The sequence below is a fragment of the Nycticebus coucang genome, chromosome 6 (assembly GCF_027406575.1).
Source record: "Nycticebus coucang isolate mNycCou1 chromosome 6, mNycCou1.pri, whole genome shotgun sequence".
Classification (NCBI taxonomy): Eukaryota; Metazoa; Chordata; class Mammalia; order Primates; family Lorisidae; genus Nycticebus; species Nycticebus coucang.
This window is the reverse complement of record NC_069785.1, coordinates 96,143,176-96,215,264: the sequence shown is the minus strand read 5'-3', so window position 1 is coordinate 96,215,264 and position 72,089 is coordinate 96,143,176. Positions and strand designations below refer to the sequence as shown.

Below are 72,089 nucleotides of genomic sequence, written 5' to 3'. Positions count from 1 at the left end.
ATGGTGCCCCATGATCATACTAATGTACACAGCTATGGTTTAATAAAAAAAAAAAAAACTGGACAGTCTATGGCCAGGCACTGTGAGGCACCTCCCTTTGCAGGCACATCATTGATATTCACACCACTCCTTTTGCACATTTAAGCTCACACCAGTCACCAAGGTCCTGCCTCTCAATGAGGAACAGGCAGATGGCCTCTGAAGATATCCACCTTCACAGTCAAGACCATGGTTCCTGGACCTGCTTTACCTGCTGAGCATACCTGCCTTGGCACATCCCAGACTGGTCTGACCATCAGCATGGATATGATTTGGGGGCTTCCCTCTTCTATCCAGCTCAGTTGCTTAAGTCATTCAGGACTGGTTGCCTTGCTGATGAGATTTGCCTCCTTTCTCTGTCCCCCATAGTCATGTACAGAGAGGTGATTATCCTTGTGTCAACTGGCAAGTGAATTTTATTGGTCTGCTCCAGCAAAGGGCAGGCCTCACCAAATGTGCCCTCCCTATGGGTGACACCCACACCAAATGGCTCTGTACACTTTGCTGTTCATGTTTCACAGCCCAAAGCATCAAGGTGTCACTGCCTCAATCCTGGCCCCTTTTGGGAACCCCCATGTTATTTAGGTCAGCCAAGGCACCTATTTTATACATCTAAAGTCACCCAACTGTGGACACTGGGTAGTGGCATCACCTGGGAATGTCACCTTCCATGCAGTAAGTGGCAGGCAGCTAATGGCTGCTGAGGAAATCCCTCCTTTCCAACACGGTGGGCATCACAACCTTGGCATGAGTGCCTCCTCCTGCTGCTGGCCCATGTTAATAACAGCAGCCCATTCCAGTGTTCCTCCCCTCCATGCCAGGATTTGGGAGAAAACTGGGACAGCTTTGACTCCTGGGAACATCTGCATCTTTGCATCTCTCTTCTTCATGTTTCAGGCCACCCTGCTGACATCTGACATGGGACAGCTGGACTTTGACATTGCCATAGCTGCTATCCTGGCCCAGCACAGCAACACTCGAATCATGGTTTCCTATTGTCCACACTCTCATGGATGCTACCCACAACCTTGGGCCACCCCTTGGGCCTTGGTGTCTCCTCAGGGTCTCCTCGCCTGTCCCTCTTCCACTACTGTGACAGGAGTGAACAACACCCTACATTTGATCCCTTCCCCAGACACGGCAGCCACCACGTTGTTGGAAATTGATGTCAGAATCAACCCTCACTGAGAGTGAAGCAGGGACTAACAGACTACGAAACGCACTCTGGCTGAGGTCCTGGGTGGGGGGCATCACCCCACCTTGGTTTCCAGTGATAAGTTCCCTTGGTTGAGTAAATTTCCTGAGCAACATGTGGACATGCCCCACTCTTATCACTGCCTGTCTGCCTGCTGCTGCTTCTCGTATAGGGCCTTGTCTTCTACAGAATGTGCCAGCCCCTGATGCTAGCTCCCATCCAAGCTCCCTGCCGGGCCTCCCTGTGGGAGCCTTTGCTGCACAGCCTTGTTACTGCTAACTCCACTCACCTGCCACAAACACCCACCTTAAAGGTGCTCCTGGGTTGCCAACAAGCCCTCCTGGGGCTGCTCCTGTGGCAGCTAATCAATGAGGAGAGGAGTCTTCTCATCCTGCTACAATAGAGACACGATCACCATCTCTACTCCTTCAGTCTCCTGCAGGAAGGTCCCTGAGCTAAAATACAAATAAGATCACCATCTCCAGCCCCACAGGAAGGTCCCTGACCTACAATTGAACACCATCTCCAGTCCCACAGGAAGTTCCCTGACCTACAACACAGACATTATCAGCATCACCAGCCCCGGAGGAAGGTCCCTGACCAACAATACAGACATGATCACCATCCCCAGCCCCACAGGAAGTACCCTGACCTACAATACAGATAGGATCACCATCTCCAGTCCCACAGGAAGGTCTCTGAACTACAATACAAACATGATCACCATCTCCAGTCCCACAGAAAGGTCCCTGACCTACAGTACAGACATGAGCACCATCTCCAGCCCCACAGGCATGTCCCTGACCTACAATACAGACATGATCACCATGTCCAGCCCAGCAGGAATGTCTGTGACCTACAATAAAGACATGAGCACTATCTCCAGCCCCGCAGGAAGGTCCCTGACCTACACTACAGACATGATAACAATCTCCAGTCCCGCTGGAAGGTCCCTGACCTACAATACAAACAAGATCACCATCTCCAGTCCTGCATGAAGGTCCCTGACCTACAATACAGACATGATCACCATCTCCAGTCCCGCAGGAAGGTCCCTGACCTACAACACAGACATGAGCACCATCTCCAGCCCCGCAGGAAGGTCCCTGACTTACAACACAGACATGAGCACCATCTCCAGCCCCACAGGAATGTCCCTGACCTACAATACAGACATGAGCAACATCTCCAGACCTGCAGGAAGGTCCCTGACCTACAATACAGACATGAACACCATCTCCAGTCCCGCAGGAAGGTCCCTGACCTACAATACAGACATGATCACCATCTCCAGCGCAGCAGAAAGGTCCCTGACCTACAATACAGACATGAGTACCATCTCCAGCCCCGCAGGAAGGTCCCTGACCTACAATACAGACATGATCACCATCTCTAGTCCTGCAGGAAGCTCCCTGACCTATAATACAGATATGAGCAACCATCTCCAGCCCCGCATTAATGTCCCTGACCTACAATACAGACATGAGCAACATCTCCAGACCTGCAGAAAGATCCCTGACCTACAATACAGACATGATCACCACCTCCAGCCCCGGAGGAAGGACCCTGACCTACAATACAGACATGAGCAACATCTCCAGCTTTGCAAGAAGTTACCTGACCTACAATACAGACATGATCACCATCTCCAGCCCCGCAGGAAGGTCCCTGAACTACAATACAGACATGTGCACCATCTCCAGTCCTGCAGGAAGTTCCCTGACCTACATTACAGACATGATCACCATCTCCAGCGCAGCAGAAAGGTCCCTGACCTACAATACAGACATCTCCAGCCCCGCTGGAAGGTCCCTGACCCACAATACAGACATGATCACCATCTGCCACCCCGCAGGATGGTACCTGACCTACAATACAAACAGAATTACCATCTCCAGCCTCACAGGAATGTCCCTGTCCTACAATACAGAGATGATCACCATCTCCAGCCCCGCAGGAAGGTCTCTGAGCTACAATACAGACATGATCACAACCTCTAGTCTCATAGGAAGGTCGCTGACCTATAATACAGACATGAGCACCATCTCCATTTGGGCTAGAAAGTCCCTGACCTATAATACAGACATGATCACCATCTCCAGCCCTTCAGGAATGTCTCTGACCTACAATATAGATATGATCACCATCTCCAGTCCCACAGGAAGGTCCCTGACCTACAATACAGACATGATCATCATCTCCAGTCCCGCAGGAAGGTCCCTGACCTGCAATACAGACATGAGTACCATCTCCAGCCCCGCAGGAAGGTCTCTGAAATACAATACAGACATCAGCACCATTTCCAGTCCAGCAGGAAAGTCCCTGACCTAAAATACAGACATGAGCACCATCTCCAGACCCACAGGAAGGTCGCTGACCTACTATGCAGACATGATCACCATCTCCAGTCCCACAGGAAGGTCAGTGACATTTGCTCTGCTGCTATTGTCAGGAGCTTGTGCTGCACTTCCACTGGTGTTGTTTTGGAGAGACTCCTGACTCACCACCCTCACACAGGGGAACATCCCCTGGACCCTCATACCCAAGTCAGTGCCATTTCCAGACAGAACTCAGGGCCATTGTCTGCCATCCCTTAACTGTTCCTTACTGTGCTACTCCCAATAGCTGCTCTCAGAGGCACTGGTCTTTTTCACTGTGATTCTTACCCTGCATTGCTGCCACTGCCTAACTGGCAGAACCCCAATTATCAGCAGCACAGGATCCTGCTACAACGTGATCTTATGGCCCTTTGGCAATCACAGCTTTTCCATGACAAACGTATATGGGGATTTCACTACTAGATTCCTACCTCTCAGACTTTGCTCTTTTGCCATGTAACAATGCTGCTATGTGATAGGCAGTGACAAGCCATCACCTCCTTATTTACAAGAGACCGCTTCTTTCCAGTACCCAGCACAGGTTCCTGACTCTGTCTCTAAAAAAAAAAAAAAGTTTAGACATATTTAGACATATTAAATTTAATAGAGTTTAACTGAGAAAATAATAATTCACACATTAGGCAACCTTCAGGACTAGGAGAGGTCAGAGATCAATGCCACCCTGTGCCCAGGGAGAAATTATAGACAGAAAACAGAAATGAGGTACAAGAGGGCGGCGCCTGTGGCTCAAGGATTAGGGAGCCAGTCCATATGCCACAGGTGGTGGGTTCAAACCTAGCCCGGGCCAAAAACCAAAAAAAAAAGAAATGAGGTACAAGAAATGGCATGCTAGTGGTGCCTGTGGCTCAGTGAGTAGGGTGCCGGCCCCATATGCCGAGGGTGGTGGGTTCAAACCCAGCCCCGGCCAAATTGCAACAACAACAAAAATAAAAATAGCCGGGCGTTGTGGCAGGCGCCTGTAGTCCCAGCTGCTCGGGAGGCTGAGGCAAGAGAATCGCGTAAGCCCAAGAGTTAGAGGTTGCTGTGAGCCATGTGACGCCACGGCACTCTACCTGAGGGCGGTATGTGAGACTCTGTCTCTACAAAAAAAAAAAAAAAGAAAAGAAATGGCATGCTAGTTATACTCTGGCACTTTCTTTTTGGGAATCTGTCTGATGGGTGAGTAGCCTGTGATCTACTGAACCTTGGCTGTCGTGAACCAGCGCAGGGAAGGGAAGCGAACCAGAGTGGAATTGGTGGGGACTGACAAAAATACAGCACAAGAGAAGACACAGAAATGAAAGATGGGATCAGGAGGACTGACTGAGCTGATGGCTCAGCCAGCCCCAGAGCACAAAATCAGCTTTGTTTTATAGTATCTGAACAGGGTTCTCTACAGAGAAGTAACATAAACAAAAGACATATTTCTGTTATTACAATATGATTGGAAACTGTAAATGACTCCGATAGAGACAAATCACCTTGTTAATGGTTTCTACTCAACTTCATTAATATATGACAAGAAGGGAGAGTTCATGAGGATCTCTGCGTAGTTAACAAAACAAAGGAAAAGCTATGTGACTTCTTGGCTTCTACTCAACTTTGTTATCATATGACAAGGAGAAAGGAGAGATCTCAAGGATCTCTAGTTAATTAGACAAAGAATGGACCACGTGACTTCTGGCAGAGGGAGCATGAAGAAAGGAATATGGCTGTTTGGGGATAGGAGGAGAAGCAGCTGGGAGCTCATTCCCTGAGTGTTCCCCAGGCTGTGAGGGCCCTGCCGTCTTACAGCCCACTCTCCACATCTCCTCCTTTCCTTAAACTTATGAACAGATTGCCTTTCATTGGAGGAATCCTTTGGCTCCAACTCTACAGAACACTGGGAGAATGTAAAATAAAAATATTATTTAAGTTCCTACACCTAGGGTGCATCTTACATGGGTACATGTGAAATTTACTAGATGTAGAATACAAATTTGTTAACACAATTACTAAGAAAATGTCCTGAAGGCTGTGTTAACCAGTGTAATAAAAATATTTCAAATTGTATATAAAACCAGCACATTGTATCCCACAATTGCATTGATGTACACAGCTATGACTTAATAAAAAAAAAAAAAGAGAGAAAAAATAGTATTAAAGTTCCTAATTAAATAATGTTATTTTAAAATGCTCCAATTTTTCTAAAGGATTAAAAGACTGTGTAATTTATCAAAAATATCTTTAGTAAGTTGAGTAGGACCATAAACATTTACATGAGCTTTATGCATACTTTGAATTTCTTTTTTTTTTTTTCTTTTGTAGACACAGAGTCTCACTTTATCATCCTCAGTAAAGTGTGGCAGCGTCACATAGCTCACAGTAACCTCCAACTCCTGGGCTTAGGTGATTCTCTTGTTTCAGCCTTCTGAGTAGCTGGGACTACAGGCACCAGCCACAATGCCCGGCTATTTTTTTTTTTTTTTTTTTTGTAGAGACAGAGTCTTACTTTATGGCCCTCGGTAGAGTGCCATGGCCTCACACAGCTCACAGCAACCTCCAACTCCTGGGCTTAAGCGATTCTCTTGCCTCAGCCTCCCAAGTAGCTGGGACTACAGGCGCCTGCCACAACGCCCGGCTATTTTTTTTTTTTTGGTTGCAGTTTGGCTGGGGCCGGGTTTGAACCCGCCACCCTCGGTATATGGGGCCGGCGCCTTACCGACTGAGCCACAGGCGCCGCCCTGCCCGGCTATTTTTTTTGTTGCAGTTTGGCCGGGGCTGGGTTTGAACCCACCACCCTCGGTATATGGGGCCAGCACCCTACCCACGGAGCCACAGGCGCCGCCCAATACTTTGAATTTCTTAATGAAGTTTTGCTATATTCAGGTTATTATTATTATTAGTTTTTTTTGTTTTCTTTTTGTAGAGAGAGTCTCACTTTATGGCCCTCGGTAGAGTGCCATGGCATCACACAGCTCACAGCAACCTCCAACTCCTGGGCTTGAGCGATTCTCTTGCCTCAGCCTCCTGAGTAGCTGGGACTACAGGCGCCCGCCACAATGCTCGGCTATTTTTTGGTTGCAGTTCAGCGGGGGCCGGGTTTGAACCCACCATCCTCGGTATATGGGGCGGGCGCCTTACCGACTGAGCCACAGGCGCGCCCTATTCAGGTTATTATTATTGTGGGTAACATCATGGTGTAAATACTTATTAAATTCAATTAAAGTTTGCATGCCTGATTTGTGGCTGAGTCACATAACAAAAGATGGCTGGTCAATTACAGTAATAGCATTAAATGGATTAATATGGTTAACACAATTAGATAAATTACAATTTAAAGAGAATCCATGTTCAATTTTGGTTATAGAAATATCTCCAGGATGTAGAGCTGGCGGTTCCTGAGGGCACGTCTGAGGCAGAGTTGGGTGGGGTAGGGAGTAGGAGGGGGGAGTCGGGGGTAGTGGGAGAAGGAGGCGGCAGCCAATCACTTATAAACGGCGCCCAAGCAGGAACTGAAGCCTGAATTCCAGGAGGGTGAGCGAGTACTGTGCTTTCATGGGCCTCTTCTTCATGAAACAAAGTGTGTAAAGGTTGCCATAAAGGACAAACAAGTGAAATACTTTATACATTACAGGGGTTGGAATAAAAATTGGGATGAATGGGTTCCAGAGAGCAGAGTACTCAAATATGTGGACACCAATCTGCAGAAACAGCAAGAACTTCAAAAAGCCAATCAGGAGCAGTTTGCAGAGGGGAAGATGAGAGGGGCCACCCCAGGAAAGAAGACATCTGGTCTGCAACAGAAAAATGTTGAAGTGAAAACAAAGAAGAATAAGCAGAAAACACCTGGAGATGGAGACGGTGGCAGTACCCGTGAGAGACCTCAGCCTCCTCGGAAGAAAAGGGCCCGGGTAGACCCTACTGTTGAAAATGAAGAAACATTCATGAACAGAGTTGAAGTTAAAGGAAAGATTGCTGAAGAGCTAAAACTTTGGCTTGTTGATGAATGGGACTTAATTACCAGGCAAAAACAGCTCTTATCTTCCCTGCTAAGAAGAATGTGGATTCCATTCTGGAGGATTATGCAAATTACCAGAAATCCCGTGGAAACACAGATAATAAGGAGTATGCTGTTAATGAAGTTGTGGTGGGGATAAAAGAACACTTTAATGTAATGCTGGGCACTCAGCTCCTGTACCAATTTGAGAGAGGGCAGTATGCCGAAATTCTTGCAGATCACCCTGATGCACCCAGGTCCCAAGTATATGGAGCACCACATCTACTGAGATTATTTGTACCAATTGGAGTGATGTTGGCCTGTACACCTTTGGATGAGAAAAGCCTTGTTTTTCTTTTCTTTTTTTTGTAGAGACAGAGTCTCACTTTACGGCCCTCGGTAGAGTGCCGTGGCCTCACACAGCTCACAGCAACCTCCAACTCCTGGGCTTAAGGCGATTCTCTTGCCTCAGCCTCCCGAGTAGCTGGGGCTACAGGCCTCACACAGCTCACAGCAACCTCCAACTCCTGGGCTTAAGGCGATTCTCTTGCCTCAGCCTCCCGAGTAGCTGGGGCTACAGGCACCCGCCACAACGCCCAGCTATTTTTTGGTTGCAGTTTGGCTGGGGCCGGGTTTGAACCGGCCACCCTCGGTATATGGGGCCGGCGCCTTACCGACTGAGCCATAGGCGCCGCCTGAGAAAAGCCTTGCTTTATTACTGAACTATCTTCATGATTTCCTGAAGTATCTGGCAAAGAATTCTGCAACCTTCTTTAGTGCCAGCGATTATGAAGTGGCACCTCCTGATTACCATCGGAAAGCTGTGTGAGAGATGGTCTCATCCATATATGTTTGGAACTCTGTAAACACATTTTTGTTTAGTCTTTCCCTTGTACAAATGATGTACTTTGAAGATGTTAGTGTATAACAGAATTGGTTTTAAACAGAGAAAATAAAAGGGGTTATAGCTCAAAAAAAGAAGTGTTACCAATTAGTAAAAGTCTGGGAGGTGGAACACAAGTCATAACATAAAGTTTGAGAGTTATTTTTGTATCAATTCTCTGGTGGGCTCCAGGACTTCCACTGGCGGAAGGGTTGCTGCAGGGTGCCAGAGGTCTTTCTGCATAACTCCTGATTGTGTTTTTAAAGTATTTAGAATCTATTCTCTAGCAGTGATGCAATCATTAATGTTACAAGAGGCAAGTAGTCTTCTAGATTAGTCCCGTAGTTTCTGATCATCTCCTTTCATAGGGATGCAAACTGGAGAGTTATAAGGTGATGTTGAAAGACTTGGGGCAGGGCGGCGCCTGTGGCTCAGTCGGTAAGGTGCTGGCCCCATATACCGAGGGTGACGGGTTCAAACCCGGCCCCTGCCAAACTGCAACCAAAAAATAGCCGGGCGTTGTGGCGGGCACCTGTAGTCCCAGCTGCTCGGGAGGCTGAGGCAAGAGAATCGCTTAAGCCCAGGAGTTGGAGGTTGCTGTGAGCTGTGTGAGGCCACAGCACACTCTACCGAGGGCCATAAAGTGAGACTCTGTCTCTACAAAAAAAAAAAAAAAAAAGAAAGACTTGGGGCAGGACCCCCCACTCTGCCTTGAGCGATGACGACCCCAATCAACCGCAAGAGATGGCGCTTGATGCAAACAGCAAGAGGATTTTATTCCAGCATGCTGGGGCTTGACTCGCAACTCTTTTAGGAGCCGAGGAATCAAGCCCTGAACAGCAGGTTTTACAAGCTTATAAAGGCAAAAACCACAAAGTAGAGAGTAGCAGACATAGCAGGGACTATAGGGAGGGGTAGCAGACATAGCAGGGGCTTTAGGGAGGGGTAGCAGACATAGCAGGGGCTTTAGGGAGGGGTAGCAGACATAGGGGCTTTTCCAGATAAGAAGAACTCTGGTTCATTACTCATCTGTCTTAAGACAAGATCAGCAGCTAAACATTTGCTTAGCTTTTTTCTTTCAGAACCAGTTACCGGTTATCTGCTTCAGCTCGGGGCTATTTCCTAGGACAGTTACAAAAGGTCACATTCTTATGGTAGGGGGCGAGGGGTGCTGCTACATATCTGGTCCCCCCCCTTTTTGGATTTGGTAGTACTTTCCTTCAATGTCACTTCATAATTTATAAATTCCCATTCAGAAACCAAAGAAGGACTGTTAACTGTTTTAGGAAAGACACAACATGTCCTCCTCTCCATATTAACACAGGATCAGGTCCTTGCCAGGTACCAGTTAAGGGGAACTTCACAGGACCTCAGAGTATGTAGAGTATGGAGGATTCCAAAAGCATTCTGCTGCTTTTGGAATCCTCCTAAAGTATCTGTGACCTAAAGTATCAACTTTTAAAAATTTTCAAGTGAAAAGTAAAAAATTCCAAGTAAAAAGATTGTGAGAAAGGTTATGTGGCGTTCCAGGATGTACCTCCCTCTTTTGTAACTTCAGTAATTAAAGTTTAAGGGTGTGATGAGCACGTTTAACAATGTCGTGGCTTAGAGGGTTGTAAGGTGCACCTGTTTTAAGGGTAATAGAAAAAGTTCACGGCGGCGCCTGTGGCTGAAGGAGTAAGGGCGCCATCCCCATATGCTGGAGGTGGCTGGTTCAAACCCAGCCCTGGACACAAAAAAAAAAGAAAAAAAAAGAAAGAAAAAGTTGGGCTAGCGCCTGTGGCTCAGTGGGTAGGGCGCCGGCCCCATATACCAAGGGCGGTGGGTTCAAACCCAACCCCAGGCAAACTGCAACAACAACAACAAAAATAGTTGGGCGTTGTGGCAGACACCTGTAGTCCCAGCTACTCGGGAAGCTGAGGCAAGAGAATCGCCTAAGCCCAGGAATTGAAGGTTGCTGTGAGCTGTGTGACGCCACAGCACTCTACTGAGGGTGAGCAAGTGAGACTCTTTCTCTACAAAAAAAAAAAAAAAAAAGGAAAGAAAAAGTTGAAGAAAACGAAGAGAAAATTTTGTTAGTGTAAGCAGGATCACTGTTTTGGTAAATTGTGGGATTCTTAAAATAGTAAAAGCTGTTAAACAATGAACAATAACATTTAAGAAAGCTTTAATGGGTGGGCGCCTATGGCTCAAGCAGCTAAGGCGCCAGCCACATACACCTGAGCTGGTGGGTTCAAATCCAGCCCTGGGCCTGCCAAACAACAATGATGGCTGCAATCAACAAAAAAAGAAAGCTTTGGGCAGTGCCTGTGGCTCAAGGAGTAGGGCGCTGGTCCCATATGCCGGAGGTGGCGGGTTCAATCCCAGCCCCGGCCAAAAACCACAAAAAAAAAAAAAAAAAAAGAAAGCTTTAATGAAGGGCAAAGCCAATCACTATCTCCTGGTAACTGCTGAAAATTATTTAAGGTAGTGAGTTTGTTATTGCAGATTTGAAGTTTTTGCTGTTGAATTTGTCTGTCCTTAATAAGTTGACCTAAATAAGAGAAAGGAGGAACACTTTGTATGTTTTCTGGAGTTATACATAACCTATAAACTGTTGATGAGTCCTATAAATGACAGAGGATGATTGTCTCTAAAAAAAAAAAAAACAGCTAGGCACTCCAGCCACATACACCTGAGCTGGTGAGTTCAAATCCAGCCCAGGCCAAACAATGACAGCTGCAACCAAAAAATAGTCAGGCATTGTGGCAGGCGCCTGTAGTCCCAGCTACTTGAGAGGCAGAGGCAGGAGAATCACTTGAGCCCAGGAGTTGGATGTTGCTGTGAGCTGTGATGCCACAGCACTCTACCCTGGGCAACAGCTTGAGGCTCTGTCTCAAAAACAAACAAACAGGGGTAGTGCCTGTGGCTCAGTAGGTAAGGCGCTGGCCCCATATACCGAGGGTGGCGGGTTCAAACCGGGCCCCGGCCAAACTGCAACCAAAAAATAGCCGGCCGTTGTGGCGGGCGCTTGTAGTCCCAGCTACTCGGGAGGCTGAGGCAAGAGAATCGCTTAAGCCCAGGAGTTGGAGGTTGCTGTGAGCTGTGTGAGGCCTTGGCACTCTACCGAGGGCCATAAAGGGAGACTCTGTCTCTACAAAAAAAAAAAAAAAGTCACTGCCAAAAAAAAAACACACACAAAAAAAAAACAAACAGAAAATAGGGTCTCACTTTATCACCCTCAGTAGAGTGCAGTGACATTCAAGCTCACAGCAACCTTCAACTCCTGGGCTTAAGTGCTCTTGCTCAGCCTCTGGAGTAGCTGGGACTACAGCTGCCCACCACAATGCCCAACTATTTTTGTTGTTGTTGTTGCAGTTTGCCTGGGGTTGGGTTTGAACCCACCACCCTTGGTATATGGGGCTGGCACCCTACCCACTAAGCCACAGGCACTGTCCAAGGATGATTGTTAATATAGAAGAATCAGGGTGAGAAAGGAGTATATCATTCACATAATGGATAATGTAAGCAGTAGGAAATTGTATACGAACTGGAAATATTGCAGCAGCAACACATTTTTGACATAAGGCGGAGCTATTAGCTATCCCTTAAGGAAGGATCGTCCACTGATACTATGCAGAAGTTCTCAAATTAATAGAAGGTAAAATGAAAGCAAAATATTAAAAATCATTAGGATGAAGTGGGATAGTTAAAAAAGCAATCTTTTAAATCTATAATTACTAAGGAATAGTGCTATGGAACAGCTGTTAGAGATGGAATTTCTGGTTGAAAAGGCCCCATAATTTCCAGAGTTTTATTAATAGCTCTAAGGTTTTTGAAAACAAAAATGGTAGAGAGAAGTAAAAATTGGGCAATTTTCATATCAGAAGAAACAGTGCTGATATTTTGAGTATTATAAGTCATAACTCTTATCTCTTTTACATAATCAGAGTTAATTACTCCTGGCAAAATAAAAAGACCTTTCATAGTTAGACTTAAACCTTGTCTTAAAAGAAGTCCGAAAGTATTTTTAGGTGAAGAGCCATAAAAATGGGATAGTCTGAGAGCCCAGTCCTGGTGGGATTGAGGTCTAATCCTGTGCTGCTTTGGTGGCTCAGAACAGTTGAGAAACAATACAGGGGCCAACCGAGCTGGAAATGGTAGAAGAAATTTATTTGGAGTAAATAGATATTGCCTTTTCTGTGTTGACCCTGTTTCCCTAAATAGGATTTTCAAGTAATTGATTTTCGTTCTGTTTGAAGTTAGGTTAGTAATACTCATGGACATGTTAACTTTCCAATTAAAGTCCTAAAAGTTTGTTTTAATTTTCAAAGTTATTTCTTTTGTAGGATAAGCTTTGCATTCAGTTAGTTACAAAGATGCTTTTTGAGATGTACTGAAATTATTACTGATAATATATACCAAGACAGGCCAATATTGGGAAATACAAATATAATTTATAGAAAATAAATTATAACTTCACATTTGACATTTTTTTTTTTGTAGAGACAGAGTCTCACTTTATGGCCCCCGGTAGAGTGCCATGGCCTCACACAGCTCACAGCAACCTCCAACTCCTGGGCTTAAGCGATTCTCTTGCCTCAGCCTCCCGAGTAGCTGGGACTACAGGCGCCCGCCACAACGCCTGGCTATTTTTTGGTTGCAGTTTGGCCGGGTCTGGGTTTGAACTCGCCACCCTCGGTATATGGGGCTGGCACCTTACCGACTGAACCACAGGCGCCACCCATATATTCTTAACATATTAAATGAACTTAATATGTCTTTCTGAGATTTTCAGTGGTCTAAATATTTCAAAAGGACTAAATTTAGAGTTTTTATTTTGGAAGGTTTGTTAAACAGTAAAGGCTTAAAACATTTGTTCAAACAAGTTTGTAAGTTAAAAGATTTTAAGGACAATATATAATCAACTGGATTACATACAAATTCTTTCATAAATTTCTTATTGTGAACCCATTCAATCCTATACAGATAATTTATAAACATTCTAAACTTTTTGGATTGCCCTGCCTATCTCTTTTTAAAATAACTATTTTGTTTTAGGACAAAATTTGTTACACAAGATTTTTTTCTTACAGAATGCCATTTTCTTTTCTATCTAATTTTTCTTACTTTTAAAAAATCATTTTTCATAAAATAGGATTACAATTTACTATGAAGTTAATTATTTAATTGACTAAACTGATAATTAGAAGGTTTAAAAGGCAAGCATTTTATTTTTTGATAATGACTCATTTTTCCAAACAATCTGAACAATCAAATTATTACCAATTACAAGTAAAAGACATTGTATGGAATATAACATTGATACAGGATTTTCTCACTTAGAGCTAGACAGGGACCCCCCATATTTCAGGTTTAGGTTGCTTACAAATCAGACTTCCACCTCTAGGTACAAACAGATGATAGCCTGCAGGCCACACCTTCTGTACTCCAGCAAGGGTATGAATAAAGCAGCCTTAAACGTTTTGTATGGCTCCACCCTGAGTAGGGAGTACAGACCCTAATCCTTTCCCCACATCCAAAATTGTAAAGAACTAATAAGCTTACCCTAAGGGTGAGGCTGCATTGATTTATTTGTTAAAATACCTGTTTAGTTTGTAAAGGTATTTTTCTATTTACCAAGTTCTGGATAAAATTTCTTTTAAAGCTAATATTCACCCCTAGGGAAAGGACTCATGCAGGAAATCTCCGAGTCGGGCCTTTTTTCCCCTGCCAAAAGCTCTGGCACTTTCCACTCCCTCTGCCTATTCCTCTGCCCAGGAAAATGTCATTTTATTACTGATCTGTGGCCGGTGGACTCAATTCTCAAATCTCTGAGACCAAGGACTCGCTGAAGAAAGAAATGTCAATAACAAAATCACAATACAATCATCTTTTCTGATGTTTTTTCATTGTCTCACTAAGTCCCACATGGCCACGTGGCTGCCAAGGACAGGACCTGTGTCCTGAGACAGAAAGCAGAAAACTTGGAACACTTAGTTTCTTTAACAACAGCCAGAGGGTAAAGCGGGAGCTGAGAGAAAGGGGCCATGTGGGCTAGAATGTGCGCTCTACAGCTCTTAGCCCAAGTGTGGGAACACATCCTTAGGCCTTACCATAGTCATCTTTCTAAATGTCGGAATTCAGAAACTCAGTATCAAGAACATAAGTTCATGGTTCGGCGTCTGTAGCTCAGTGGTAAAGGCGCTAGCTACATACACCAAAGCTGGCAGGTTCGAGCCCACCACAGGACTGCTAAACAATGACAACTACAACCAAAAAATAGCTGGGCGTTGTGGTGGGTGCCTGTAGTTCCAGCTACTCAGGAGGCTGAGGCAAAAAAATAGCTTAAGCCCAAGAGTTTGAGGTTGCTGTGAGCTGTGATACCACAGCACCCTACCAAGGACAACATAGTGAAACTCTGTCTCAAAAAAGAAAGAACGTAAGTTCACCGTTAAATTCAGCAAAATCTAGAAATACTAAAGAAGTGGCAGTTCTATAATCTTTAAACATTTGGACTTTAATAACAGGTTTAAGATTAATTTTATCTATCAGAGAATAGTAAAGTCACCTGAACAAGAAGGGATTTGAGTTTTTTGTTTTTTGATAAGATACTTAATGTAAGTGCTGACATCCATTTCTTTATTAGTCAGAGCTCTTTTGTATATTTTGATACTGAAATACTATAGGTACCTAACATGTACAGACACACAAATATAGAAACAGACATACAGACTTTGTTTGCTGGCTTTTATTTTTTTTACTTATTTATTTATTTATTTATTTATTTTGAGTCTCAATCTGTCACCCTTGGTAGAGTGCTATGGCATCCCAGCTCACAGCAACCTCCAGCTCCTGGGCTTAGGTGATTCTCTTGCCTCAGCCTCCCGAGTAGCTGGGGCTACAGGCATCCACCACAACACCCAGCTATTTTTTGTTGCAGTTTGGCCAGGGCCAGGTTCGTACTCACCATCCTCAGTATATGGGACCAGTGCCCTACTCACAGAGGCAGAGGCGCCGCCCTATTTTTTTATTTTTATTTTTATTTTTTTAGCTACAAAGTCTCACTTTATCGCCCTCGATAGAGCACTATGGTGTCACAGCTCACAGCAACCTCCAACTCCTGGGCTTAGGTGATTTTCTTGCCTCAGCCTCCCAAGTAGCTGGGACTACAAGCGCTGGCCAGAACACCCGGCTATTTTTTTGTTGCAGTTTGGCCCAGGTCGGGTTGGAATCCGCCACCCTCAGTATATGGGGCCGGCACCCTACTCACTGAGCCACAGGGGCAGCCCTGTTTGTAATTTTTCAAACGTGTTTATGGGCATGAAGAACAGTTTAGGCCTCCTTGCCAGGTACTGAAGATGCCACAGAGGCAAATTCTTTGAACTCTGGCAAAGGAGGGCATGAAGAGAAGCAAGACAAAACAGGTTTAGGTAGATTAGAAATCTAGTTACCAGCTGGAAGGATCTGTGTCTGCTTCTGAGATGGAAGAGGAACGTTCCTTTTCATCAACTCATTCCTCATCTTGTAACTCTAGTTGAAATTCAGGGGAAGGGGTTCTTCTGCCGGAGCAGAAGGGGATAGACCCAATACAGATTGGAGAGGGGGCTCTAATTGATCAATATGAATATGACAGCCACCAGTTTTTAATGTAGATTTAAGCATTTGAATAAAAAATTCTCACTCCAGAACGGCGCTTGTGGCTTTTAGGGCACCGGCCCCATATACCGAGGGTGGTGGGTTCAAACCCAGCCCCGGCCGAACTGCAACAACAACAACAAAAAACAGCCGGGTGATGTGGGGGGCGCCTGTAGTCCAAGCAACTCAGGAGGCTGAGGCAAGAGAATCGCCTAAGCCTAAGAGCGGGAGGTTGCTGTGAGTAGCATGCACCACAGCACCCTGACAAGGGTGATAAAGTGAGACTCTGTCTCTACAAAAAAGAAAAGAATTCTCACTCCAATGAGCCAGACTGTCCCATAATTTATTACTCCCGACTATGATTACCCCCGAACACACAAAAATTTCTTACCAACTGAGCGGTTTCACTTCTTGGTTCTCAGGGGGGACTCCCTCACCTGCGTATACATCTACTATTCTGTACTCTGTCCCTGTCCAGACGCCACCTGTCATTAACCAGCACCGGTAAGGGGAGTGAAATTGGTGGGGACTGAGAAAAATACAATACAAGAGAAGACACAAAAATGAAAGATGGGATCAGGAGGACTGACTGAGCTGATGGCTGCAGCCAGCCCCAAAGCACAAAATCGGCTTTATTTTATAGTATCTGTACAGGGTTCTCTACAGGGAAGTAGCATAAACAAAAGACGTATTTATGGTCTTGCAATATGATTGGAAACTGTAAATGACTCGAATAGAGACAAATTATCTTGTTAATGGTTTCTACTCAACTTCATTAACATATGACAAAAAGAGCAGCCCCTGTGGTTCAGTGAGTAGGGCACCCGCCCCATATAGCAAGGGTAGCACGTTCGAACCCAGCCCTGGCCAAACTGCCACAAAAATAGCCAGGCATTGTGGTGGGTGCCTGTAGTCCCAGTTACTTGGGAGGCTGAGGGAAGAGAATTGCTTAAGTACAAGAGTTTGAGGTTTCTTGTGGTGGGCACCTGTAGTCCCAGCTACTCGGAAGGCTGAGGCAAGAGAATTGCTTAAGCCCAGGAGTTGGAGGTTGCTGTGAGCTGTAGAGGCCATGGCACTCTACCGAGGGCCATAAAGTGAGACTCTGTCTCTACAAAAAAAAAAAAAAAAAGAGTTTGAGGTTTCTGTGAGCTGTGACGCCACAGCACTCTATCCAGGGCAACAGAGTCTCTAAAAAAAAATAATAATAATAATAATATATATATATACACATACATACATACATACACACACACACACACATAAACACATACATATATGATAAGAAGTAAGAAGGGAGAGGTCACGAGGACGTAGTTAACAAAACAAAGGAAGAACTATGTGACTTAGTGGTTTCTACTCAACTTTGTTAGCCTAGGACAAGGAGAAAGAAGGGAGAGATCGCAAGGATCTCTGCATAGTTAACTAGACAAAGAACGGACTACGTGACTTCTGGCAGAGGGAGCATGAAGAAAGGAATATGGCTGTTTTGGGATAGGAGGAGAAGCAGCTGGGAGCTCATTCCCTGAATGTTCCCCAGGCTGTGAGGGTCTTGCTGTCTTACAGCCCACTCTCCACACTCGGCTACTGTGGCTGCATGAGTCTCAGTTACCACCCCTAAGTTCAGCTTTCAATTTGTCTGCAAACCAAGTTAGGCTACATAGAGATTCCTGGTGCAGAGCCAGACTCAGACTACACAAAGCTGGCCTGTTGCTCAGGCCTCCTCCTTCTCTCTTTCCACAGCCCTTGGGAACTCAGCTGCACTTGGTAGCCATTTTGGGTGGGCAGGACTCAACATGTAGTCTGGACTGGGCCCCTGTGCATGGTCCTGTGCCTATGACGTCACTGTCAGCACACATGGTCTCTAGACCTGATGTCTAGCTCTAAGTCCTGCTCCTGTCCCATCACAGCCTGCAATCTCTCACAACCCAGCAAGTTCATTTAGAACTAGAGCCAGGATCGGGGTGGTGGTGTATGGATTGCTTGAGCTCAGGAGCTCAAGACCAGCCTGAGCAAAAGCCAAATCCCATCTCTCTTAAAAATCGAAAAACTAGCTGGGCATTGTAGCAGATTCCTGGATTCCCAGCAACTCTGGCGGCTGAGGCAAGACTCACTCAAACCCCCGGTGAGTTTGGCTTTGACTGTGAACTATGACACCATGGCAGTCTATCCAGGGCAACAGAGTGAGAGTCTGTCTCAAAAAAAAAGGCTGGGCTCAGTAACTCATGCCTGTAATCCTAGCTCTCTGGGAGGCTGAGGCTGGTCTATTGCCCTGAGCTCACATGTTTGATACCAGCCTGAGCAAGAGCAAGACACTGTCTCTAAAAAAATAGCTGGGTGTTGTGGCAGATGCCTGTAGTCCCAGCTACGTGGGAGGCTGAGGCAGGAGAAAGACCACTTGAGCCTGAGAGTTTGAGGTTGCAGTGAGCTGTGACCCTAAGACACTCTACCAAGGGTGACAAAGTGAGACTCTGTCTCAAAAAAAATAAAAAATAAAAAACTTGGAATCAGACAAGGATGCCCACTATCACGGCTGCTATTCAACATAGTTCCGGAAGTTCTAGCCAGTGCAATCAGGTAAAAGAAGGATATCAAAGACATTCAAATAAGAACAGAGGAGGTCAAACTCTCACTCCTTGCTGATGATATGATCTTATACTTAGAAAATCCCAGAGACTCAAACACAAGTCTCCTGGATATTATCAAGGAACACAGTAATGTCTTCAAATACAAAATTAATGTCCACAAATCAGTAGCCTTCACATACTCCATAACAGTGAAGCTGAGAATAAATTCAAAGATTCTATACCCTTCACAATAGCTTCAAAGAAAATTAAATACCTAGGAAAAGACATGAAGAATTGCTACAGAGAGAACTATGTAACTCTGAGAAAAGAAATAGCAGAAGATGTTAACGAATGGAACCATGCTCATGGCTGTGAAGGATCAACATTGTTGAAATGTCGCTAGTACCCAAAGCAATCTACAGTATTAAGCCAATCCCCATAAAAGCACCAATGTCATACTTTGAAGAACTTGAAAAAATAGTTCTTTATTTCATATGAAACCCGAAAAAAAAACCTAATAGCCAAAGCAATTCTAAGAAATAAAAACAAATCTTGAGGCATCACATTTTCAGACTTCAGGTTTTACTATAAGTCTACAGTGATCAAAATGGCCTGGTACTAGAAAAAAAATAGAGATGTAGATATATAGAATAGAACAGAGAACCTAGAGATGAGCCCAGCCACATACTGCCATCTGATATTTAATACACCAAACAAGAGCACACACTGGGGAAAGGAATCCCTATTTAATATTGCTGCTGATAGAACTGGTTAGCCACATGTAGAAAACTGAAACTGGATCCACACCTCTCACCAGTTACAAAATTTGACTCTTGCTGGATAAAAGATTTAAATTTAAGACACAAAATAATAAAAATTCTAGAAGAAAGTATGGGAAAAACTCTTAACAATATTGGCCTAGAAAAAGATTTAATGAAGAAGACACCCCGGCAATTGCAGCAACACCAAAACTAAATGATTGGGACATAATCAAGCTAAAAAGCCTCTGCATAGCTAATGGCAACAACAAGCAAAACAGAATTCCTTAACCTTCAGAATGGGAGAAGATATTCACATATGAATCTGACAAAGGACTGATAACTAGAATCTCCAGATAACTCAAACTAATCAATAATAAAAGAACAACAATCTAGTTACTTTTTTTTTTAAGAGATAGAGTCTCACTTTATCACCCTCACTAGAGTGCTGTGGTGTCACAGCTCACAGCAACCTCCAAATTCTGGGCTTAGGCGATCCTCTTGCCTCAGCCTCCTGAGTAATTGGGACTACAGGTGCCCACCACAACGCAATGCCTGGCTCTTTTTGGTGCAGTTTGACCGGGGCCAGGTTCACACCACCCACCCTCAGTATGTGGGGCCAGTGCCCTACTCACTAAGCTACAGGCACTGCCCTAGTTTATTTTTTATTTCAAATTATTATGAGGGTACAGATGTTTAGGTTACATTGTTTTCAATCCTAAGGTAAAGTTCAAGTAGTTGAGTCTTTTACCTAGGGGGTGTGCTGAACACCCTCACATCGTGCACATTAGGTGAGATCCCACCAGTCACCCTCCCTCTTTCCCTCTCCCTACTCTCCCCTCCTCCTTCTAGACTCTATTTGTGTTTTATTTGTCTGATGGGCATGTAGATATTTATATGTTGGTGTCATATTTGTATTGACTACATTGGATACTTTTTTCCCCATTCTTGAGATACCTTACTGAGAAGAATGTGTTTCAACTCCATCCAGATAAACAGAAAAGACGTAAAGTCTCCATCTTTTCTTGTGGCTGAATAGTACCCCATGGTCTACATATGCCACATTTTCTTTAATCCATTCATGGGTCGATGGGCACTTGGGTTGCTTCCATTACTTAGCAATTGTGAATTGAGTTCAAATAAACATTCTGGTGCAAATGTCTTTGTGGTAAAATGATTTTTGTTCTTCTGAATAGATACCAATAATGAATAATCCTATTTATAATCCTTGCTTATGTGAGCAAGAGACATGAACAGAACCTTCTCCGAAAAAGACAGAAGAATTGCCAAGAAAGACATGAAAAAATACTCATCCATCCTAATCATAAGAGAAATGTAAATCAAGACCACCCTACGATATCACCTAACCCAGTCCCAAAGCTGAAGATGCTGTCATGATGTGGAGAGAGACAGGAACAGTTTTACACTGCTGGTGGCACTGCAAACTAATACAGCCTCTATGGAAAAAAGTATGGAGAATCCTCAAAGAGCCAAAGTTGACCATTTGATCCCACCATCCCTTTATGGATGCTAGATATCTACCCAGAAAAAAAGAAAAAATATTTTCACTGGATTGTTCATTAAAGATCAATTCACAATTGCCAAGATGTAGAAACAAATGTCAGGACACCAACAAATGCCAGGCTGTGAAAAAGTTCTCCCAGGACTAAACACAAAATAACAATAATGTAGTTTTCCTCATACATGTAAGTAATTGCCATTATTCTGAGATTGGCCTAATTTTTCTTTTCTTTGATGTTAAAATATCCCTTTCTTCTTTTATTTTTTGCCCTTGGTAGAGTACCATGGCATCACAGCTCACAGCAACCTCCAGCTCTTGGGCTTAGGCGATTCTCTTACCTCAGCCTCCCGAGTAGCTGGGATTATAGGTGCCCACCACAATACCCGGCTATTTTTTGTTGTTGTTGCAGTTTGTCCGGGGCCGGGTTTGTACCCGCCACCCTCGGTATATGGGGCCGGTGCCCTACTCACTGAGCCACAGGCGCCACCCTCCCTTTCTTCTATTTAAAAACGCCAAGGATGACGATGATGATCAAGATAATAGGCTTTGTTTTTGTTAATGTCCGTTTTTCAAAATAAAAAATGGTGATATTATGTTTACCTCACAATTTTTTTTTTTTTTATTGTTGGGGATTCATTGAGGGTACAATAAGCCAGTTACACTGATTACAATTGTTAGTTACCTCACAATTTTAAAAACTTCCTTTAAGTCTGTAAAAGCTCCAGTTCTCTATGCCTCAGTCAGCCTCCTCTGATGTCAAGGAGTTGACGACAGGGCCACACTCTCCAGTGATTCAGCCAACTTCCTGCTGAATGTCTCAGTGGCTCCTCATTGCTATGGGGAGAATATTTATTTCTTTTTCTTTTTATTTTTTTGTAGTTGCAGTTTGCCCAGGGCCGCGATTGAACCTGCCATCCTCAGCATATGGGGCCAGCACCCCACCCACTGAGCCACAGGTGCCACTCTAGGGAGAATATTTAAAGTACTCTCTGAGCAGCTTCTGGTCTGGTTTCTGCCTCTGTTGCCTGTGTCCCTCTGGCCTGGACCACCTGGACCATAACCTCGGCCCACCGAGCTCTACCACATGGCTGTCCCTCACTCCCTTTGAGAGAGGATACTCAAGAAGTGTAAGGTTGGGCGGCGCCTGTGGCTCAGCGGGTAGGGCGCCGGTTCCATATGCCGGAGGTTGTGGGTTCAAGCCCAGCCCCGGCCAAATTAAAAAAAAAAAAAGAAGGGTAAGGTCTAGGAGAACAGGTCTTCTCAAGGAGAACACAAAGATACACCTGCAGGGTCCTCTCCATGGTGACTCAGCTCTTGGGAATTTGTGAACTTAATTTCCTGGAACTTGGAAATTTCCACTTCTGTGAAATCCTGTAGTCCTGAGGGGGCTGGAATAGTATCTCCCGCTTGATTCAAACTGGCCAGTGAGAAGGGTACCTGTGCGTTGGTACTTTTTGACTGTGGATAAAAAGGGAAAGACCAATCCAGTTGCGGAGCTTAGCCATTTTGAATTCTTCTACGCTATAAGCTCCTGGCTGGTAAATAAAGCCCTTCCTCTCATAAACATGGTGGTTGGATGCTCTTTCTCTCCGTTGGGCCTCATCTTCCTGCCAGCACCTTCACTGCTTGGGTCTCCTTTCTCTCAGAGCCTTCACAACAGACGTAGCTCTGCCTGGCGCACCTCTCCTTCTCCACCTGCTGTCCGTGCCCCTTCTCCTGCCTAATGTGGACTCCTCCTTCAGGCCCAGCTTAAATGTCACACTCTCTGTTTTCTTTTCTTTTCTTTCTTTTTTTTTTTTTTTTTAAAAAGACAGAGTCTCACTTTATCACTCTTGGTAGAATGCCATGGCTTGACAGCTCACAGCAACCTCTAACTCCTGGGCTTAAGCAATTATCTTGACTCAGCCTCCAGAGTAGCTGGGACTACAGGAGCCTGCCAAAAAGCCCAGCTATTTTTGTTGTTGTTGTTGTTGTTGTTGCCATTTGGCCGGGGCCAGTTTCAAATCCGCCACCCTTGGTATATGGGGCTGGCACCCTATCCAGCCCACTTAGAGTAAGTTTTTACTATATAAGTTAGAGGTGTTCCTGGAGAGGGCTTAGAGGAGGCAATTCCCATGATTTCCAAACTTCACTCAGAAATAGACTTATGTTAGAACAGACAATGACCAAATACTTACACCTCAGAGTTTGACACGTTAGGCACACACAGTGTACTGCTTAGAATCTTAAGTGTCTCGGACTTCCAGTCTGGAAGACCACCTGATGAGTTCCCAACAAAACACGCCCTTTGGATGGTGGAGACTGAGGAGAGAATTCCCATTCAGTTACAAAGTCAAGCTCAGAGACATAGGACAGGACAAGAGGGAAACCTCATATAGGTTTTGTTTCAGGGACCCACAACACAGTTTGTCTTAAGAGACACCAGACCAGCAGAACTGTACAGCTGCTGGTATGCAGGGCAGTTTGAATGTCAGGCTGGTGTCAGGCTAAGCCCAAGTTCCTCCCTATGTAACCCTCTTTAGACAAACAACACAGAAAGACAAGTGACAAGACAAAACAATGACAAAAGCTATTTCTGAGAGGAGATGTAATCAAACAATATGAATATTCATACACCACAAAGTACCTAAAATATACCAATACCAGAGTCACTTATAAGACTAGTCACCAGGAGGCGCCTGTGGCTCAGTGAGTAGGGCGCTGGCCCCATATGCCGAGGGTGGCGGGTTCAAACCCAGCCCCGGCCAAACTGCAACAAAAAAATAGCCAGGCATTGTGGAGGGCGCCTGTAGTCCCAGCTGCTCGGAAGGCTGAGGCAAGAGAATCACATAAGCCCAAGAGTTGGGGGTTACTGTGAGCCGTGTGACGCCATGGCACTCTACCCAACGGCGGTACAGTGAGACTCTGTCTCTACAAAAACAAAAAAAAAAAGACTAGTCACCAACAAAAACATTTCTCTTATCAATCTTAAATATGGATAGAACAAAAGATGTTTTACTCTCTGCTCAACCAGAGCCCAGGGAGGAAGCCTGGGAGCCCTACTGGTAAGTAAAATATCTCACCACGTGCTGGCTGGTGTCGGGGTTCCAATCCTCCCACTCCAACCTTCCAGGAGAGTAGTCTGATTTTGAGGATCCTGTTTGTGCCATCGAACTGGAGGCCCTGGGCATACTCGCCTTTTCCCATAAGTTGGTTCGTTAAAAAGATGAACTCACAGTTATGGTAGATTAATAAGAAAAAGGTTCATTTCCAAATACCATGCACAAGGGAGAGCCACAGAACGATTTCCCAAAGTCTCACTGATAGTCAGTGGCCTTTAAAGATGCCTTTTAGAAGGGAGGCAGGAGAGAAACTGGAAAGTATACGTGTAGCAAGTGGTTGCTGGGGGGGTGGGTAGATGGAAGAAACAGATTGATTAGTAAACTAACCTGGGAGACACTGGGAGTTACTGTGCTTCAAATGACCTTAGGGCCAGGTCTATTAGTATGTGCTAAGGAGTCTAGCAGCTCTTTAAGATTTTAGGTAGATAGAGGAAAGTCTTCATTTAGAGTTTCCTGATTATGAATAGCCTTTAATTCAAAAATAATCTTTATACCAGGTGGTGCCTATGGCTCAAGGAGTAGGGCACCAGCCCCATACACTGGAGGAGGTGGGTTCAAAACCCAGACCCAGCCAAAAACTGCCAAAAAAACAAACAAACAAACAACAAAAAAAAACCTTTATAACAAGGAATTATATATATATATTTCTTTTTTTTTTTTTTTTTTTTTTTAAGAGACAGAGTCTCACTCTGTCACCCTTAATAGAGTGATATGGTGTCACAGCTAACAGCAAACTCCAGCTTTTGAGCTTAGGCGATTCTCTTGCCTCAGCCTCCAAAATAGCTGGGACTACAGTCCCTCACCACAACACTTGGCTATTTTTTGTTGCAGTTTGGCCGGGGCCAGGTTCAAACCTGCCACCCTCGGTATACGGGGCTGGTGCCCTACTCAATGAACCACAGGCACCGCCCATTTTTTTTTTTTTTTGGCAGAGTCTCACTATGCTGCCCTCGGTAGAATGCCTTGGCATCACACCTCACAGCAACCTCTAACTTTTGGGCTTAAGCAATTCTCTTGCCTCAGCCTCCCAACTAGCTGGGACTACAGGCACCTGACACAACGCTCAGCTATTTTTTGGTTGTAGTTGTCATTGTTTGGCAGGCCCGGGCTGGATTCAAACCTGCCAGCTCTGGTGTATGTGGCTGGCACCCTAGCCACTGAGCTACAGACGCTAAGCTGGAATGAAATTTTCTTAGCTCCTTCATTCTACTATATGTGCTTTCAGTATTCCATAGGTCTTTTAAGTTCTATTAATTTTTCTTCTTTTTTAATAACTATTTTTAAAATTTTTACTCTTTAGGCAATTTCAACAATCTATCTGCAAGTTTGCAGATTCTTTCTTCTGCTTGTTCATTGAAAAAAACTAAGGTAATTAAAATATTTGTCTGATAAGTACAATATCTGTGCTTTCGCAGAATAGTTTCTGGTAATTTCTTGCCAATGCACAACTTTCTTTTTTTCTTTTTTTTTTAGTAGAGACAGAGTCTGACTGTACCGCCCTTGGGTAGAGTGCCGTGGCGTCACACGGCTCACAGCAACCTCTAACTCTTGGGCTTACGCGATTCTCCTGCCTCAGCCTCCCAAGCAGCTGGGACTACAGGTGCCCGCCACAACGCCCGGCTATTTTTTGTTGCAGTTTGGCCGGGGCTGGGTTTGAACCCGCCACCCTTGGCATGTGGGAATGGCGCCCTACTCACTGAGCCACAGGCACCGCCCACAACTTTCTTATTTCTTTTTGAGAGAGGATATCCAAGAAGGGAGAGGTCTAAGGGAACAGGTCTTCTCAAAGAGACCACAAGGATACACCTGCAGGGTCCTCTGCACGGTGACTCAGCTATTAGGAAATTGTAGACTTAACTTCCTAGAAGTTTGAAATTTCCACTTCTGTGAAATCCTATAGTTCTGTGGAGGCTGGAACAGCATCTCCCACTTGATTCGAGCTGGCCAGTGAAAAAGGTACCTCTGGGTTGGAACTTTTGGACTGGAGACAAAAAGGGAAAGACCAAGCCAGTCACAGAACATGGCCATTTGGAATTCTTCTATGCCGTAAGCTCCCTGCTAGTGAATAAAGGCCTTCCTTTCACAAACTTGGTGTTTGGGTGCTCTTTCTCTCCATTGTGCTTCATCTTCCTGTAACATTTTCATGCTTTATGAATTTTTGTTGAAAACTGTACATTTTGTTAGATGGGAGTTCTAGTGGGGGCCTGTGGTCCCAGCTACTTGGGAGACTGAGGTAAGAGAATCGCTTAAACCCAAGCATTTGAGGTTGCTGTGAGCTGTGATTCCATAGCACTCTACTGAGGACAACATATTGAAAAGTCTGTCTAAAAACAAAAATTTTTTTAAGAAAGAAAACTGCAGGACACCGTGGCGCTATGACTGGAGGATTGCTTGAGTCTAGGAGTTCTGGGCTGTAGTGCACTATGCCAATTGGGGGTCTGCACTAAGTTTGGCATCAATATGGTGACCTCTCGGGAAAGGGGGGAGCACAGTTTGCCTAAAGAGGGGTGAACCAGCCCAGGTCAGAAACGGAGGAGATCAAACTCCCATGCTGATCAGTAGTGGGATCATACATGTGAACAGCCACTGCACTCCAGCCTGGGCAACATAGCGAGACTCCATCTCTAAAAATAAATAAATAAATAATAAAAATTTAAAAAAGGAAAACTGTACATTTTGAATATTACAATGAGGAAATTCTAAAAGTCTTATTTTTCTCCAGAGTTTGCTTTTGTTCCTGCTTACTATAGCGTTGTTTAGTAACTTTTCTGAACTATTTTTTTGAACTATTTTTATAAAGTCTGTTTTCTTTGTCAAGGGGGTTTTCTGGAGTCCTTATTTTTTTAGTTTGTGTTTGGCTACTGTTTTGACAGATATTTCTCAGAGCACAAGAAAAAAAGAGAAGGAGGAGGAGGAAGACAAATAAAAAAAAAAACTCTCTTATTTTTTGTAGATTGGCTTTGTGCTGGGGCACAGCTTTCAGCATTAGGCCATTTACAACTCTGCCTTACCCCTTACTTCTTGTTTGCACTATTGCCAGAGACCAGCTAGAGGTGAGAAATTAGGGTGCGCCTGTGGCTCAGTGGGTAGTGCACTGGCCCCATAAACCAAAGGTGGCAGATTCAAACCCAGCCCCAGCCAGCCAAAACAGCAGTGGCAACTGCAACAAAAATAGCCAGGTGTTTTGGTGGTCCCCTGTGGTCCCAGCTACTCGGGAGGCTGAGGCCTAGGCCTAAGAGTTGGAGGTTGCTGTAAGCTGTGATGCCACGGCACTCTACCCAGGGCAACAAAGTGAGACTCTGTCTCTAAAAAAAAAAAAAAGAAAAAAAAAGAGAGAGAAAAATTAAGAGTCTTCTCAGGTCTTTTCTGAGTATGAGTTCAGCCTTAAGCATATGCACAGATTTTTTAATTCCCCCATACACACTGGTGTTTTCTAATGACTTTTATTCTCAAATAAACTGTCAAAAGAAAAGAGGCCCTACTCTGTAAAAAAAAAATTTTTTTTTTGGTAGTTTTTGGCCGGGGCTGGGTTTGAACCCGCCACCTCCAGCATATGGGGCTGGCACCTACTCCTCTTAGCCACAGGCACCACCCCTGTAAAAAAAAAAAATAAATAAAAATAAATAAATTTTATTCTGAACCAAATTTGAGGACCATGACCCAGAGCCATAACCAAGAAGCCTTGAGCAAATGGACATATGGTATTGGGGTTACAACTTGGTTTTATACATTTCAGAGAGACAAGAATTACAGAAAAAATCGTAAGTCAATACATGGAAAACATAAATTGGTTTGGCCTAAAAGGGTGGGACATCCAGAAGGGGGGAGTTACAGGCTATCAATGAGTTTAAAGATTCTGTAGCTGAGGGCACTGGCCATACACACCAGGCTGGCGGGTTCAAATTTGGCCCAGGCCAGCTAAACAACGACAACAGCTGTTGTGCCCAGGAGTTCCCCAAAGACCACACCACTAGACAAGTCAAATTAAAGAAGACTCCTTTATTGAAGAACAGGCTGGTGACTGCCTCAGTGTCCCAACATGGGGTTTCTGAGAGCAGCCCTGAGTTGTCTAAGGCTCTGACTTTTATAGGGCAAAATTTTTCCAGGGGGCAAATAAGCATACTTACAGAAGTGAAAAACAGCAGTTAAGGAAATCACAAGGGTAAGGCAGCTTAGTCAATTTACCCAATGCTAATCATGAGAGCAATTAGTAATTTTTCTTTACAAAACAGGCACAATCTACAATGTCCTAAGGTAAAGTAGGGAGGGGGACTCGCAGGTCTTAAACAACCTGATCATAACAAATGATAATCACAAGGGATATAATCACGAGTACAGTCAGTAACACATCACTAACAATTTTAGTTGAATGCCTTCATAGTTATACAAACGGAGGGAAAATGAGAGGAATGTAATAGAAAAGGAGTAAACAGTATAGTGAAATCAAACTTGTTGCGTGACCCGAGACGCAAACGAGCAGCTTTGCTGTAGGTGTAAACTCGCTCCTGTAATTATTAAGTCAAGAAACAGACTATACACCATGGGATGGCATATAGCAAAGTTCTTTATTCCAAGTTTAAGTTTTATACTCTTCCAGTCACGTACACACCTAATCCATTATCTATTAGCTGAATTTTAACTTGAAAGGAAATATTTATCATATCAATGCAACCACTAGTGTAGTAAATCCCTTCCTCTAAACAGTGACTAGTTTTCCGAGCAGGGCACAAAGACAAAAGCAGCCATAGGGGAACAGAGTTAATAGAAGAATATCTTCAAGCATTCACTCAGTTTACTCAGTATGAAGTAACGACTGTGACCTTCCTTCAGGGCAGAGCACCTATAGACCTCTGACAATATGTTGTTAACATATGTCAACCCTCTGGCCCGTATCTCTGAGGAAGGGCACCATGCCCTTGGATCTCAGGCTTCACGGGGTGTACTGCTTCAGAGAAAAGGCCTAAGAAATTTTACAATTCCAAAAAAGCCTAACTCTGTGAGTAACCCAGTGTCCAAGCCTCTTAAGCCTCTGGAAGAAAAGCATGTCATTTTAAACTCACACTGAATTTACTTTGTGTGCTTGATGTAGGATAAGTTTATTTCTAAATATTATCCTGCAAAACTTGCTCTTTTAACTTTACTATGTCATTTATAGATGGCAAGAAGACCACCTTAACACTGCAACAACAAAAAAAATATCCAGGCATTATAGTGGGTGCCTGTGGTCCCAGCTACTTGGGAGGCTGAGGCAAAAGAATCACTTTAGCCCAAGAGTCTGAGATTGCTGTGAGCTGTGACACCATAACACTCTACCACGGGTGACATAATGAGACTCTGTCTCAAAAAAAATAAATAAATAAAAAGAGGTGGCACCTGTGGCTCAAAGGAGTAGGGTACTGGCCCCATATACCAGAGGTGGTGGGTTCAAACCCAGCCCCAGCCCCGGCCAAAAACTGGAAAAAAAAAAAAAAAGATTCTGTAGCTGACAATTGGCTGAAGTAGGTTTTGTCTAAAACACCAGTAGTCCCATGAAAAGGAATGCTGAGTTAATATAAAGGGTATGTTAATCAGACACAAAGTACCCAACACCACATGTGCCCAAACTCAAGTGCTTTGCTGTGTATATTGAGGGCCTACAAGTGTTGTTGCGGTCCACTGGCCTAGTCAGAGACACAGAGGCAGACACTGCAGACGAAATGAATGATTTATTAAGGGATGGCTGGTGCACAGCAGCAATCAGCCATCTTTACTCACTTTCTTACATACCCAAACTCATCAGAGAAAAATAATCCAAGAACAAGGAAGACAAAAAGTAAAGATTCCTTATCAGTGTGAATACAGCAAAGTACATACACACCTTTCTAAAACAAGAATATCTTGTAATGGAGATGAACCACAAAGGGCTGGGTTGTCTGTTCTGTTTGCCTACTTCCCTATATGACTAACTGAAAGTTATTGTGTAAATAGAGGTAGGGGATTAAGTGCAATGGTCCATTGCCCCAGGCAAATGATTTGTCTCCAGCTACGACTTGGCAAGGGTCTCTGGCACATTCTTTCCTTTAAGGCGTGACTGCAGCCCAAGTACTGGGAATGTTCCTTCTCAGAGCCTCATGGCCTCAAGGAACACAAATGAGACTGATTCACCTTACAAGGGTGCAGTGGACTGTGCCCCTTCAAAGTGTGTCTTGCATAGCCTTAGGCCAGTTAATGAGTTATAGGGACATTTTCATTATTTTTTTTTTTTAGACAGAGCCTCAAGCTGTCATCCTGGGTAGAGTGCAGTGGCATCACAGCTCACAGCAACCTCCAACTCCTGGGCTCAAGCGATTCTCCTGCCTCCGCATCCCAAGTAGCTAGGACTACAGGTGCCTGCCACAATGCCCAGCTATTTTTTGGTTGTAGCCGTCATTGTTGTTTGGCGGGCCCAGGCTGGTTTCAAACCTGCCAGCTCTGGTGTATGTGGCTGGTGCCTTAGCCACTTGAGCCACAGCCACCAAACCTACAGAGACATTTCTAAGAGAGGAGGGGGCATGATGAGGCATATCTGATCTTTCTCCTCCTTTCTTAAGGGTGGCAACTCAATTTTAGGACTTTTGCTCAAGAGGAGGTACAGTCAGTCAGTCACTGAGGGAGGTGCCTTAAGATTTTATTTTAAGGGGTGGCACCTGTGGCTCAGTGAGTAGGGCGCTGGCCCCATATACCAAAGGTGGTGGGTTCAAACCCGGCCCCAGCCAAACTGCAACAAAAGATAGCCGGGCATTGTGGCAGGTGCCTATAAGCCCAGCTACTTGGGAGGCTGAGGCAAGAGAATTGCCTAAGTCCAAGAGCTTGAGGTTGCTGTAAGCTAAGCTATGATGCCACAGCACTCTACAGAGGACAACAGAGTGAAACTCTGTCTCTAAAAAAAAAAAAGATTTTATTTTAGGGCCAGGCGTGGTGGCTTACACCTGTAATCCTAGCACTCTAGAAGGCCAAGGCAGGTGAATTGCCTGAACTCAAGGGTTCAAGACCAGCCTGAACCAGAGAAAGTCCCTGTCTCTAAAAATAGCCGGGTGTTGTGGCCAGCACCTGTAGTCCCAGCTTACTTGGGAGGCTGATGGAAGAGAATGGCTTGAGCCCAAGAGTTTGAGGTTGCTGTGAACTATGGTGCCACAGCACTCTACCAAGGGCAATAAAGTGAGACTCTGTCTCAAAAAAAAAAAAAAAAAAAAGATTTTATTTTAGTTCACAAAATGAAGGAGCTAAGGAAATTTTGCCCCAAAATATGACTCCTTGGTATAAAGAACATTTTCAATTAAAGGCCATTTATGATCTGGAAGTATTGGAAGAGGCCTTTCCTCTATTTACATAAAACCCTAGTGACCAGATTGGGAATTAAAAGGGGCTACTGACTTCCTTATTACATGCTAATAGACCTGGCCCCAAATACTTTAAAACACAATTCCTGATCTCAGGTTAGTTTACTAATCAATCTGTTTCCTCCTAATCTACATATTGCCCCTCACCCAGCAACCACTAGCTACACCTATACTTTCCACATTCTCCACACTCCCTTCTAAAAGGCATCTATAAAGATCTCTGACCATCACTGAGACTTTGGTAATCATTCTTGTGGTTCCCCCCATGTGCATGGTATTTGGAAATTAACCTTTCTCTTATTAATCTACCCCGATCCCTACACAATCACGTTTTCCACAGGGTTTCAGCACTCTATTTTATACGCCTTTGTGTGGTTTGCCCTACAATATTTTGCTTTTCTTGTTTTTTTTTTTTCTTCTGAGACAGTCTCACTTTGTCAACCTTGGTAGACTGCCGTGGTGTCACAGCTTACAGCAACCTCAATCTCTTCGGCTTAAGTATTTCTCTTGTCTCAGCCTCCCGAGTAGCTTGGCCTACAGGTGCCCACCACAACACACAGCTTTTTTTTTGAGACAGAGCCTCAAGCTGTCACCCTGGGTAGAGTGCTGTGGCATCAAAGCTCACAGCAACCTCCAACTCCTGGGCTTAAGCAATTCTTCTGCCTCAGCCCCCCAAGTAGCTGGGACTACAGGTGCCCACCACAATGCCCAGCTATTTTTTGGTTGCAGCCGTTATTGTCGTTTGGCGGGCCCAGGCTGGATTTGAACCCGCCAGCTCAGGTGTATGTGGCTGGCAAATTAGCTGCTTGAGCCACAGGAGCCAAGCCTGCACCTGGCTATTTTTTTTAGAGACAGGGTCTCTCTGGCTCAGGTTGGTCTCCAACCTGTGAGCTCAGACAATCCACCCACCTAGGCCTCCCAGAGTGCTGGGATTATAGACTTGAGCCACGGTGCCTGGCAACAATGACAATTGAAACACTTAATTTTTTGCAGGATTTTCACTAAGTAAATTACATAATGAAAATGATGCTGCGTTGTTATTTAAACAACTCAGTGAAGCCTTCAAGAGAAAACTTTGAGGAAAACGTAAACATTGACATTGTTAAACTTCACCCAAGTACTGTGTTCTTAGAAAACTGAGGCAGTCAAGAATTCCCCACTGTAAGAACCACCTTTCTCATATTTTTAGCTGAGACTCACATACCACTGCATTATCTTCCTGACACAGCCACCAAATTTCTACTCTGTGCCTCGTAAGTGATTAGCCAAACTCTTTCTCCCCACTGACTTGGCAAATGTTCACTTTGCCAGTGAACTTGACCAAACATTGGTCAGGCTTCTACTTCCCTCCACACTCCTAAACTTTGACCCACCTTAGAAAAAGCCCCTGCTCAAGCTTCTCCTGCATCCATCCTCCCTAAGATCAATAGTCCCCGAGTAACCATCCAGCTCTGATAGGCTGTAACTTGGAATATGAACCAAAGACATTCCCAAGTCAACCATCCAGTCACACTGTTAGGTAGAAAGTTAGGAAGGAGGACAAGGGAAGACCCCCACCTTGGCACCATACACATTCTGTCCCAAGTGATTCTCACAGCTGGGAAAGAGGGACCACCCTACAATCTACCAGTCAGAACTTAGCTGCCAACTGCAGAAGGATGTAGAAGACCCTCTAGCCCAGCAACAGGTGCAACAGAGTCTGGAAGGTGACCTGGAACAGGGTTAAGGTGAATTATCACGTCATTGGCCTCCATCTACATTGTGGCTCACACCCCTCAATGGGCTCTCAGAGAGGCTCATGGAAGGCCCATGTGCAGTAAGACTTGTTTCAAGGTGACAAGAGAACCCCCAGGCATTTTCAAGGCCTCTTCGCCTACTTCCCATGGCAACAAGTCCACTAATGTGCTATGGCAAACATATCTTGCTTTGTAAACTTTCCTACCCTGTAAACCCATCTTTCTCTTCCTCAGTAAACTTTGTTTCACACTTGCCTTACTTTGGGGTGACTCGTCAGTTTTTGACCCAGAATGGAGGATGCAAGCAGATGCCGGAAAACTTGAAGTTTTTGGAGACAGATAGCTGCCTTGAAACCCCAACAGGCTGACCTTAAAAACACCTTATAAGGGGCAGAAAAATTAAGACTGTCTGAAGAGGAAAAGGCGAGACTAGCCAGCAAAATCCTGTATCTGTCTTGTTAGGCCTAAGCCATAATGGAAAAATACCAGTTAACTCCTGACAAATTTCTGGGCTGCAAGCCCTCAGCAAAATGGAGTAAGTTTAGTTCACTCCCAATATAGAAGGGAAAGTACTCCCTAACTTCTGGCTTGACTAACTCCCTGCGAAACAAACTGACTATCCCCAGACTGATGGTTAAACAATACCAGGTGGAAAGAATACTGAAACAAAGATGTATGGAGGAAAATATTAAAACAAAAACGTATGATTCTACAAAATTCACTGCAAAATTCTGCTTCTGTACAATGCTTGCTTGCTATCCCACCCGAATACACCTGGACAGCCTGCATACCCACCAGGATGCAGACCAAGCCTTAAAAACCCGACTCCTTAAGCACTAGGGGCTGCTCTCAGAAACCCCCTATTGAGACACAGGGGGCAGTCGCCAGCCGGCTCTTCAATAAAAGGACTCTACTGTACATTTCTTTTTTCTTTTTTTTTTTTTTTTGTGGTTTTTGGCCAGGGCTGGGCTTGAACCCACCACCTCTGGCATATGGGACAGGCGCCCTACCCCGTTGAGCCACAGGCACCGCCCACTACTGTACATTTCACTTGCTTGGAAGTGTGGTCTTTGTGGAACTCCTGGGCACAACAGTCTGCCCGACAAAAACAAAATGAAAACTTTTTTTTGAGACACAGTCTCTCACTTTGTTGCCCTTGGTAGAGTGCTGTGGCATCAAAGCTCATGGTAACCTCAAACTCTTGGGCTCAAGCAATTCTCTTGCCTCAGCCTCCCAATTAGCTGGGACTACATGTACTCACCATAACCCATGGCTATTTTTAGAGACGGGGTCTCAGTGTTGCTCAGGCTGGTCTCAAATTGGTGAGCTCAGGCAATCCATCCACCTCAGCCTCCCAGAGTGCTAGGATTACAGGAGTGAGCCACCTCGCACAGCCAAAATGAGAACTTCTTAAATATTTAATCAACCCAGACATAATTTACTAATTAAGTTAAAGGAGTTTCACTGGTGAAATAATGGGAGAACCAAGGACCATAGAACAAATCTTATATCCCCATCACTCACATCACTCCCAAACCAACTCCCAGGCAGAAGACAACAGAAAATGCCCACAGCAGGAAGTTATTGAACTGACACTATCAGGAATTTGCCCAATAGAGTGACAGAAAGTAGACTCTAAAGGCTTATCAGGTGTGAAGAAGCCAAATGCAGAAGTCCTTGGTGAAAGGACAGCTTGTGCTGTGTTGTCTGTTCTAACCTAGACCTAGAGGGACATGATTGAGCTACAAGGACAGGAGGAGCCTTTAGTCCGTGCTGGTGTGGAGGGAACCACCACAGACATCTCTGAATACCTTCAGAGCCTGGGCCCAAGGAGAGTGTTGGTGTCAGGGGGCCACCTGGGACCACATGTGCAGGTGATTCGGGACCCAGGCAAAGACCGGAGCCTTGGAAAGGATGGGGGTTGAAACTTCACAGGTCCAGGCTGGAAATGGGTTGATCCTGCAACGGTGCCTCACCATAGTCCATAAGGATGAAAATAGGAAGACTGCCCTAACCAGGGTAGTGTGGCATATCAATATTTCATGGCTACATTTCAGAGGTAAAACTATTGGATCTTGGCTCAGCGCCTGTAGCTCAAGCGGCTAAGGCGCCAGCCACATACACCTGAGTTGGGGGGTTCGAATCCAGCCCGGGCCTGCCAAACAACAATGACAACTACAACTAAAAAATAGCCAGGCATTGTGGCGGGTGCCTGTAGTCCCAGCTACTTTGGAGGCTGAGGCAAGAGAATTGCTTAAGCCCAGAAGTTGGAGGTTGCTGTGAGCTGTGATGCCACAGCACTCTACCCAGGGTGACAGCTTGAGGCTCTGTCTCAAAAAAAAAAAAAAAAAAAAACACTATTTGATCTTTGTTTGCAAGCATAAGTATATATTTGTTTAGGTGTATTTTATGTATATACATGTATTGTGTTACATCTTGTTTCTACATGTTACCAAATGTTCTTACAAATTAAGAAGCACTCTGGGGCGGCGCCTGTGGCTCAGCGGGTAGGGCGCCAGCCCCATATGGCGAGGGTGGCGTGTTCAAATCCAGCCCCGGCCAAACTGCAACAAAAAAATAGCCGGGCGTTGTAATGGGCACCTGTAGTCCCAGCTACTTGGGAGGGTGAGTCAAGAGAATCTCCTAAGCCCAAGGATTTGGAGGTTGCTGTGAGCTGTTTGACGCCACGGCACTCTACCGAGGGTGATAAGGTAAGACTGTCTCTACAAAAAAAAAAAAAAAAAAAAAAGCACTCATAAATTAAATAAGTCTAAATGCTTTTCAAGTTCACATGAATTTATCAATCTTTTGTAAATAAGCTGTTTTGAAAAACATTATTGATAAAATAAAAAATAATACTATCTGCAAAGTTGTCAGCATACATATTTACCTTTTCGCACTGATGGTAATTTTTTTTTGCAGTTTTTGGCAGGGGAAGGCGCCCTACTCCTTGAGCCACAGGCACCAGCCCGTAATTTTTTTTTTTTTTAATAATGCTCCTTGGTTTGAATGCTACATTATTTAAGGTGTCAGAGTTGGTAACATGACATAAAGATATCAATCACTATTTTGATATAAGTATAAAAACAAAATATAGCTATATTACTTAGAAAACTGCCTTTCTGCCCACCAACCCAGGAATGGATTAACAAGCTGTGGTATATGTATACCATGGAATACTATTCAGCCATTAAAAAAAATGGAGACTTTACATCCTTTGTATTAACCTGGATGGAAGTGGAAGACATTATTCTTAGTAAAGCGTCACAAGAATGGAGAAGCATGAATCCTACGTACTCAATTTTGATATGAGGACAATTAATGACAATTAAGGTTATGGGGGGGAAGCAGAAAGAGGGACGGAGGGAGGGGGGTGGGGCCTTGGTGTGTGTCACACTTTATGGGAGCAAGACATGATTGCAAGAGGGACTTTACCTAACAATTGCAATCAGTGTAACCTGGCTTATTGTACCCTCAATGAATCCCCAACAATAAAAAAAAAAAAAAAAAAAAAGAAAACTGCCTTTTCTTTTTTTTTTTTGAAACAGAGCCTCAAGTTGTCGCCCTTGGTAGTGTACTGTAGCGTCACAGCTCACAGCAACCTCCAACTCATGGAGGTTGAGCGATCCTCTTGCCTCAGCCTCCCAAGTAGCTGGGACTATAGGTGCCCGCTACAATGCCTGGCTATATTTTGGGTGTAGTTGTCATTGTTGTTTGGCAGGCCCAGGCTGGATTCAAAGCAGCCAGCTCTGGTGTATATGGCTGGCGCCTTAGCCGCTTGAGCTACAGGCGCCAAGCCGAAAACTGCTTTTTCTTTTTTTTTGGTGGAGACAGAGTCTCTATCGCCCTCGGTTAGGGTTAGGTTAGGAGCCGCCCTGAAAACTGCTTATTTTAATAATAGGAATTGGTGTGGCACAGAATTCAAGATATTCCAAAGATCATTTTGTTTCTCATCCTTCTGTTGTCATAGGTAGATATTCTTTTTTAGGTGTTTCCAATGAATAATTATAGGTATTCTGATTATACAGAACACTTTGAAAAAACAGCAGATGAGCTATAGGCAACTTAGCATGAGGCTCCTTCCAAGAAGTAAAATTCTGTAATTTTCTTTTATTTATTTTTTTTTTGTAGAGAGGGAGTCTCACTTTACCACCCTCGTTAGAGTGCCATGATGTCACAGGACTCACAGCAACCTACAGCTCTTGGGCTTTCGTGTTCTCCTGCCTCAGCTTCTCGAGCAGCTGGTACTACAGGTGCCTGCCACAACGCCTGGCTAGTTTTTGGTTGCAGTTCAGCCAGGGCTGGGTTTGAACCCGCCACCCTCAGTATATGGGGCCGGCGCCCTACTCACTGAGCCACAGGCACCACCCAAAATTCTGTAATTTTCACATGATATAAAAAAGAACTTCCATCAGGATGGCACCTGTGGCTCAGTGGGTACAACACAGGCCCCATATATTGAAGGTGGCGGGTTCGAACCCAACCCCAGCCAAAGGGCAACAAAAAATAGCAGGGCATTGTAGCGGGTGCCTGTAGTCCCAGCTACTCAGGAGGCTGAGGCAAGGGAATCGCCTAAGCCCAGGAGTTGGAGGTTGCTGTAAGCTGTGACACCACAGCACTCTACCAAGGCGAATGAAGTGAGACTCTGTCTCTAAAAAAAAAAAAAACAGACGGCGCCTGTGGCTCAGTTAGTAGGGCGCCGGCCCCATATGCCGAGGGTGGCGGGTTCAACCCAGCCCTGGCCAAACTGCAACAAAAAAATAGCCGGGCATTGTGGCGGGTGCCTGTAGTCCCAGCTGCTCGGGAGGCTGAGGCAAGAGAATCGCGTAAGCCCAAGAGTTAGAGGTTGCTGTGAGCCGTGTGACGCCACGGCACTCTACCCGAGGGCGGTACAGTGAGACTCTGTCTCTACAAAAAAAAAAAAAAAAGAAAAAACTTTCGTCAACAGTGAAGACTTGGGAACAATTCACCAGACGTGGGAAGCACCCTCCAGCCTGCCTCTCTTTTCTTGATTCCCCTCCTACCCTCTTCTACTCCTGCTATTCTGGCACAGGCCCACATTCTTGTCATGCATCCTGGGCCTCACGCTGCCTGGGAAGGGGGATGCTCACATTTCTACAAGCTCCATAGACTGGTTGGCGCTAGTCCAGGACTCTTGACATCTCACAACCTGTCCCCATAAGGGATGGACAGAGAGTCTGGGGTCCCTGCTTTCAGCAGAAACAGTATGACTAAGTGGGAATAATGGAGTGTCCCCTATAGCCAGGCTCTTATGAAGTAGTGTGAACAGGCTGATGGGGCTCCTGCTAGTACAGCCTTTCCCACTATCTGTTGTGTGGAGTCCAACCAAGGAAGTTCCAGGGCCTGAACAGAGAGAATTGGAAAGGACCCAGGTAATCTTTCCACCCTCTTAGAAAGGGATGACAGGTGGTAGAGGTGACAAGTGGTAGAGGAGCTTCAGCCACAGACTTTTCAAGCCTATCTGCCCCTCCACCCCGTCAGCACTTTGGCCAGAAACTTTTCTCTCTGGACCCTTCTAGGACCTAGAAATGGGGTCTGGCAGAAGGGAGAGCTGGATCAAGACATTTTAGAGGATCTGGCCCCAGGGATCTTCAAAGAGCATTCTCCAGGTGTTGTGTGGGAATGGCCCCACTCCCACCACCTGCCACCTGCCAGTGGTGACCCAACAGCCCTTCTCAGGAGAAGCCATCTCAGGGATTCTGCTCAGTGACTGTCATGCCATCCTATGACCTGAGAGTAAGTGTGCTTCAGTTGCTGTATGCTCTATATCCCACCCAAGAACCTATGTGTATCAAGAACTGACCCCTGGCTCGGCACCTGTGGCTCAAGCGGCTAAGGTGCCAGCCATATACACCTCAACTGGCGGGTTTGAATCCAGCCCGAGCCTGCCAAACAACAATGACGGCTGCAACCAAAAAATAGCCAGGCATTGTGGCAGGTGCCTGTAGTCCCAGCTACTTCGGAGGTGTAGGCAGGAGACTCACTTGAGCCCAGGAGTTGGAGGTTGCTGTGAGCTATGATGCCATGGCACTCTTGCCTAGGGAGACAGTTTGAGGTTCTGTCTCAAAAAAAAAGAACTGACCCCTGGCTTCTAGTGGGCCATGGCTATTGATGTTCTGAATCTGTTACATCAGGCATTGGGAAGTAATAAGAAACATGAACCAAAAAAAAAAAAAAATCCCAATACTAGGTTTAAGAGTCAAAAGTGGGCCAGGCACAGTGGCTCACACCTGTAATCCTAGCATTCTGGGAAGTTGAGGTGGGTGGAGCTTGAGCTTAGGAGTTCAAAACCAGCCTGAGCAAGAGTGAGACCGAGACCACATCTCTCAAAAATAGCCTGGCATTGTGGCGGGCACTTGTAGTCCCAGCTACTTGGGAGGCTGAGGCAAGAAGATCACTTGAGCCCAAGAGCTTGAGGTTGCTGTGAGCTGTAACACCACAACACTCCACCAAGGGCAACAAAATGACTCTGTCCCCCCCAAGAAAAATAAAATGAATTCAGATAAAATAAAAAACCTGAGCTCTGCAAGGTTCCTCCCACATGGATACTGTCCTCAGTTCAAGCCCAGCCAAAGGCTCCAGGCCTCAACGAGTCTTGATCTGTGGCCCCTGGTGGGCTCCTGGGTCAGCTATTCTGCTCTCTGCAGTGGCTCAGTGTGGGCTGGGCCACTGCCCTGGGTGCACTGGTCAGGGGTTACGGGGAACTCTCAGCTCCTTCTGTCCTTGCAGAGCAGAACCTAGTTCCACTCCTTTTTTTTTGAAGTTCATACTGTAGAATTGTCTTTGTATTTTGGGTAAAAACCCACAGTCATTTTGGGGAGCTGTAATTAAGATTTAACAGTATTATAATTCTAATGAGTAACTTAAATATCCTTGTGAGATAAATATAATAATACTTTATGGGTATTTTGGAACCCTAGTATTAAGACTACAAATCACACTAGCCTACATCTATCACCAATGACTCATACTGTTTCTTTCTTTGCAAATTGTTTTTTTTTTTTTTGTGGGTTTTGGCCAGGGCTGGGTTTGAACCCGCCACCTCCGGCATATGGGTCTGACACCCTACTACTTGAGCCACAGGTGCCACCCCATACTGTTTCTAATAAATTGACCATTACATTTCCAAAGTTCTGAAATGGCCAACAGACCATAGAAAGATAATTCTTTAGGCTCCCGCTTGAAACCAACAGCTTCAGCAAACTGCTGGCCTTGATTCAGGGCCAATGCTAGTTCCACTTCTTGACTCACCAACAGGGTAACGTCAAGCCCTATTCAGAATTAGAAGTTTTTAGGGAGTCTCCTTTCCTGTGTTTCACTTGACTGACTCCAGACGCAGTCAGCAGGGGAAAACAACAGGCCCCTATGGACAGAACTCACCCTCTTCTCTGCCTCTTCAGTACCAAAGACAGGGAAGCTCTGACTCATTGGTCCTTGTTCCCACTCCCCACTCTTCCATCAGATCCCAAACCTCACCACAATCGGCTATACTTCTGGGAAACTAGTCTCATGTTGTCAATAGAAAAGTGACCAGCAAGGTAGTTCATACCTGTAGTCACAGCTACTCTGGAGGCCAAGGTAGGAGGATTGCTTGAACCCAGGACTTTGAGGCTGCTGCAAGCATGGCTGACACCACAGCACTCTAGCCTGGGCAACAAAGTGAAACTCTGTCTTAAAAAAAGAAAAAAAGGGCGGCACCTGTGGCTCAGTGAGTAGGGTGCCAGCCCCGTATACCGAGGGCAGCAGGTTTGAACCCAGTCCTGGCCAAACTGTAACAAAAAATAGCAGGGCGTTGTGGTAGGTGCCTGTAGTATCAGCTACTTGGGAGGCTGAGGTACGAGAATTGCTTGAGCCCAAGAGTTGGAGCTATGCCGCAGCACTCTACTGAAGGCAACAAAGTGAGACTCATTTCAAAAAAAAAGAAAGAAAGAAAATAAGAGAAAAGAAGGAATAAAAAGAAAGGCCAGTCCTGGGGAGGTGGTTCACTCCTGTAATCCTAGCACTCAGGCAGGCTGAGGCGGGCGGATAGCTTGAGCTCATGAGTTCCAGACCAGTCTGAGTAAAAAGAGAGCCTCGCGCTACTAAAAATAGAAATACTGAGGGAAGAGGATCACTTGAGCCCAAGAGTTGGAGGTCGTTGTGAGCTATAATGCTACGGCAATGTCTCAATATCTTGAGACACTGTCTCAGAAAAAAAAAAAAAAAGGGAAGGAAGAAAGGAAAAGTAAAAGAAAAGCAATATGCCAACTGTATGATTTCCTTTGCAAACATTAGCCTCTTTCAGCGCTTCATGTACCAAGCTGGAAAAATTAAGGAGGGCCTACTTTAATTATCATTATTATTACAGAGTTTCACTTTGTCACCCTCGGTAGAGTGCTGTGGCATCACACTTTACAGCAACCTCAAACTTATGTGCTTAAGCAATTCTATTGCCTCAGCCTCCCAAGTAGCTGAGATGACAGGCACCCGCCACAACGCTATTTTTAGCGATGAGGTCTGGCTCTGGCTCAAGTTGGTCTCAAACCTGTGAGCTCAAGCAATCCACCTGCCTCTGTCTCCCAGAGTGCTAGTGGTACAGAACAAATGGCATCCCAGCCAGTTCCTGCAGCTGGGTGCTGTGGACCCGCTGCCTCTGCCTTGGTGATGTTGCCGCATGGCAGTAAGCAGCAGAACCAACGGGGTGGAAGGTGGGCAGGGGGTCCCTATTTCCTAGGGCTGGGAATGAAAGGGATTGTAGCCATTCATTTGCCACCCAGACATGTTGTTCCAGACATGTCCCAGACACCCTACGTGTAACTATCAAGCCCCACTAAATGTAACTACAGAGGCCCCCATGCGACTAAATATACCCCTAGACAAAGAGCCTACAGACAGAGAGGGAGAGAAAGAGCTTTCTTCTCCTGACTCGACTTTTCTCTCTCTGCCAGGAGTTCTGGCACTTCTGTATTCTTTTCTGTAAATAAATCCTGTCTTACCACTGTTCTGTGGTCCGCGGATTCATTCTTGGAATCACCAAGACCAAGAACCTACTGAAGAGGGAAATTCCGGTATCACTAGGATTATAGGTGTGAGCCACAGCACCCGGCCAAAGGGCGTACAATTATTAATCAGCCTTAAAGATTGTGAAATCATATTTGTCCAACAAACTCATATTCATCCCCTGACATCCACTCAAAAGCCACATCCTCAGAGGAGACCTTGGTGAGCCCGAGGCCGTGGGCATAATCCACAGGGTGGGACCAACCCAGCAACTCAATATAAATGCAATCTGACCCAAGGAGACCACCCTTCCTCTTGCATTTGAAAACCACTCCCTCTTCTGCTCCACCTGGTGATCCCGGACGAGGCAGGCAGCTCCTTTGCAGAGGTCTCCACTCTCTTACCCATCAGAAGACGTGGTCACAAAGCTTTTAAAACCAGCCTGAGGCTCAGCGCCTGTGGCTCAAGCGGCTAAGGCTCTAGCCACATACCCTGAGCTGGCGGGTTTGAATCCAGCACGGGCCCGCCAAACAACAATGACGATTGCAACCAAGAAATAGCCGGGCGTTGTGGCGGGTGCCTGTGGTCCCAGCTACTTGGGAGACGGAGGCAGGAGAATCGCTTGAGCCCAGGAATTGGAGGTTGCTGTGAGCTGTGATGCCAGGGCGACAGCTTGAGTCTCTGTCTCAAAATAAATAAATAAATAAAATAAAACCAGTCTGAATCTAGAACCTAAAGAGGACTAAAAAACAAAACCAGCCTGAAATCAGTATGTCCTGGCCTTACTTCGACCCTCAAGTAGTTCATAGGAATAAAAACTGAAAAGCTAACCATTGGGATTCGTAGCGTCAGTTGAAGCCGCCTTCAGCCCGGGGCAAGGTTTCGCGCCACCACCACCCCGCGCCGCGGGTCACTGAGCATGCGCGGACCGTTCCCGCCCAGTCCAGGGACCCCGCCCATCGCCACGCCTACTCAGTGCGCATCTCAGAACTGCGCAGCGCGGGGACTCCACGTCTCAGTCCTGCGCCACTGCTGTTCTGTGAGTCCTGTGCAACCTCGGTCCTGAGCCCCTGACCCACTTGCTCCTGGTAAGCTGCGAAGGCCTCAGGACTGGTCCAGGAGGGCCTGACGGGAGGCTTTACGGGACAGGGGCCTCCTGAACGTTGGCTGTGCCCAAACTTCGGGGTCGCGGCGGCCCCCAGCGGCCTCCTCAGGCTCTGCGGCGGTTCGCCCCTGTGGTCCCAGCGTTCCGTGTGGAGGCCAGGGTGGGAGGCTCCATTGAGGCCAGGATTTGGAGACCAGCTTGGGCAACGTACCTAGATCCCGTCTCCACCAAAAATGCTTAAAAGTTAGCCGGGCGTGGTGGTGACGGTCCGCGGTCCCGGCTGCTCGGGAGGCCGAGGCGGAAGGGTGGCTGGAGCTCTGAAGGCAGAGAGGAGGTGGGACCCCGTGAGGTCACCGCCGACCTCAGCTCCGGTGTAGAAAGCAGCCGCGCAGCCACCGAAGGATCACGGTGATTGTGTGAGGGAAGGGTCTCCGCCCCTACTGCGCTGGCGCCTGCCTGTCGGATTTAATCTCCTTTTGTCCTCAGGAGGATCCTGCCGGTAGGAAATGACTATGTACTTAAGGTTTGCTGATGAGACAGTCTAAGGCCCAGTTATGTAAAGAATTATCTAAAGTAGGTTCGAATGGACCTCAGCCTGCCTAATGAATTATCTAAAGTAATAGAGGGACAAGGCTTGGTAACTCAGGCCTGGAATTGCTGCACTTTGGGAGGCGGAGTGGGGAGGATCACTTAAGACCAGCACCTCTAGAACAGCCTGGGCACAACACAGTGAGAGAAATTAGCCAGGTGAGCCTGGTGGTGGCAGCCTGTGTTCCCAGTTACGGAAGAGATTTAGCCTGGAATATCTCCAGCCCATGAGTTCAAGGTCATAGTGAGCTGTGATTGTGCCAGTGCCCCTCAACCTGGGCTACAGAAGGAAATGAAAAATAAGTATTTTTGACAGCGAGATGTCTACCACAGATCTCCATTAATAGTAACGTTTATAATGCTAAGTACTAATATTTATGGAACTCACATTTAACCTACATAGAATGAGAGTAGGTAATACACAATTTTGAGAAAAATGGGAAGGTATTCACACCATGAGCCTTACACTTTACAGTCTTTAACCAAAGGTTGACAAAAGAAATGTAAAATGGTAGCTATGATCTTCGGTGTGATAGAAAAGTGGAGCCAGGAAAAGACAGTTTAGTCAAGATGTTGGTTGTTAGCCACATCCAGTGGCTCACGGCTGTAATCCCAGCACTCTGGGAGGCTGAGGTGGGTGGATCCCTTGAGCTTAGGAGGCCAGAGCAAGAGCCAGACCCAGTCTCTACTAAAAATAGAAAAATTAACTAGGTATTCCGGCAGGCACCTGTAGTCCCAGATACTCAGGAGGCTGAGGCGGGAGGATCACTTCAACCCAGGAATTTGAGGTTGCTGTGAGCTATGATGCTACAACACTACCCAGGGCAAGGAAAAAAAAAAAGGTTGATTGGTCTAGTAATTGTTCAAGTAAGACAAGTTATTGTTGCAAAGTAGGAAATTGCAAGGCAGTGGGATTAGGTTTGTATTTCCAAAGCCATAGAATTATGGAATTGATTGAGGTGATGGGAGTCCGTGAAAGATAAGCAATGCCAGACACTAGGTAAACTGTTAAGGATGGATTTTAACTAGTAATATGTTTTTGAGACAGAGCCTCAAGCTGTCGCCCACCATAGAGGACCATGGCATCACAGATCAAGCAACCTCTAACTCCTAGGCTCAAGCAATTCTCCTGCCTCTGCCTCCCAAGTAACTGGGACTACAGGCACCCACCACAACGCCCGGCTATTTTTTTTTTTTAAAGTTATATGTGAGGTGTTCAATGCCCGGCTATTTTTTGTTGCAGCCATCGTTGTTTGGTGGGCCCAGGCTGGATGCAAACCCACCAGCTCAGGTGTATGTGGCTGGCGCCTTAGCCACTTGAGCCATAGGTAGGGAGCCAAGAGCTCAGTTTTGATTTATACGGAGGTGACTGAGTGTTTTAAAGGGAGAATGAGGACACAGAGGATGTGAGCAGAAGTTCAGTAGAGTCAGGAAAGTGGAAAATTAGAAAAAGTGAGAAAGCGAAACCTAGTGTAAAACATCTAGGTTTCCTCACCAGCTTATAAGTTAAACTCCTACACTCCCACAGAGGCTGGAGACAGAGGCCCCATCTTCAGATGTTAGCTGGAATAAACAATTGTTTTGGCACCTTGAATTTTCTCAGCTAGGCACTTTAAAGGGGGCTGATGTCATCCTAGGAATGTAGGCTTAAGTTGATAGGATTTAATCAACTGTGTTAGTATTTTGTTCAAGACTTTATAGACCAAGGTTGAGGTCTAGTTTAGAAAAGGCTTCAGAAGAGCCTAGCTAGAGTTTAGAGAAATTCTTTGTCAAGAGCAAGAAGGTAGTTACAATAGAAGGGCTGATGTTTGTAGCTTGGACTAGGAAAATGGCCTGAGCTTGGAAGGTGGGTTAGGGAAATTGGAGTCTATGGGAAAAAGGCAAACTACTGGCTGTATTGCTTTGTCCACAATTTTTTTTTTTTTTTTGCAGTTTTTGGCTGGGGCTGGGTTTGAACCCACCACCTTCGGCATATGGTGCTGGCGCCCTACCTCTTTGAGCCACAGGCACCACCCTGTCCACAATTTTTTAAGACTTCCCCATTTACGCAGCCCAAACACCTGCATTAGATAAGGTATTTTAAAACAAGAATTAGAACCTCATGCAGAGACATTGCTACCTATGAAAAGTTACATTGAAAGAGTTGAAGGGCACTATCATTTATTTCGTATAATTCCTCACTATTGAAAAATAGAAGCCTGTCAATTTTTTTTTTTTGAGACAGTCTCATTTTGTCACCCTCCATAGAGTGCTGTGACATCAGAGCTCACAGCAATCTCAGACTCTTGGGGTTAATGATTTTTTTGCCTTAGTCTCCTACTACAGGACTTCAGTTACTCGCCTCAATGCCTAGCTATTTTTAGAGATGGGGTCTCACTCTTGCTCAGGCTGGTCTCAAACTCCTGAGCACAAGTGATCCACCCACTTTGGCCTCCCAGAGTGCTACAATTACAGTTGGGAGCCATCTCACTCAGCCTTCTCAAATTTTTAAAAATTGAAATTCCACACTTAAAATTGAACATAATAATTGTCAGGGTTTGAGATTTTACTCTATTTGCAGGCTTATAAGTTAGTCTGTCAATATTTCTTTTTTTTTTTTGAGACAGAGTCTCAAGCTGTCACCCTGGGTAGAGTGCTGTGGCATCACAGCTCACAGCAACCTCAATTCTTGGGCTTAAGCAATTCTCTTGCCTCAGCCTCCCAAGTACCTGGGACTACCGGCATCCGCCACAACAGCCGGCTAGCCTGTTAATATTTCACAGATGCTTCTAGGAGACACAGCACTCTTGGGTCACAGACAAAGAATTTTTTTATTTGTTACTCCTGGCACAGCCAACAGCGTGAACATCATATTTGTGTTGGTTCCCTATACCTTCTGCATCCCACAGGTGATATGCAGAGACCAGACCATGTTAGATCCTATGCACAATAAGGGTTTTTCATCAAGGCAGTGAACCCAGAGGGTGGGAGTCCATTTATATAGCGAGTCTTGTCTTTGTCCCACAGTGACACCCTTTCTGTTCTCTCAAGGCACTTGCTGCAAACACAAACATGAGAAATGTCCTGTGTAGGACTCATGCCTATAATCCTAGTACTCTGAGAGGCCAAGATGGGAGGATCCCTGGAGCTCAGGAGTTCAAGACCAGCCTAAGCAAGAGCAAGATCCCATCACTACTAAAAAAAAAATGAGCAGGCTCGGTGCCTGTGGCTCAAACGGCTAAGGCGCCAGCCACATACACCTAAGCTGCTGGGTTTGAATCCAGCCCGGGCCTGCCAAACAACAATGATGGCTGCAACCAAAAAATAGCCAGACATTGTGTTGGGGGCCTGTAGTCCCAGCTACTTGGGAGGTGGAGGCAGGAGAATTGCTTGAGCCCAGGAGTTGGAGGTTACTGTGAGCTATGATGCCACGGCTCTCCACCCAAGGTGACAGCTTGAGGCTCTGTCTCACAAAAAAAAAAAAGAAAAAAATTAGCAGGGCCTGGTGATGCATGCCTGTAGTCCTAGCTGTTTGGGAGGGGAGGCAGGAGGATTGCTTAAGCCCAGGAGTTAAGAGGTTGTGGTGAGCTATGATCAGGCCACTGCACTCTAGCATGGGTGACAGAGAAAGACTCTTAAAAAAAAAAAAAAAGAAAGAAAGAAAGAAAAGAAAAATCGAGGGTGGCACCTGTGGCTCAAGGTGTAGGGTGCCAGCTCTGGGCCAGCTAAACAACAATGACAACTGCAACAAAAAATAACCGGGCATCGTGGCAGGCACCTGTAGTTCCAGTTAGTTGGGAGGCTGAGGCAAGAGAATCGCTTAAGCCCAAGAGTTTGAGGTTGCTGTCAGCTCTGATGTCACAGTACTCTACTGAGGGCAACATAGCAAAACTCTGTCTCAAAAAAGAAAGAAAGAAAGAGCCGTACAGTGATACTGAAAGAATAGTATATTTCTTGTCTAGAGTTTCAAATTGTTAACATTTGGGATGATGCACTCTGATGTCTTACTCTGTATGTATACATTTCTGTATATTGATGTATACATGTGTAAAATTACATACATATTTTATTTTGAACAAAGTTACAAACTTCATGTCATTTTTCCATTAAAAAGTCTGTATTCAGAATGTGTGCATTTCTACTTTTTCATTATAAGTCTTTATTATATGCAGTTTTTTTACTAGTAAGTTATAATTAGCTATCATAAGTCCATGTTTAAATATAATATCCTTAATAACTTTTGTCTTTCTGATCCAGATAAGAGACAGTATCATTTTAATTTGTATTCCCTCATTTCAGAATGATGAGAGTTAAGTCTTTTTATGGTTATGTTAAACTAAATGTGTTCAACATTAATTCTTTTCTGTTGTTGGGGATTCATTGGGGGTACAAAGAAACAGGTTACACTGTTTGCATTTGTTAGGTAAAGTCCCTCTTATAATTGTGCCCCACCCCCAAGATGTGTGTCACGCACAATGACTCTCCCACCCCACTCCTTCCTTCCCTCTCTCCACTCCCCCAATTCCCTAACCCCCACCACGTACTAGCATCAGTTGTACTCATATCAGAATTGAGTACACTGGATTCTTGCTTTTCCATCTTATGATACCTAAATTTTGTCTTTTTAAAATATTTAATTTTCTACTACTTCTCAATGAATAGGGTAGACTAAATGTCTAGTTCTAGTCTATAGTCTATCTCATTTGCCAGATAAGGCCAAAGAGAATCCAAAACACAAATACACAAAGAAAAGCCATTTCAGATTATGACTGAGTGTGTTAGTAGAGAGATGGGATTGTGAGAGACTGGGAGTGAATGGGAGGCAGTCAAGTTGTGAGCAGAAGATAGGATTTGTAATGTGACCTGAAGGAAGAGAGGTATCTGCAAAGATCATGACCTCTTCACCACTAAATACTTAAACATGTATTTCCTAAGAAGAAGGACATTTTCTTATGTAGCTGTGATATATTATTATCTAATAAATAATACATATTCAAATTTTCCCATTATCCTATATATCCGCTTTATTGCAACTGTTTCCCCAGTCTAGAATCCAAGCTAAGATTATGTATTACTATTGTTAATTTAGTCTCTTAATCTAGGACAAATTGGCTGCTTTTTCTTTTTCAATTATGTTCATATTTGTGCAGTTGGACAACATTGTCATGTTCAATCTTATAAGATTTGGGTGTTGGTGGTGGTTTTCCTGTGATTAGAATCAGCTAGGTTTATATATTTTTGCAGACATTTTTCCATATACAGTAATGACTTTCCATTGCAGGTCATTAGTTTGTCTCATCATTGGTTAAGGTCATATTCCCTGGATTTCTACATTATAAAGGTACTTATTTTTATTCCTCTTTAAAATACCATCCATGGACGGTGCGTGTGGCTCAGTGGGTAGGATGCCAGCCCCATATACTGAGGGTGACGGGTTTGAACCCAGCCTGGCCAAACTGTGACAACAATAACAAAAATAGCCAAGCATTGTGTCCCGGCTACTCTGGAGACTGAGGCAAGAGAATCACCTAGGCCCAGGAGTTGGAGGTTGCTGTGAGCTGTGATGCCATGGCACTCTACCAAGGGTGATAGACTAAGGCTCTATCTCTAAAATAAAATGAAATAAAATACCATCCTAGTGTGATGCTTTGAGACTGTGTGAATGCCTCATTTTTCCCATTAATTGTTACCCAATAGTTGTTGCACTTATTTGTGATCTTGTCCGACCTAATATGATATTATCTTTTATTTTTTTCAAAAGGAATAAACAGGGTTTTTTATTTTTTTTTATTTTTTTATTAAATTATAGCTGTGTGGGGTGGCGCCTATGGCTCAGTGAGTAGGGCACCGGCCCCATGTACTGAGGTTGGCAGATTTGAACCTGGCCACAGCCAAACTACAACAAAAAATAGCCAGGCATTGTGGCGGGCACCTGTAGTCCCAGCTACTTGGAAGGCTGAGGCAAGAGAATCGCCTAAGCCCAAAAGCTGGAGGTTGCTGTGAGCTGTAATGCCTTGGCACTCTACCGAGGGCGACAAAATAAGACTCTTATCTCTTAAAAAAAAAAAAATTAGCTGTATACATTAGTGCAATTATGGAGTACAATGTGCTGGTTTTATATACAATTTGAAATACTTTCATTTTAAAGCATGTAGATTTTGAAATTAAAAGTTGTTTCTCAGGACTGGCACAGTGGCTCACACTTATAATCCTCATACTCTGGGAAGCCCAGGCAGGAGGATCCCTTGAACTCAGTCAAGACTTGGAAAACAGCCTGAGTAAGAGCAAGACCCATCTGTACTCAAAATTGAAAAAATTAGCCAGGGGCGGCGCCTGTGGCTCAGTCGGTAGGGCGCCGGCCCCATATACCGAGGGTGGTGGGTTCAAACCCGGCCCCGGCTGAACTGCAACCAAAAAATAGCCAAGCGTTGTGGCGGGCGCCTGTGATCCCAGCTACTCGGGAGGCTGAGGCAAGAGAATCGCTTAAGCCCAGGAGTTCGAGGTTGCTCTGAGCTGTGTGATGCCATAGCACTCTACCGAGGGCCATAAAGTGGGACTCTGTCTCTACAAAGAAAAAAAAAATTAGCCAGACATTATGGTGTACACCTATAGTCCCAGTTACTCAAGAGGCTGAGGTAAGAAGATTGCTTGAGGCCAGGAGTTGGAGACCAGCCTGAGGAAAAGTGAGGCCCATCTTTACTAAAAACAGAAAACTTAGGCAGGCATTGTGGTAGGCACCTGTAGTCCCAGCTGCTTGGGAGGCTGAGGCAGACAGGAATTTGAGGTTGCTGTGAGCTAAGCTGACACCGTCACTCTAGCCTGGGTGACAGAGTGAGACTCTGTCTCAAAAGAAAAATTGTTTCTCACCCTCAGGAATAATTGTTCCATTACACCTGTTGCTTGTTTCTTCAAGAAATTTAGATTCTGATGGGCTAATCTGATAAGTTTTGAATTTTTTTTTTTGCATTTTTTGGCCGGGGCTTGGTTTGAACGGGGCCGGTACCCTACTCCTTTGAGCCATAGGCGCCGCCCAAGTTTGAATTATTATTGTTCTCTAAGTTAAGGATCAGGGGATAATGAAGACAAGTAAGTGAGTGTCCTCAGCATGCCAGGAAAGTGCAACTGAAACCTGGTTGATTTGCAAGGTCTAGGAGAGATACCCACTTCTCACTGGGATTGAGCTCTACAGGGTCAGGTCTTGCCAAGGGAGTTTACCTTATCCACTGCCTTTGTTCACAGCTCCATGGAATTTGAGACAGCCCTGGTGGACCTCCAAGAGGAATCTAGCTGTCCCATCTGTCTGGAGTACTTGAAAGACCCAGTGACCATCAACTGTGGGCACAACTTCTGTCACTCCTGCCTCAGTATATCCTGGAAGGATCTAGACGATGAATTTCCCTGTCCTGTCTGCCGTTTTTGCTTTCCATATGGGAACTTCAGGAGGAACCCTCAGCTCCGTAATTTGACTGAAATTGCTGAGCAACTGCAGATCAGAAGGAGCAAGAGGAAGAGGCAGAAAGAGCAGGCTGTGTGTGAAATGCATAACCAGTTTCAAACCCTTTTCTGTGTGAAGGATCTAGAGATCTTATGTACACAGTGCAGTTTTTCCACTAAACATCAGAAGCACTACATTAGCTCCATTAGCAAAGCTGCCTCTTTCCACAGAAAAAATCTAGAATGTAGCATTGAGCCTCTGAAGACTAATATAGAACGAATTGAAAAAGTGATTGTTCTGCAAGGCATCAAGGCAATGGAGCTGGAAAAGAAGGTAGAATGTAGGAAAGAAGAAATCAATTCTGAGTTTGAGGAAATTAAACTGTTTTTACAGGATGAACAAGAGGCTATTCTTAAACAGATGCAAGATGAAGAGATGGACATTTTAACAAAACTAAATGAAAACATTGTAACATTTTCAAATGAGGTTTCCTCATTAAAACATCTTCTGAGGGAGATAAATGGCAAATGTGTGCAGTCAGACCTGGAATTACTGACACACCTTAAGAGTATCAACCACAGGTATCAAAAGCTAAAATATCCTGAACTCTTTTCATTTAGGTTAACGAAACATGGCCTTAGCCTTCCTCCCCAGTATTCTGGCTTTTACAGAATTATCAAGCCATTTCAAGCAGATGTGATTCTAGATGTTGACACTGCACATCCTCAACTTATTGTCTCTGAGGATCAAAAAGTTGTACGATATGGAAGAATGAAGCAAAAAGGTAGTTGTAGCCCAAGGAGATTTGATCTTTGCCCTGCTGTCCTGGCTTCTCAGAGATTTAGTTCTGGCAGACATTACTGGGAGGTAGATGTGGGAAAGAAGCCTAAATGGATACTGGGCATATGTCAAGACTACGTTGTTAGGAACTGGCAGGAACAGCCATCAGTTCTGGGTGGATTCTGGGCAATTGGGCGATACATGAGGAGTGGCTATGTAGTATCAGGCCCTAAGAGAGCCCACATCCTGCCAGTGGTAAGACCCAATAGGATTGGAATTTTTCTGGACTATGATTTGGGTGAGGTCTCCTTTTACAACATGAATGACAGGTCTGTTATCTATACTTTTAATGATTCTTTCACAGAACCCGTTTGGCCTTATTTCTACACTGGAACAGATTCACAACCTCTTAAAATCTGTTCAGTATCAGATTATGAAAGATAATGAACCTGGTTCAGTTTTTGTGGATAGGTTGGCTAGTAATTTTAATCTTATTTCTGGAAACTTTTTAAGTTTTTTTTTTTTTTTTTTTTGGTTTTTGGCCGGGGCTGGGTTTGAACCCGCCACCTCCGGCATATGGGACCGGTGCCCTACTCCTTGAGCCACAGGCGCCATGCGAATCTTTTTAAGTTTTACCACTGAAAACCAGAATAGATTTTCTTCTTCATTTTTAGCAACTGTGAAAACATGTTCATAATAACACCTTCATAGATCTGAATATCAATTGTCAGGTGTTTTGCATTTTATTTTATTTATTTATTTTTTTGTAGAGACAGCGTCTCATTTTATCGCCCATGGTAGAGTGCCATGGCATCACACAGCTTACAGCAACCTCCAACTCCTGGGCTGAAGCGATTCTCTTGCCTCAGCCTCCTGAGTAGCTGGGACTACAGGCGCCCGCCACAACGCCCAGCTATTTTTTGGTTTGCAGTTCAGCCGGGGCCAGGTTTGAACCCGCCACCCTCGGTATATGGGGCCGGCACCTTACCAACTGAGCCACAGGCGCAGCCCTGTTTTGCATTTTAACACAAAATATTTTTTGAGAATTATATTACTTAACATGTCCAATAAAATATTTTAAAATTGCCAATAAGTTCTTTTTTTAGTTAGACCAGTCACCTAAATTTGTATAAATTGTTATTTAAGTGTAATGCTTACCACATATTGGCTCTCTTTTTAGTGGATTCTTCTCTTTACCTCCATATTTCTTATCAAATTTTTCTGTGCTTTTTTGTATTATTTGACAACACTGACTTATTTTTGTGGATAATGAGAATTGTATTTTCCCTACATACACTCAAAAATGCACAACCCATAGATACTCTCTAATAGTTTTTTCCTTTTGTGTCCATCACCCTGTGTGTCACCTTCCTATCTGGAGTAGCTACTTGGCCTGTATAGTTGTGACCATTCTAAGAACTGAGATCTGCTCTTCAAATATGTTTACTCCTATGTTTTCCTGTTTTTTTAATCTTTTCATTTTGGAGTGTCATTGCCCCAAATATTGCAGTGTTGTAAAAATTAAGGGATTTTTCATGTTTGGAAATGTTTTTATTCTGCCCATATTTAGATGATGATGATGAAACCAAGTAATTTCTATGTTGGAAATCACCTTTGTTTGCAAAACATGTTTTTGATAAGTCTGATTTTTTTTTTTTTTCAGTTTTTGCCTGGGGCCAGGTTTGAACCTGCCACTTCCAGTATATGGGGCCAGCGCCCTACTCCTTGAGCCACAGGCGCCAACCATAAGTCTGATTCTTAATGCTTTCATACCACTGTTTTTTATAACCCTTTTAGATTTTGTGTATAGGCTGTGCATGATGGCTTATACCTGTAATCCTAGCACTCTGGGAGGCCGAGGCAGGTGGATTGTTTGACCTCACAAGTTCAAGACCAGCCTGAGCAAAAATCGAGACCTGGTCTCTACTAAAAACAGAAAAACTGGCAAGAGGATCACTTGAGTCCTAGAGTTTGAGGTTGCTGTAAGCTATGATGCCATGGCACTCTACCCAGGGGGATAGCTTGAGACTCTGTCTCAAAACAAAAAAAAAAAAGAAAACTCTTGTGTGTCTGTAGTGTTTTGAACTTTATTTACTGAGTAATTAGATACAAAGAACAGGGTATGGCTAATTGCTGATGGGAAGGCTACAGGGGCAGTGCTGCTCACCTAGCAGGTTGTTAGCCAAAGAAAGAGGACCTGCTGGCTCAGAGCCTGTAGCTCAGCCTCTAGATCACTGGCCACATACACTGGGGCTGGCAGATTTTAGCCCGGCCTGGGTCTGCCAGACAACAGTAACAACTACAACAAAAAAATAGCCGGGCGTTGTGGTGGGCGCATGTAGTCCCACCTACTTGGGAGGCTGAGGCAATAAGCCAGCGGTTCTCAACCTGTGGGTCATGACCCCTTTGGGGATCAAATGATTGTTTCACAGGAGTTGCCCAAGACCATCCTGCATATCAGACATTTACCTTACGATTCATAACAGTAGCAAAATCACAGGAAGTAGCAACGAAAATTATTTTATGGGTGGGGGTCACTACAACATGAGGAACTGTATTAAAGGGTTGCAGCAATAGGAAGGTTGAGAACCACTGGCTTAAGCCCAAGAGTTGGAGGTTGCTGTGAGCTGTGATGCCACCTCACTCTACCAAGGGCAACATAGACTGTCAAAAAAAAAAAGGAGCTTGGATAGTGTCCAAAGATTTTATTGGGGTCTAAGATGTCACCCAAGCAGGTTTTCTAAGGGGAGTTCTAATTAGTGGATTTGGGGCAGGCAGGTGCAGCTTTCTCGGGTCACATTTTGACTGCAGCATATCCGTTTAGTGTGGGGTCACTGGGGTGAGTCAGGTTGTATCTGCATGTTCCATACCAAGGCTGTCACCAGGGGTTGGTTGTATAAGGCCTATGTCTGGATTAACTACGTTAAAGAACAAGGAGGAGGTAGAGAACTGTTAACTGTATTAAGGGAAATTGAGCCCTGCTTCTGGTATGAGAAAGTCAAACCATTAAAAAATAGAAGCTGGCCAGGCATGGTGGCTCACACCTACAGTCCCAGCTACTAGGGAGGCTGAGGTGGGAGGATCACTTGAGCCAAGAAGTTCAAAGTTATAGTGAGCACTTCATTCTAACCTGGGCAACAGAGCAAGACACTGTCTCTAAAAAAAAAAAAAAAAAGGACACTGGGGGCGCCTGTTGCTAAGTGGTTACAGTGCCGGGCATCTGCTCCAGGGCTGGTGGGTTCGAACCCAGCCTGGGCCTGCTAAACAACCAAACAAAAAAAAAAATAGTTGGGCATTGTAGTGGGCACCTGTAGTCCCAGCTACTCTGGAGTCTGAGGCAAGAGACTCACTTAAGCTCAAGAGTTTGAGGTTGGGCGGCGCCTGTGGCTCAAGGAGTAGGGCGCTGGTCCCATATGCTGGAGGTGGTGGGTTCAAACCCAGCCCCGGCCAAAAACCAAAAAAAAAAAAAAAAGAGTTTGAGGTTGCTGTGAGCTATGACACCATGGTTCTCTACCAAGGGTGACAAAATCAGACTTTCTCAATAAAAAAAATTAATAATAATAAAATAAAAAATGTTGGTGGTGCCTGTAGCTCAAGCAGGAAAGGCACTAGCCATATACCCCAGAGCTGGTGGGTTCGAATCCAGCCCCAGCCTGCCAAACAATGACAACTACAACCAAAAAATAGCCAGGCATGGTGGCAGGTGCCTGTAGTCCCAGCTACTTGGGAGACTGAAGCAAGAGAATCGCGTAAGCCCAAGAGTTAGAGGTTGCTCTGAACTGTGACACCACGGCACTCTACCCAGGGCTATAGCTTGAGTCTCTGTCTCAAAAAAAAAATATATATATATATATTTAAAAAGGGATGCTGAGGCAACAGGAAGTTAAAATACTTCACACAAAAAAATTTACTAGGGTGGCACCTGTGGTTCAGTAGGTTCTGTCTCTACAAAAAAAAATTTTTTACTACACAGTGGTATGGGAAAAAGCAGGGAGAAGCCAACAAGCCAGATCTTGTAGGACCAATAAGGCTGCTGAAGACTAGGTTTTTTACACTGAAATGGGAGTACTGAGAACCATTTGAGTGGAAGCACAACTTTTTATTTTATCACAGTATTTTTTTTTTTTTTTGGCTGGGGCTGGGTTTGAACCCGCCACCTCTGACATATGGGGCTGGTGCCCTACTCCTTTGAGCCACAGGCGCCGCCCCACAACTTTGTATTTTAAATCCTGCATTGTAAATGTAGGAAAGAGTAACTTTATCAGAATTTACTGTTAAAAATCCTTTCCCTGGGGTGGTGCCTGGGGCTCAGTGAGTAGGGCGCTGGCCCAATATGCCGAGGGTGGCGGGTTCAAACCCATCCCCGGCCCAACTGCAACAAAAAAAATAGCCAGACGTTGTGGTGGGTGCCTGTAGTCCCAGCTGCTCAGGAGACTGAGGCAAGAGAATCGTGTAAGCCCAAGAGTTAGAGGTTGCTGTGAGCCGTGTGACACCATGGCACTCTACCCGAGGGCAGTATAGTGAGATTCTGTCTCTACAAAAAAAAAAAAAATTCTTTCCCTGAGGTCTCAAGTGGCTAGGGCATCAGCCACAGACACCTGAGCTGGTGGGATCGCATCCAGCCCAGGCCCACCAAACAATGACAGTTGCAACCAAAAAATAGCCAGGCGTTGTGGCAGGCGCCTATGGTCCCAGCTACTTGGGAGGCAGAGGCAGGAGAATCACTTCATCCCAGGAGTTGGAGGTTGCTCTGAGCTGTTATGCCACGGCACTCTACCCAGGGCAACAGCTTAAGGCTCTGTCTCAAAAAAAAAAAAAAAAAATGGCTCAGCGCCTGTAGCTCAAGTGGCTAAGGCACCAGCTACATATACCAGAGCTGGCAGGTTCAAATCCAGCCCAGGCCCACCAAACGACAATGACAACTACAACCAAAAAAAAAAAAAATAGCCAGGCATTGTGGTGGGTGCCTGTAATCCCAGCTACTTGGGAGGTTGAGGCAAGAGAATCACTTAAGCCCTAGAGTTGGAGGTTGCTGTGAGCTGTGACACAACAGCACTCTACCAAGGGCAATAAAGTGAGACTCTGTCTCTTGGGGGAAAAAAAATAGATGGTGGCATCTGTACTGAACATGTGCAGACTTTTTCTTGTCATAATTCTCTATACAATGAAGTGTATCAACTCTTTACATAGCATTTACATCATATTAAGCATTGTAAGTAGTCTAGAGGTGATATAAAGTATATGGGAGAGTGTACAAAGTCCAGGAACTTGGATGCATATGTAAAATTACCTCCCCTTCAGAATATTTGTACTTTAATAATATTATGTATGCCAATCTGATAAGTAATATGGTAATTCATCTTGATTTTTCTTCAAGTTTCTGTTTCCTTCAGCGATATTTTTTCATCTTCCTGTCAAACATTCTGTTTATCACTGTTCTTATACTGCAGTCTCCTAAGTACTTACTTTATGCACACACATATGCATATGCTACATGAAATCACACAAACAGGCTGGGCACGGTGTAATCCCAGCACTCTGGGAGGACTAGGTAGGTGGATTGCTTAAGCTTAGGAGCAAGAGTGAGACCCCATCTCTACTAAAAATAGGAAAACCAGACTCAGCGCCCGTAGCACAGTGGTTACGGCACCAGCCACACACACCAGGGATGGCGGGTTTGAACCTGACCCAGGCCAGCAAGGACAATGACAACTGCAACAAAAAATGGCCAGGCCTTGTGGCAGGCGCCTGTAATCCCAGCTACTTGAATTGCTTAAGCCCAAGAGTTTGAGGATGCTGTGAGCTCTGACGCCATTGCATTCTACTGAGGTGAAAACAAACAAAAGTGAAACTCTGTCTCAAAAAAATAAAATAGGAAAACCAGCCAGGCATTGTACTGCATTGACTACATGCACCTGCCACAAATCCCAGCTGCTTTTTCTACTTTTTTTTTTTTTTTTTTTTTAGTAGAGATGGGGGTTTCACTTTTGCTCAGGCTGGTCTCAAACTCCTGAGCTTAAACAATCCTCCTGCCTTGGCCTCCCAGAGTGCTAGGATTATAGGCATGAGGCACCATGCCTGGCCAATTTTTCTGTTTTTAATAGAGACAGGATCTTGTTATTTCTCAGGATCAGTTATTTCTCCAACTCCAGAGCTCAGGCAATCCACCTGCCTTGGCCTCCCAGAGTGCTGGGATTGCAGGTGTGAGCCATGATGCCTGGCCTATAGTTGCTTCTTTTAAATATACGTCAACCTCCAAGTATGTTTAAAATTTTCTCCACATTTTATCAAACTTTTTGGTCAACATTTTTCTTTTCTCTTAAAATAGAATTTCACTCTGTTTCCCAGACTAGAGTGCAGTCTCTGGTCTGAAGTCCCTAAACTCAAGTGATCCTCCCACATTGGCCTCCTTAGTGCTAGGATTACAGGTATGAGTCACTGTGCCCAGCCTTGGTCAACTATTTTTTGAGACAGAGTCTCCCTTTGTTGCCCTTGGTAGAGTCCCATGGCATCACAGCTCACAGCAACCTCAAACTCTTGGGCTCAAGAGATTCTCTTGCCTCAGCCTTCTGAATAGCTGGGACTACAGGCACCCGCCACAGCACCCAGCTTGTTTTGGGGCTGGGGGTGGGGGAGTCTTGCTCCGGCTCAGGCTGGTCTCGAACTTGTAAGCTGAGGCAATCCATCTGCCTCAGCCTCCCAGAGTACTAGGATTACAGGCGTGAACCACCACGCCCGGTCTCCTTGATCAACTTTTAATATCGGAAGACTAAAATATGCTTTCTGTTCCAAGAAATTGAGTATTTTATCAACATATAACAAATTGTAAGTCTCTTATAATTTCTATGTTGTTGACTGACAGTTGAGTTGACAGTTTGTGTAAAATATTCTTTTCAGGTTGATTTTCTCTTGTCACACACAGATTTGTTTTTTTTTTTTTTTTTTTTTGTAGAGACAGAGTCTCACTGTACCGCCCTTGGGTAGAGTGCTGTGGCGACACACAGCTCACAGCAACCTCTAACTCTTGAGCTTAAGCGATTCTCTTGCCTCAGCCTCCCGAGCAACTGGGACTACAGGCGCCCGCCACAACGCCCGGCTATTTTTTTGTTGCAGTTTGGCCGGGGCTGGGCTTGAACCTGCAACCCTCGGCATATGGGGCCAGCGCCTTACCAACTGAGCCACAGGCGCCGCCCAGATTTGTTTTTATCTTCTTTGAAAACTCTGTTTTGTGCATGTAGTATTCTCATGTTCAGTTAGCTAACTTTACATGTATCATTCTTTTCCTTTATGGTATTTCTTTTTTTTTTTTTTTGAGACAGCCCCAAGCTGTCACCCTGGGTAGAGTGCTGTGGCATCACAGCTCACAGCAACCTCGAACTCTTGGGCTCAAGCGATTCTCCTGCCTCTGCCTCCCAAGTAGCTGGGACTACAGGCGCCCACCACAACGCCCGGCTATTTTTTGGTTGCAGCTGTTGTTGTAGTTTGGCGAGCCTGGGCTGGATGCGAACCCACCAGCTTACGTGTGTGTGGCTGGCGCCGTAGCCACTTGGGCCACAGGCGCCGAGCCTCCTTTATGGTATTTCTTTGATGACTTTAGCATCTTCTTTTTTTTTTTTTTTGTAGAGACAGAGTGTCACTGTACCGCCCTCGGGTAGAGTGCCCTGGCGTCAAACGGCTCACAGCAACCTCTAACTCTTGGGCTTACGCGATTCTCTTGCGTCAGCCTCCCAAGCAGCTGGGACTACAAGCACCCACCACAATGCCTGGCTGTTTTTTTTTGTCGTTTCAGTTTGGCCGGGGCTGGGTTTGAACCCGCCACCCTCGGCATATGGGGCCGGCGCCCTAATCACTGAGCCACAGGTGCCGCCCGACTTTAGCATCTTCTATAAGTAATTCCCACACACAAAGTTGGTTAATAAAGTCTCCTTTGTTGGTGGCGCCCATAGCTCAGTGGGTAGGGTGCTGGCCATATACAGCAGAGCTGGCAGGTTCTGGGCGGCGGCCCCATATGCCGAGGGTGGCGGGTTCAAACCCAGCTCTGGCCACACTGCAACAAAAAAATAGCCCGGCATTGTGGCGGGTGCCTGTAGTCCCAGGTGCTCGGGAGGCTGAGGCAAGAGAATGGGGTAAGCCCAAGAGTTACAGGTTGCTGTGAGCCATGTGACACCACAGAACTCTACCCGAGGGCAGTACAGTGACACTCTGTCTCTACAAAAAAAAAAAAAAAAAAAAAAGCTGGCAGGTTCTAACCCAGCCCGGGCCAGCTAAAACAACAATGACAATTGCAACAACAACAAAAAATAGATGGGCATAGTGGCAGGTGCCTTGTAGTCCCAGTTACTTGGGAGGCTGAGGCAAGAGAATCACTTAACCCTATGAGTTTGAGGTTGCTGTTGAAGGAAAGCACTACCAAATCCAAAAAGGGGGGGGGGGACCATGTAGCAGCACCTCTCACCCCCTACCATAAGAATGTGACCTTTTGTAACTGTCCTAGGAAATAGCCCCGAGTTGAAGCAGATAACCGGTAACTGGTTCTGAGAAAGAAAAAAAAAAAAAAAAAGCTAAGCAAATGTTTAACTGCTGATCTTATCTTAAGACAGATGAGTAATGAACCAGAGTTCTTCTTATCTGGAAAAGACCCTGCTATGACTGCTACCCCTCCCTACTTTGTGGTTTTTGCCTTTATAAGCTTGTAAAACCTGCTGTTCAGGGCTTGACTCCTCTGCTCCTAAAGAGTTGCGAATCAAGCCCCAGCATGCTGGAATAAAATCCTCTGGCTGTTTGCATCAAGTGCCGTCTCTTGTGGTTGATTGGGGTCGTCGTCGATCAGGACAGAGTGGGGGGTCCTGCCCCAAGTCTTTCATTTGGGGGCTCTTCCGGGATTTGACGACCACCCCTCACCTGCAGAGTCGACCTTGGAGGTAAGAAAGGGGTACCCCGAAAACTGTCTGGTCTGTGTCTTCAGTCCTTTGTTTGACTTTGTGTGCACGCTTTTGATTTTGCAGCCGTTCGGCACCTCGTGAGAGTGGCCGGACAGTGGTCAGTAGACGTGCCCTGAGGACCACAGGCTGAAATCCTGGGGAACGCCCCAGGAACTGAGGAGAACCAGGGATGCCTGGTTGTCTCCTGCTGTAAGGGCGCTGATCGAGTCCGGTTGTTCCATCAAAAATTATGGGAAACGCGCCTGTCTGATTCTGTTGTAGGCTTGTGAGGGACCAAGAGTGGTAGGTAGGTCATTGTATCTGTAATATTTCTGTTATTCCTGTTATTTGTTTCTGACATATCTACTGACGATGGGACAGACTGTGACAACCCCTTTGAGTTTGACTCTAGATCATTGGACTGAAGTGAAGAGAAGAGGTCGTGACCTGTCAGTAGAGGTCAAAAAAGGCCCATGGCAGACTTTCTGCTCCTCGGAGTGGCCCACTTTTAACGTCGGCTGGCCCTCAGGAGGAACCTTTGACTTATCTCTTATTTTTGCTATCAAAGAGATTGTTTTTCAGAGAGGATCGGGAGCCCATCCGGATCAACAACCTTACATCATAGTCTGGCAGGACCTGGTGCAGAATCCGCCCCCCTGGGTTCGGCCGTGGACTGCCACATCCAGGCCCCCGTCTAATCCTCGGGTGCTCGCTGTCCAATCTTCCGGTCCCAGAAAAGGGGGCGACAGCTCAGACCCCCCTAAGAAGATCTACCCGGAAATTCAGACGATCAACTTCTCCTCGACCCTCCGCCCCCTCATCCCCCATACCCTCCCGCCTTGGCTCCTGTCGGGGGGCAGGGAAGACCAGCATCGCCGGATCCGGCGATTGCCCCCTCTGCACCCCCGGGGGAACCTTCACTAGGGCCCGCAGGAGTCACCTGCAGGGAGGAATGTCTCCCAACACTATTGTTGCCCTGCCCCTGAGGGCATACGGCCCCCCGCCGGTGGCAACAGATGAAGGACCACCTCCTCTCCAGCCCCTCCAGTACTGGCCATTTTCTTCCGCAGACCTGTATAACTGGAAAACTAATCACCCCCCTTTTTCAGAAGACCCCCAACGCCTGACTGGGCTGGTAGAGTCCCTGATGTTCTCTCATCAGCCCACATGGGATGACTGGCAGCAGCTCATACAGACTCTCTTCACTACTGAAGAGAGGGAGAGGATTTTACTAGAAGCTAGGAAGAATGTACTCGGGGCGGACAGGCGTCCTACCCAACTCCCCAACATCATCGAGGCTGCCTTTCCCGTCTCCAGACCTGACTGGGACTTCAACACGGCAGAAGGTAGGGAGAGACTGACAGTCTATCGCCAGGCTCTAGTGGCTGGCCTCCGTGGGGCGGCAAGATGCCCCACTAATTTGGCTAAGGTAAGAGAAGTAATACAGGGGGCCGTGGAACCCCCCTCAGTGTTTCTTGAGCGTCTAATGGAAGCTTTTAGGCGCTACACCCCATTTGACCCTGCCTCTGAAGGACAGAGGGCTTCCGTGGCTATGACTTTCATAGGGCAGTCAGCTGTAGACATTAAAAGAAAGCTGCAGAGTATTGAAGGATTGCAGGATTTAGTTAAGGAAGCTGAGAAAGTATACCATAAAAGTGAAACTGAGGAAGAAATAGAGCAGAGAAAGGAGAAAGAGAGAGAGGAAAGGGAAAATAAGAGAGACCGAAGACAGGAGAAAAACTTAACATGGATTTTGGCCGCAGTAGTAGGGGAGAAGAGCCAAGAACAGATCCAAGGTAGAACTAAGAATTCAGGTAGCCTGGGCAACCGCGTCCCGTTAGATAAGGATCAATGTGCCTACTGTAAGGAGAAGGGGCACTGGGCCAGGAAATATCCTAAAAAAAAAAAGAACTCTCCAAGAAAGTACTGGCCTTAGAGGAAGAAGAAGATTAGCGGGGACGGGGCTCAGAACCCCTCCCCGAGCCTAGGGTAATACTTAAGGTGGAGGGGAAGCCAGTTGAGTTCCTAGTAGACACCGGAGCTCAACACTCAGTCCTACTTGAACCATCAGGACCCGTCTCCAAGAAAAAATCCTGGGTTGTAGGGGCCACAGGGCATCAGCAGTACTCATGGACTACCCGAAGATCAGTAGATCTGGGAGTGGGATGGGTAACCCACTCGTTCTTAATTATCCCTGAGTGCCCTGCGCCCCTCCTCGGGAGAGATTTACTCACCAAAATGGAAGCCCAGATCACTTTCACTCCTGATGGCCCAGAGGTAACCCAGAATAAGAAAGTAACAGCCCTGACCATGCATTTGGAGGATGAACATAGACTCTTTGAAAAGCAACGGGAGAAAGGGACTAGTCTCATACATGACTGGCTAGAAAAATATCCCGGGGCATGGGCCGAAACTGCCGGAATGGGACTGGCCGCAGAAAGGCCGCCTATAGTCATAGAACTCAAAGCCACTTCCACTCCTGTGGCAGTGCGCCAGTATCTTATGACTAGGGAAGCTCGGGAAGGGATTAGGCCTCACATTCAGCGTCTTCTACAGCTGGGCATACTAGTAAAGTGCCAGTCACCATGGAACACCCTCTTATTATCCATCAAGAAACCCGGCACAGGAGACTATCGCCCTGTGCAGGACTTAAGAGAAGTAAACAAGCAGGCGCAAGACATCCACCCCACCGTGCCTAACCCTTATAATTTGTTAAGCTCTCTCCCTCCAGACCATATCTGGTACACTGTCCTGGATTTGAAGGATGCCTTCTTCCGCCTTGACTACACTCCTCTAGCCTGAACATCTTCGCATTTGAATGGAGAGACCCGGACTCTGGAACGACGGGGCAATTGACATGGACCCGACTTCCACAGGGGTTCAAGAACTCCCCAACCATCTTTGATGAAGCCCTCCACCAAGACCTAGCTCACTTTCGCGCCAGCCACCCTCAGGTAACGCTCCTACAATATGTAGATGACTTACTACTAACTGGAACGACAAAGGAAGAGTGCCATCGGGGCACAGAACTGTTACTGGAAGAACTAGCCCGCTTAGGATATCGAGCCTCCCCCAAGAAAGCCCAGATCTGCCAGAAAGAGGTAACGTACCTAGGTTACACCCTAAGAGGAGGGCAGAGATGGTTAACAGAAGCCAGGAAGCATACTGTGACTCAGATTCCAGTTCCCCACTTGCCCCGCCAGGTGCGAGAATTCTTAGGGACTGCAGGGTTCTGCCGCTTATGGATACTGGGGTTTGCTACTCTGGCAGCCCCCTTCTACCCTTTGACCAAGGAAGGCACTCCCTTCGAGTGGGGTGCCAGCCAACAGCGGGCCTTTGACAACATTAAAAAGGCATTATTATCAGCCCCGGCCCTGGCTCTACCAGATGTAACAAAGCCCTTTGTCCTATACGTAGATGAGAAGAGAGGAGTGACCCGAGGGGTACTGACGCAGCCTTTAGGGCCATGGAAAAGACCGGTAGCATACCTCTCCAAGAAATTGGACCCCGTTGCTGGTGGTTGGCCAGCCCGTCTGAGGTCTGTGGCGGCAGTGGCGGTACTGGTAAAAGATGCAGACAAATTGACTATGGGGCAGAAGTTCACAGTCTTTGCCCCCCATGCCTTAGAAAGCATCATCAGACAGCCCCCTGACCGGTGGCTGTCCAATGCCCGCATGACACATTACCAGAGTCTCCTATTAAATGAAGACAGAGTCCAGTTTGGCCTGCCTGTCATCCTCAACCCGACTACCCTACTACCTGATACCTCTGTCCGGGAGGATGTATTACACACATGCCAAGAAGTACTGCCTGAGGAGACTGGAACTCGGAGGGACCTCTGTGATCAGCCCCTGCCGGATGCCCAACTGACCTGGTTCACTGATGGGAGCAGCTCCATAATAGAAGGTAAAAGGGTGGCCGGGGCGGCGGTGGTAGACGATAAGCAGACCATCTGGGCAAGTAGTCTGCCTGAAGGGACGTCGGCCCAGAAGGCCGAGCTGGTCGCCTTGACCCAGGCCTTACGTTTGGCAGAAGGGAAAAAAGTTAACATATACACCGATAGCAGGTATGCTTTTGCTAAAGCCCATGTCCATGGGGCCATTTACAGACAGCGAGGACTGTTGACTTCAGCAGGAAAAGAAATTAAACACAGGGAAGAAATCCTAAGTCTACTGGAGGCTGTTCACCTCCCTAAGAGAGTGGCCATAATCCACTACCCTGGACATCAGAAAGGGGTGTCCAGAGTTGCTGAGGGAAACCAAAGAGCCGACCGAGAAGCTAAGCGAGCGGCTCAAGGGCTCAACATCCTACCGCTATATGAAAACACTTTAAGGCCCACCCTTAAAGAGATAGTACCCCCGTTATCAAAAACTTTAAATATTCGAACGGGATCTCGAGAGGATGGACAGATTAGGCCTCCACCTAGAATCCCCAGAGGGGATCCGAGAAACCCCGGAAGGGAAAAACATCCTCCCTGAGGAACAGGCAATCACCTTTCTCAGACAACTTCATAAATTAACCCATCTGGGCCCCAAGCATCTGAAAACCATTGTTCAGTCCTCTCCATACTATATTATAGAATTAAGTAAGCTCATTGATGCAGCTGTAAAAGAGTGCAGACCTTGCCAATTAGTAAACACCCAGCCTAGCACACTACCTCAGGGAAAAAGACTCCAAGGGGTTCGCCCTGGAAGCTACTGGGAAACAGATTTTACAGAGATTAAGCCGGCTAAGTACGGATACAAGTACTTGCTAATGTTCATAGACACTTTCTCAGGATGGGTCGAAGCTTTTCCTACAAAGAGGGAGACTGCTCAAGTTGTGGCCAAAATAATATTAGAAGAGATTTTTCCAAGATTTGGACTACCCAAAGTAATCGGATCCGACAACGGTCCCGCTTTCGTTGCCCAGTTTAGTCAGGGTTTGGCCAAAATCCTGGGGCTTGAATGGAAATTACATTGTGCTTATTGGCCCCAGAGCTCAGGGCAGGTAGAGAGGATGAATAGAACCCTAAAAGAGGCCATGACTAAATTATCCTTAAAGACTGGCATTACTGACTGGACAGTCCTCCTTCCCTTTGCCCTGTTCCGTGTGCGCAACACCCCTAGTACTCTGAAGCTGACCCCCTTTGAAATCCTATATGGAGCTCACCCCCCACTCGTTGCCATGCAGCACCTCCCTTCCCCAGAATCTTACTCCTCTCAATCTCTATACACCAGATTAAAAGCCCTTGAAACTGTGCAAAAGGAAGTGTGGAGCTGGCTGATTGAAGCCTACAAGCCCGGAGATCTGCAAATACCTCACCAGTTCCAGGTTGGAGATTCGGTGTATATCCGGTGCCACCGGACAGCCAACCTTGAACCACGGTGGAAAGGACCATACCTAGTACTGCTCACAACCCCGACCGCAGTAAAAGTTGATGGCATCGCAGCCTGGATCCACGCGTCTCATGTCAAACCAGCACCACCGCCAGACTCCTGGTGGAAAGTGGAAAAGACAGACAACCCCCTCAAGCTCTGCATCCGCCACAGTAGCCCTGCTCCTGCTGATACAACTCCCGGCAATAAGTAGCTCCGGTCCCAATCCCCATGCCCCCCAGAGGTTAACCTGGCAGGTTCTCTCTCAGACTGGTGATTTAGTATGGAGTACTACAAAAGAGGACTCTCCTTGGACCTGGTGGCTGTCCCTCACCCCAGATATGTGCACCTTAATAGCAGGGCTAGATAATTGGGATATCCCCGATGAAACCTTTGAGGAGGTTCCATCGAGCCTTGATCATCATTTGGCAAAGCGCTCGCTTACCCAAGGCTCCACATCCCAAGGCCAGTACATTGCAGACGCCCCTGGCTGTGGCAACTTGCCCACCCAGCGCCGGATGCGACAAACAGAGTTCTATATCTGTCCCCGGGACGGGAGAACCAGAAGCCAGGCCAACAGATGCAGGGGAATAGAAAATTTCTATTGTAAGCAATGGGGATGTGAAACGACTGGGCAGGCCTCCTGGCACCCCATTTCGTCTTGGGACTTAATAACCATAAAGAGAAGCAGTACCGGGGCAGGGTCAAACCCCCTAAATATTTCCTTCACGGAGAGACGGAAGCAAGCCTGAGATTGGATAAAAGGAAGAACATGGGGATTCCGTTTCTATATGTCAGGGTGGGATAAAGGATTTACCTTCTTTATCAAATTAAAAACAGAGACCCCCGTCGCTGTCCAGATAGGACCCAACATCATACTCTCAGGACAGCAGCCGCCAGCCAGGCCGCCTATTTTCCCCCGTATGCCCCAGACCCCAGGGAGCACCCAATTAACTGAGGCCAGCACAGCCCTATCGCCTGCGGAACTGTCTCCCCAGGTAACATCCCCGGAGACTCCAAGCACCAGGCAGAGACTCCTTAACTTAATACAGGGGGCTTTCAATGTCCTCAATACTTCCAACCCTAATCTTACTGAATCTTGCTGGTTGTGCCTAGCCTCAGGCCCGCCCTATTATGAAGGGATCGCCTTCTCAGGTATCTTCCAAAATACCACCTCCCATAATTCCTGTGACTGGAGATTCAAGATCGCCCTTACAGCAGTCTCTGGGTGAGGCATTTGCCTAGGCACGATCCCCGAAAATCGCCAGCATCTGTGTAATCAGACCATTAATAGCCCGTCCACCACTACCAATTATTATCTAGTGCCCCCTAAAGGAGGATGGTGGGCTTGCAGCACCGGGCTAACCCCGTGCATTTCCTCATCAGTGTTTAACTCCACTGCAGACTACTATATCCTCATACAGTTAATAACTAGAGTTATCTACCACGAGGTGAGTTCCTTCGAGGCAGAATTCGATCTTAGACCCCGTAGACAGAAGAGGGAACCAGTCTCTATTACCCTAGCTGTCCTGATGGGTATAGGGGTGGCGGCCGGAGTAGGAACAGGAACGGCTGCACTTGTCCAGACCCCACAGTATCTCGAAGAACTGAGAGCAGCTGTAGATGAGGACCTAAAAGCCATAGAACAATCAATCACAAAACTAGAAGAGTCTCTGTCCTCCTTATCTGAAGTAGTATTGCAGAATAGACGGGGACTCGATCTCCTGTTCCTAAAAGATGGAGGGTTATGTGCTGCACTGAGAGAAGAATGCTGTTTCTATATAGATCACTCTGGCATGGTAAAAGACTCCATGTTTAAACTCAGGGAGAGACTGGAAAAAAAGGCAACGAGACCGGGAGGCCCATCAAGGGTAGTTTGAAAGTTGGTACAACCAGTCCCCTTAGTTCACCACTCTCGTTTCCAGTTTAATAGGTCCCCTTATCATACTACTTCTAATTCTTACCTTTGGGCCCTGCATTTTCAACCGTATAGTCACCTTCGTCTGGGAGAGAGTCAGTGCTGTACAAGTGTTAATGCTCAGACAGCATTACCAGTCTCTCCGCCGGGACGATAGCCATGAAAATGAATATATAGAGCCAGAAGTTCCATGATTAGAACTTCCCAAAAAACAAATGGGGGAATGAAGGAAAGTACTACCAAATATAAAAAGGGGGGGGGGGGACCAGCCATGTAGCAGCACCTCTCACCCCCTACCAAAAGAATGTGACCTTTTGTAACTGTCCTAGGAAATAGCCCCAAGCTGAAGCAGATAACTGGTAACTGGTTCTGAGAAAGAAAAAAAAAAAAAAAAAAAAAAAAGCTAAGCAAATGTTTAACTGCTGATCTGATCTTAAGACAGATGAGTAATGAACCAGAGTTCTTATCTGGAAAAGCCCCTGTTATGTCTGCTACCCCTCCCTACTTTGTGGTTTTTGCCTTTATAAGCTTGTAAAACCTGCTGTTCAGGGCTTGACTCCTCTGCTCCTAAAGAGTTGCGAGTCAAGCCCCAGCATGCTGGAATAAAATCCTCTGGCTGTTTGCATCAAGTGCCGTCTCTTGTGGTTGATTGGGATCGTCGTCGTTCAGGACAGAGTGGGGGGTCCTGCCCCAAGTCTTTCACTGTGAGCTGTGACACCACTGCACTCTACCCAGGGTGACAGCTTGAGACTCTGTCTAAAAAAAAAGAAAAGTCTCCTTTGTTGACATCAAAATGTTTATAGCTTAATATCCTATACTTATTTTTTTTTTTGTAACTCACAAGGCATAGGAAGGTGTGAGTGACTAGGTGAGGGGGCTCAGGACACAGGCATTCAGTGCTAACCCCAGTAACCCCTCAAGCCCAGGGAAGGCTCTGGCCAGTGGACAGTGGAGTCTGGGAGGAGAGGTGGCTGCACTGAAGTACCAACAGTCCCTGCCTGTCAGCCCAAGATTAAGGAAGAAGGTTCACCTCCAGCATTAGTTACTTATCATCAGTGGGAATCTTGAGTTTGAAAGGATCAGTCCTCCCTAAATTAAGATAAATATTTGATGTGTTTTTCATAAATATTTTCCAGAACTGTGATGATCTGATACTAAAAATTGCCGCACCCTCGGCACCAAGCCGCAGCGAGGTGGCGCTGTCCGCGTTGTAAAACAACGGAAAGGAGGTCTGTGCTCCCCGGAGCGAAGCCCCCAGCACCCCCAGTGTGCGCAGCGACAGAGATGTTGCCCAGCATGCTGTTTTTTGTCTCATTAACCTAAGGGTATGGCTTTCTGTTACAGTGTACGTGTATGTTAAGCTGAATGTCTGTTTGTCCTGATAAGTAAGCAATAAGGTTTTAAAGAATGAACACAATGATAGTTGATCCAGAAACAGCACAAGAAGTATAACTGTGCCAGACTCAGTGGCTCCAAGTAAGCCTGCACAAAAGCAAGTCCCCACCATAAACGCCAGTGGGCTAAGACAATGCAGGCACAGCAAACAAGATGTTTAAACAAGATGTTCCAACACGACATGCACCATCACCACCCACAGTAAAACTTTCCTTAAAAAACATCTTACTTCACTTACTTTTTAGTCAATCAACTCACAATGGAATAATCACATATGATTAATAATAAGCACATAATAAAAGTATATATAACCAACATTAACTTAAAATGTAAAGAATTACACTATACTAACATTCCTCAGATAAGAGAAAGCAAGAGGAAGCAAATAGTTTTCGCTGATAACCACTAACCTTTGTTCTCCTTAAGGGCAGGATATTGAAAAATAGTAATGGATAACTACCCACGTTTGCAAACTTAAAATATAACTTGTAAAGGTCAGCAAGTTGTAAAAATACTTTGTGTAACCTGTAATGCTTTGTGTAAATTGTATAAAAACCGTACTTAAAACTCAGTAAAGTACAGCTGCATACTTCACCCATAGTGTGCCAGACTGTCATTTTCCTGCGTCGACCTTTCAACCAACCTGACTCCGTTTCCCTGCTTTCCCTCGGACTGAAGCCCACCGACAGGGTGGTCCGCGGCAAAAAATCCTATGCAAGAGTCCTTGGCCTGGAGGTACCAATACCATTGTTAAAAATGGACAACAGATAAAAAAAAATCCGCCAGTGTTTAGAACTGCCCGGCAACTTTTATTTAAAAAAAAAAAAAATGGACAACGGAAGCTGAGCTCAGTCACTCACGCCTGCAATCCTAGCACTCCCGGAGGCTGAGGCAGCTGGATCACCTGAGCTCACAAGTTTGAGATCAGCCTGAGTCAGAGTGAGACTTCATCTCTAAAAATATAACCAGGCGTCTTGGCAGATGCCGGTCATCCCAGCTACTTGGGAGGCTGAGGCAAGAGAATCACTTGAGCCCAAGAGTTTGCAGTTGCTGTTGAGCTGTGATGCCACAGCACTTTACCAAGGGTGAAAAAGTGAGACTCTACCTCAAGAAAAAAAGGGGAGGGGCCACATAGAGAGAAGATAGAGTTCTCTTATTTGATACCATAATTTCCTATATTTTTTTTCACAATTTTCTTTTCTGTGGCTCAGCACCCATAGGACAGTGGTTACAGCGCTAGCCACATACACCAAAGCTGGCAGGTTCGAACCAGCCCAGGCCAGCTAAGCAACAATGACGACTAGCTGGGACTACAGGCTCCCACCGAGTGTCCCAGCTACTTGGGAGGTTGAGGGTGACACAGAGTCTCACTGTGCTTGCCCTGGGTAGAGTGCCATGGCATCATAATAGCTCACAGCAACCACCAACTCCTGGGTTCAAGCAATTCTCTTGCCTTAGTTTCCTTAGTAGGTGGGACTACAGTCCTTTGCCACAACACCCATCTAGTTTTTTCATTTTTAGTAGAGACAGGATCTCACTCTTGCTCAGGCTGGTCTCGAACTCCTGAGCAGAAGCAGTCCACTTGCCTCGGCCTCCCGGAGTGCTAGGATAACAGGTGTGAGCCGCTACACTCGGCCTTCCTATGTTCTTATAACTGACGCAGGAACACAGAAATAGATAATTGGAAAACATACAACCGGAGTCCACATCCATGCTTACCGACACTCCATCTTAACCACCTTCACTTTTCACACTCCCATCCATCCAAGCTATTGTGAAAGTTGATCATAGGAACTGAGAAGTTCTTTTTTTTTTTTTCTTTTTTTTTTTTTGAGACAGAGTCTGACTATGTCGCCCTTGGTAGAGTGCAGGGGCATCACAGCTCATAGCAACTCTTAAGCGATTCTCTTGCCTCCGCCTCCTGAGTAGCTGGGACTACAGGCAGCTGCCACAATGCCCAGCTATTTTTTGTTGCAGTTGTCATTGTTGTTTAGCTGGCCTGGGCCAGGTTCAAACTCACCAACTTCAGTGTATGTGGCTGCACCGTTACCACTGTGCTATGGGTGCCGAGGTGGAATTGGGACATACTTTTTTTTTTTTTTTTTAGAGACAGAGTCTTACTTTATTGCCCTCGGTAGAATGCCGTGGTGTCACACAGCTCACGGCAACTTCCAACTCCTGGACCGAGGCAATTCTCCTGCCTCAACCTCCCAACCTCCCTGGGACTATAGGCGCCCACCACAATGCCTAACTATTTTTTTTGTTGCAGTTTGGCCGGGGCCAGGTTCAAACCGGCCACCCTCAGTATATGGGGCTGGCACCCCGCCCACTGAGCCATAGGCGCCGCCTATGGAATTGGGACATTCTTGACATATCTTCTCTCAAGAAGCTAGGGAGAAAAGCCCTGGGTCATGTAACATTGCTTCAAAAATGTACTTCTCTGCAAGCTTGCCTGCTGAAACTCCTGCTGTAACTTGAAGA

General features: G+C 45.7%; 1 protein-coding gene, 1 non-coding gene and 1 pseudogene across 2 annotated transcripts; 2 read left to right on the top strand and 1 right to left on the bottom strand.

Annotated features, from left to right (window-relative positions):
• The first annotated feature begins 7,198 nt into the window (after nucleotides 1-7,198).
• On the top strand, nucleotides 7,199-8,420 carry LOC128588180 (mortality factor 4-like protein 1; annotated as a pseudogene).
• A 31,822-nt stretch (nucleotides 8,421-40,242) lies between these two features.
• On the bottom strand, nucleotides 40,243-40,378 carry LOC128589492 (small nucleolar RNA SNORA2/SNORA34 family). Its single transcript, XR_008381058.1, has one exon. It is a non-coding gene; the product is annotated as a small nucleolar RNA SNORA2/SNORA34 family (small nucleolar RNA).
• Nucleotides 40,379-51,045: 10,667 nt separating this feature from the next.
• On the top strand, nucleotides 51,046-52,461 carry LOC128589262 (tripartite motif-containing protein 60-like). Its single transcript, XM_053596238.1, has one exon. The coding sequence runs from the start codon at nucleotides 51,046-51,048 to the stop codon at nucleotides 52,459-52,461; it is 1,416 nt and encodes a 471-aa protein (XP_053452213.1).
• Nucleotides 52,462-72,089: the final 19,628 nt, after the last annotated feature.

Coding starts and splice junctions, on each gene's coding strand:
- LOC128589262 (XM_053596238.1), top strand. CDS start 51,046: ATGGAATTTGAGACAGCCCTGGTGGACCTCCAAGAGGAATCTAGCTGT.